This window comes from Hyperoodon ampullatus (assembly GCF_949752795.1).
Source record: "Hyperoodon ampullatus genome assembly, chromosome: 15".
NCBI lineage: Eukaryota > Metazoa > Chordata > Mammalia > Artiodactyla > Ziphiidae > Hyperoodon > Hyperoodon ampullatus.
In genome coordinates this window covers 20,227,604-20,299,692 of record NC_136928.1, presented here as the reverse complement: position 1 = coordinate 20,299,692, position 72,089 = coordinate 20,227,604, and the positions used below count along the sequence as shown (strand labels likewise).

Below are 72,089 nucleotides of genomic sequence, written 5' to 3'. Positions count from 1 at the left end.
AAGGCTAATATTCCATTGTGTATATGTGCCACATCTTCTTTATCCATTCATTGGATGACGGACACTTAGCATGTTTCCATCTCCGGGCTATTGTAAATAGAGCTGCAATGAGCATTTTGGTACATAACACTTTTTCAATTATTGTTTTCTCAAAGTTGATGCCCAGTAGTGGGATTGATGGGTCATATGGTACTTCTATTTGTAGTGTTTTAAGGAAGCTCCATTCTGTTCTTCATAGTGGCTATACCAACTCACATTCCCACCAGCAGTGCAAGAGTGTTCCCTATTCTCCAAACCCTCTCCATCATTTATTGTTTTAGATTTCTTGATGATAGCCATTCTGACTGTTGTGAGATGATATCTCATTGTAGTTTTGATTTTTCATTTCTCTAATGATTAATGATGTTGAGCATTCTTTCATGTGTTGGTTGGCAGTATGTATATCTTCTTTGGAGAAATGTCTATTTAGGTCTTCTGCCCATTTTTGGATTGGGTTGTTTGTTTTCTTGCTATTGAGCTGCATGGGCTGCTTATAAATTTTAGTGATTAATCCTTTGTCAGTTACTTCATTTACAAATATTTTCTCCCATTGTGACGGTTTTCTTTTGGTCTTATTTATGTTTCCCGTTGCTGTGCAAAAGCTTTGAAGTTTCTTTAGGACCCATTTGTTTATTTTTGTTTTTATTTCCATTTCTCTAGGAGGTGGATCAAAAAGCGTCTTGCTGTGATTTATGTCATAGAGTGTTCTGCCTATGTTTTCCTCTAAGAATTTGATAGTTTCTGGCCTTACGTTTAGGTCTTTAATCCATTTTGAGGTTATTTTTGTGTATGGTGTTAGGGAGTGATCTAATCTCATACTTTTACATGTACCTGTCCAGTTTTCCCAGCACCACTTATTGAAGACGCTGTCCTTTCTCCACTGTACATTCCTGCCTCCTTTATCAAAGATAAGGTGACCATATGTGCGTGAGTTTATCTCTGGGCTTTCTATCCTGTTCCATTGATCTATCTTTCTGTTTTTGTGCCAGTACCATACTGTCTTGACTACTGTAGCTTTGTAGTATAGTCCGCAGTCAGGGAGCCTGATTCCTCCAGCTCCGTTTTTTGTTCTCAAGATTGGTTAGGCTATTCGGGGTCTTTTGTGTTTCCATACAAATTGTGAAATTTTTTGTTCTAGTTCTGTGAAAAATGCCAGTGGTAGTTTGATAGGGATTGCATTGAATCTGTAGATTGCTTTGGGTAGTAGAGTCATTTTCACAATTTTGATTCTTCCAATCCAGGAACATGGTATATCTCTCCATCTATTTGTATCATCTTTAATTTCTTTCACCAGTGTCTTATAATTTTCTGCATACAGGTCTTTTGTCTCCTTAGGTAGGTTTATTCCTAGATATTTTATTCTTTTTGTTGCAGTGGTAAATGGGATTGTTTTCTTGATTTCACTTTCAGATTTTTCATCATTAGTGTACAGGAATGCCAGAGATTTCTGTGCAATAATTTTCTGCCCTGCGACTTTACCAAATTCATTGATTAGCACTAGTAGTTTTTTGGTAGCATCTTTAGGATTCTCTATGTATAGTATCATGTCATCTGCAAACAGTGACAGCTTTGCTTCTTCTTTTCCGATTTGGATTCCTTTTGCTTCCTTTCCTTCTCTGATGGCTGTGGCTAAAACTTCCAAAACTATGTTGAATAAGAGTGGTGCGAGTGGGCAACCTTGTCTTGTTCCTGATCTTAGTGGAAGTGCTTTCAGTTTTTCACCATTGAGGACGATGTTGGCTGTGGTTTTGTCATATATGCCCTTTATTATGTTGAGGAAAGTTCCCTCTATGCCTACTCTGCAGGTTTTTATCATAAATAGGTGTTGAATTTTGTCAAAAGCTTTCTCTGCATCTATTGAGATGATTATATGGTTTATCTCCTTCAATAAGTTACTATGGTATATCGTGTTGATTTATTTGCATATATTGAAGAATCCTTGCATTCCTGGAATAAAACCCATTTGATCATGGTGTGTGAGCCTTTTAATGTACTGTTGCATTCTGTTTGCTAGTATTTTGTTGAGGAATTTTGCATGTATGTTCATCAGTGATATTAGCCTATAGTTTTCTTTCTTTGTGACATGCTTGTATGCTTTTGGTATCGGGGTGATGGTGGCCTCATAGAATGAGTTTGGGAGTGTTCCTCCCTCTGCTATATTTTGGAAGAGTTTGAGAAGGATAGGTGTTAGCTCTTCTCTAAATGTTTTTTTTTTTTTTTTTACAAATTTATTGGAGTATAATTGCTTCACAATGGTGTATTCGTTTCTGCTTTATAACAAAGTGAATCACTTGTACATATACATCTGTTCCCGTATCCCTTCCTTCTTGCGTCTCCGTCCCTCCCACCCTCCCTATCGCACCCCTCCAGTCGGTCACAAAGCACCGAGGTTATCTCCTTTTTCTTTGAGGCTCCTTCCCACTAGCTATCTACCTTACGTTTGGTAGTTTATATATGTCCATGCCTCTCTCTCGCTTTGTCACAGCTTACCCTTCCCCCTCCCCATATCCTCATGTCCATTCTCAAGTATATCTGTGTCTTTATTCCTGTTTTACCCCTAGGTTGTTCGTAACATTTTTTTCTTGAATTTCATATATATATGTGTTAGCATACGGTATTTGTCTTTCTCTTTCTGACTTATTGCACTCTGTATGACAGACTCTAGGTCTATCCACCTCATTACAAATAGCTCAATTTCATTTCCTTTTATTGCTGAGTCATATTTCATTGTATATATGTGCCACATTTTCTGTATCCATTCACTGGATGATGGAAACTTAGGTTTTTTCCAACTCTGGGCTATTGTAAATAGAGCTGCAATGCACATTTTGGTACTTGACTCTTTTTGAGTTATGGTTTTCACAGGGTATATGCCCAGTAGTGGGGTTGCTGGATCATATGGTAATTCTATTTGTAGTGTTTTAGGAAACCTCCATACTGCTCTTCATAGTGGGTGTACCAATTCACATTCCCACCAGCAGTGCAAGAGTGTTCCCTTTTCTCCACACCCTCTCCAGCATTTATAGTTTCTAGATGTTTTGATGATGGCCATTCTGACTGCTGTGAGATGCTATCTCATTGTAATTTTGATTTTCATTTCTCTAATTAATGATGTTGAGCATTCTTTCATGTGTTGGTTGGCAGTGTGTATATCTTCTTTGGAGAAATGTCTATTTATGTCTTCTTCCCATGTTTGGATTGGGTTGTTTGTTTTCTTGCTATTGAGCTGCATGAGCTGCTTATAAATTTTGAAGATTAATCCTTTGTCAGTTGCTTCATTTGCAAATATTTTCTCCCATTCTGAGGGTTTTCTTTTGGTCTTATGTATGGTTTCCTTTGCTGTGCAAAAGCTTTGAAGTTTCATTAGGTCCCATTTGTTTATTTTTGTTTTTATTTCCATTTCTCTAGGAAGTGGGTCAAAAAGCGTCTTGCTGTGATTTATGTCATAGAGTGTTCTGCCTATGTTTTCCTCTAAGAATTTGATAGTTTCTGGCCTTACGTTTAGGTCTTTAATCCATTTTGAGGTTATTTTTGTGTATGGTGTTAGGGAGTGATCTAATCTCATACTTTTACATGTACCTGTCCAGTTTTCCCAGCACCACTTATTGAAGAGGCTGTCCTTTCTCCACTGTACATTCCTGCCTCCTTTATCAAAGATAAGGTGACCATATGTGCGTTTGTTTATCTCTGGGCTTTCTATCCTGCTCCATTGATCTATCTTTCTGTTTTTGTGCCAGTACCATACTCTCTTGATTACTGTAGCTTTGTAATAGAGTTGGAGGTCAGGGAGCCTGATTCCTCCAGCTCCGTTTTTTGTTCTCAAGATTGCTTTGGCTCTTCAGGTTCTTTTGTGTTTCCATACAAATTGTGAAATTTTTTGTTCTAGTTCTGTGAAAAATGCCAGTGGTAGTTTGATAGGGATTGCATTGAATCTGTAGATTGCTTTGGGTAGTAGAGTCATTTTCACAATGTTGATTCTTCCAATCCAAGAACATGGTACATCTCTCCATCTATTTGTATCATCTTTAATTTCTTTCACCAGTGTCTTATAATTTTCTGCATACAGGTCTTTTGTCTCCTTAGGTAGGTTTATTCCTAGATATTTTATTCTTTTTGTTGCAGTGGTAAATGGGATTGTTTTCTTGATTTCACTTTCAGGTTTTTCATCGTTAGTGTACAGGAATGCCAGAGATTTCTGTGCATTAATTTTGTACCCTGCTACTTTACCAAATTCATTGATTAGCACTAGTAGTTTTCTGGTAGCATCTTTACGATTCTCTATATATAGTATCATGTCATTTGCAAACAGTGACAGCTTTGCTTCTTGTTTTCCGATTTGGATTCCTTTTGTTTCCTTTCCTTCTCTGATTGCTGTGGCTAAAACTTCCAAAACTATGTTGAATAAGAGTGGTGCGAGTGGGCAACCTTGTCTTGTTCCTGATCTTAGTGGAAGTGCTTTCAGTTTTTCACCATTGAGGATGATGGTGGCTGTGGATTTGTCATATATGCCCTTTATTATGTTGTGGAACGTTCCCTCTACGCCTACTCTCTGCATGGTTTTTATCATAAATAGGTGTTGAATTTTATCGAAAGCTTTCTCTGCATCTATTGAGATGATTATATGGTTTTTCTCCTTCAATTTGTTTATATGGTGTATCACGTTGATTGATTTGCGTATATTGAAGAATCCTTGCATTCCTGGAATAAACCCCATTTGATCATGTGGTATGATTCTTTTAATGTACTGTTGGATTCTGTTTGCTAGTATTTTGTTGCGGATTTTTGCATCTATGTTCATCAGTGATATTAGCCTGCAGTTTTCTTTCTTTGTGACATCCTTGTCTGTTTTTGGTAACAGGGTGATGGTGTCCTCATAGAATGAGCTTCGGAGTGTTTCTCCCTTTGCTATATTTTGGAAGAGTTTTAGAAGGTAGGTGTTAGCTATTCTCGAAATGTTTGATAGAATTCTCCTGTGAAGACTTCTGGTCCTGGTCTTTTGTTTGTTGGAAGATTTTTAATCATAGTTTCAATTTCAGTGCTTGTGATTGGTCTGTTCATATTTTCTATTTCTTCCTGATTCAGTCTTGGCAGATTGTGCTCTTCTAAGAATTTGTCCATTTCTTCCAGGTTGTCCATTTTATTGGCATAGAGTTGCTTGTAGTAATCTCTGATGATCTTTTGTATTTCTGCAGTGTCAGTTGTTACTTCTCCTTTTTCATTTCTAATTCTATTGATTTGAGTCTTCTCCCATTTTTTCTTCATGAATCTGGCTAATGGTTTATCAATTTTGTTTATCTTCTCAAAGAACCAGCTTTTAGTTGTATTGATCTTTGCTATCGTTTCCTTCCTTTCTTTTTCATTTATTTCTGATCTGATCTTTATGATTTCTTTCCTTCTGCTAACTTTGGGGTGTTTTTGTTCTTCTTTCTCTAATTGCTTTAGGTGCAAGCTTAGGGTGTTTATTCGAGATATTTCCTGTTTCTTAAGGTAGGATTTTATTGCTATAAACTTCCCTCTTAGAACTGCTTTTGCTGCATCCCATAGATTTTGGGTCGTCGTGTCTCCATTGTCATTTGTTTCTAGGTATTTTTTAATTTCCTCTTTGATTTCTTCAGTGATCACTTCGTTATTAAGTAGTGTATTGTTTAGCCTCCATGTGTTTGTATTTTTTACAGATCTTTTCCTGTAATTGATATCTAGTCTCATAGCATTATGGTCGGAAAAGATACTTGATACAATTTCCATTTTCTTCAATTTACCAAGGCTTGATTTGTGACCCAAGATATGATCTATCCTGGAGAATGTTCCATGAGCACCTGAGAAAAATGTGTATTCTGTTGTTTTTGGATGGAATGTCCTATAAATATCAATTAAGTCCATCTTGTTTAATGTATCATTTAAAGCTTGTGTTTCCTGTTTATTTTCATTTTGGATGACCTGTCCATTGGTGAAAGTGGGGTGTTAAAGTCTCCTACTATTAATGTGTTACTGTCGATTTCCCCTTTTACGGCTGTTAGTATTTGCCTGATGTATTGAGGTGCTCCTATGTTGGGTGCATAAATATTTACAATTGTTATATCTTCTTCTTGGATCGATCCGTTGATCATTATGTAGTGTCCTTCTTTGTCTCTTCTAATATTCTTTATTTTAAAGTCTATTTTTTCTGATATGAGAATTGCTACTCCAGCTTTCTTTTGATTTCCATTTGCATGGAATATCTTTTTTCATCCCCTTACTTTCAATCTGTATGTGTCTCTAGGTCTGAAGTGGGTCTCTTGTAGACAGTATATATATGGATCTTATTTTTGGATCCATTCAGCAAGCCTGTGTCTTTAGGTTGGAGCATTTAATCCATTCACGTTTGTGGTAATTATCGATATGTATGTTCCTATGACCATATTCTTAATTGTTTTGGGTTCGTTATTGTAGGTCTTTTCCTTCTGTTGTGTTTCTTGCCTAGAGAAGTTCCTTTAGCATTTGTTGTAAAGCTGGTTTGGTGGTGCTGAACTCTCTCAGGTTTTGCTTGTCCGTGAAGATTTTAATTTCTCCATCAAATCTGAATGAGATCCTTGCTGGGTAGAGTAATCTTGGTTGTAGGTTTCTCTCCTTCATCACTTTAAATCTGTCCTGCCAGTCCTTTCTGGCTTCCAGACTTTCTGCTGAAAGATTTGCTGTTAACCTTATGGGGATTCCCTTGTGTGTTTTTGTTGTTTTTCCCTTGCTGCTTTTAATATGCTTTCTTTGTATTTAATTTTTCATAGTTTGATTAATGTGTGTCTTGGCGTGTTTCTCCTTGGATTTATCCCGTATGGGACTCTGTGTTTCCTGGACTTGATTAACTATTTCCTTTCCCATATTAGGGAAGTTTTCAACTATAATCTCTTCAAATATTTTCTCAGTCCCTTTCTTTTTCTCTTCTTCTTCTGGAACCCCTATAATTCGAATGTTGGTGCGTTTAATATTGTTCCAGAGGTCTCTGAGACTGTCCTCAGTTCTTTTCAGTCTTTTTTCTTTCTTCTGCTCTGCAGTAGTTATTTCCACTATTTTATCTTCCACGTCACTTATCCGTTCTTCTGCCTCAGTTATTCTGCTATTGATCCCATCTAGAGTATTTTTAATTTCATTTATTGTGTTGTTCATCATTGCTTGTTTCGTCTTTAATTCTTCTAGGTCCTTTTTAAATGTTTCTTGCGTTTTCTCTATTCTATTTCCAAGATTTTGGATCATCTTTACTATCATTATTCTGAATTGTTTTTCAGGTAGACTGCCTATTTCCTCTTCATTTGTTAGGTCTGGTGGGTTTTTTTGTTGCTCCTTCATCTGCTGTGTGTTTTTCTGTCTTCTCATTTTGCTTATCTTACTGTGTTTGGGGTATCCTTTTTGCAGGCTCCAGTTTCGTAGTTCCCATTGTTTTTGGTGTCTGTCCCTAGTGGCTAAGGTTGGTTCAGTGGGTTGTGTAGGTTTCCTGGTGGAGGGGACTGGTGCCTGTGTTCTGGTGGATGAGGCTGGATCTTGTCTTTCTGGTGGGCAGGTCCACGTCTGGTGGTGTGTTTTGGGGTGTCTGTGGCCTTATTATGATTTTAGGCAGCCTCTCTGCTAATGGGTGGTGTTGTGTTCCTGTCTTGCTAGTTGTTTGGCATAGGGTGTCCAGCACTGTAGCTTGCTGGTCATTGAGTGAAGCTGGGTGCTGGTGTTGAGATGGAGATCTCTGGGAGATTTTCGCAGTTTGATATTATGTGGAGCTGGGAGGTCTCTTGTGGTCCAGTGTCCTGAAGTTGGCTCTCCCACCTCAGTGGCACAGCACTGACTCCTGGCTGCAGCACCAAGAGACTTTCATCCACACGGCTCAGAATAAAAGGGAGAAAAATAGAAAAGGAAGAAAGAAAGGAAGAAAAGAAAGGAAGGAAGGAAGAAATGAAAAAAAGAAAGAAAGATGAAAGAGGATAAAATAAAATAACATAAGATAAAATAGAATAAAGTTATTAAAATAAAAAATAATTATTAAGAAAAACATTTTTTTAAAAAGAAAAAAAAAAACGGACGGATAGAACCCTAGGACAAATGGTGACAGTGAAGCTGTACAGACAGAATCTCACATAGAAGCATACACATACACACTCACAAAAAGAGGAAAAGGGGAAAAAATAATAAATCTTGCTCTCAAAATCCACCTCCTCAATTTGGGGTGATTCGTTGTCTATTCATGTATTCCACAGATTCAGGGTACATCAAGTTGATTGTGGAGCTTTAATCCGCTGCTTCTGAGGCTACTGGGAGAGATTTCCCTTTCTCTTCTTTGTTCGCACAGCTCCTGGGTCTCAGCTTTGGATTTGGCCCCGCCTCTGCATGTAGGTCGCTGGAGGGCATCTGTTCTTCGCTCAGACAGGACGGGGTTAAAGGAGCAGCTGCTTCACAGACTCTGGCTCACTCAGGCCGGGGCGGGGAGGGAGGGGTGTGGATGCGGGGCAAGCCTGCAGTGGCAGAGGCCGGCGGGACGTTGCAGCTGCCTGTGGCCCGCCATGCGTTCTCCTGGGGAAGTTGTCCTTGGATCCTGGGACCCTGGCAGTGGCGGGCTGCACAGCCTCCCTGGAACGGGGGTGTGGTTAGTGACCTGTGCTTGCACACAGGCTTCTTGGTGGCAGCAGCAGCAGCCTTAGCGTCTCATGCCCATCTCTGTGGTCCGCACTGTTAGCCATGGCTCGCGCCCGTCTCTGGAGCTCCTTTAATCAGCACTCTTAATCCCCTCTTTTGGGAGGTCTGAGGTCTTCTGCCAGCGTTCAGTAGGTGTTCTGTAGGAGTTGTTCCACACGTAGGTGTATTTCTGGTGTATCCCAATGTAACAAAGCCATGCTAATTTTTGACAACTCATCTTACTTCAGAGAAGTGCACCTGCTAGTGTTGGAGGGTCTCCTGCAGAGGTAGGGGGTGGCTCTGTCTCACTGTGAGGACAAGGACACTGGCAGCAGAAGTTCTCGGAAGTACTCCTTGGCGTGAGCCCTCTCAGAGTCAGCCCTTTTCCCATTTTTGATGAGGTTGTTTGCTTTTTGTTACTGAGTTGTATGAGCTGTTTGTATATTTTGGAGATTAATCCCTTGTCAGTCACATCAACTGCAAATATTTTCTGCCATTCTGTATGTTGTCTTTTCATTTGTTTACAGTTTCCATTGCTGTGTAAAAGCTTTTAAGTTTAATTAGTCCCCATTTCTTTATTTTTGTTTTCTTTCATTACTCTAGGAGAAGGATCCAAGAAGACACTCCAGCAATTTTTGTCAAAGGGTGTTCTGCCTTTGTTTTCCTCTAGGAGTTTTACAGTAACTGATTTTATATTTAGGTCTTTAATCCATTTTGAGTCTTTTTTTTTTTTTTTTTTTTTTTTTGCAGTACACGGGCCTCTCACTGTTGTGGCCTCTCCTGTGTGGAGCACAGGCTCCAGACGTGCAGGCTCAGTGGCCATGGCTCACGGGCCTAGCCGCTCCGCGGCATGTGGGATTTTCCCAGACCGGGGCACGAACCAGTGTCCCCTGCATTGGCAGGCGGCCTCTCAACCACTGCGCCACCAGGGAAGCCCTTGAGTCTATTTTTGTATATGGTGTTAGAGGATGCTCTAATTTCATTCTTGTACATCTAGCAGTTCCATTTTCCCGGTACCACTTATTGAAGAGACTGTCTTTTCTCCATTGTATATGCTTCCCTTTTTTGTTGTATATTAATTGACCATAGGTACATGGGTTTATTTCTGGGCCTTCCTCTTCCATTGATCTATATGTCTGTTTTTGTGCCAGTACCATACTGTTTTGATTACTGTAGCTTTGTAGTATAGTCTGAAATCAGGGAGCCTGATTCTTCCAGCTCGGTTTTTCTTTCTGAAGATTGCTTTGGCTATTTGGAGTCTTTTTTGTCTCCATACAATTTTTTTCTTCTAGTTCTGTGTAAAATGCCATTGGTAGTTTGATAGGGATTGCATTGAATATGTAGATTGCTTTGGGTAGTATAGTCATTTTGATAATATTGATTTCTCCAGTTCAATAGCATGCTATATTTCCATCTGTTTGTGTTGTATTCAGTTTTTTATCAGCATCTTACGGTTTTTGGAGTACAGGTCTTTTGCCTCCTTAGGTGTGATTATTCCTAGGTATTTTATTGGTTTTGATGCGATGGTAAATGGGATCATTTCCTTAATTTCTCTTTCTGATCTTTCATTGTTAGTGTATAGAAATGCAACAGATTTCTGTGTATTAATTTTTCTATCCTGAAACTTTACCAAATTCATTGATGGGCTCTAGTAGTTTTCTGGTAGCATCTTTAGGATTTTCTATGTATAGTATCATATCATCTGCAAGCAGTGACAGTTTTACTTCTTCCTTTCCAATTTGGGTTCCTTTTATTTCTTTTTCTTCTCTGATTGCTGTGGCTAGGACTTGCAAAACTATGTTGAATAAAGGTGGCAACAGCCGGCATCCTTGTTTTGTTTTTGATCTTAGAGGAAATGCTTTCAGCTTTTCACCACTGAGTATGATGTTAGCTGTGGATTTGTCATATATGGCCTTTATTATGTTAAGGTAGCTTCCCTCTATGCCCACTTTCTGGAGAGTTTTTATCATAAATGTGTGTTAAATTTTGTCATAAGCTTTTTCTGCATCTACTGAGATGATTATATGGTTTTTATTATTCAATTTGTTAATGTGGTATATTACACTGATTGATTTGCAGATACTGAAAAATCCTTGCATCACTGGGATAAATCCCTCTCAATCATGGTGTATGATCCTTTTTATGTATTGTTGGATTTGGTTTGCTAGTATTTTTTGAGGATGTTTGCATTTATATTCATTGGGATATTGGCCTGTAGTTTTCTTTTTTTTGTAGTATCTTTGTCCAGTTTTAGTATCAGTGTGATGGTGGCCTCATAGAATGAGTTGGATGAGTTGGAAGTGTTCCTTCCTCTGCAATGCTTTGGAATAGTTTCAGAAGGATAGGCATAACCTTTTCTCTAAATATTTGGTAGAATTTGCCTGTGAAGCCATCTGGTCCTGAACTTTTGTTTGTTGGGAGTTTTAAAATCACAGATTCAATTTCAGTACTTGTAATTGGCCTGTTCATATTATCTATTTCATCCTGTTTCAGTCTTGGGAGACCGTACCTTTCTAAGAATGTGTCCATTTCTTCTAGGTTGTCCATTTTATTGGCATATAGTTAGTTGTTTGTTGTAGTCTCTTATGATCCTTTGTATTTCTATGTTGTCAGTTGTAATTTCTCCTTTTTCATTTCTAATTTTATTCATTTGAATCCTCTCCCTTTTCTTGTTGATGAGTCTGGCTAAAGATTTATCCACTCTGTTTCTCTTTTCAAAGAACCAGCTTTTAGTTTCATTGATTTTTGCTTTTTTCTTTGTTTCTATTTCATTTATTTCTGTTCTGATCTTTATGATTTCCTCCTACTAACTTTGAGTTTTGTTTGTTCTTCTTTGTATAGTCACTTTATATGTAAGGTTAGGTTGTTTGAGACTTTTCTTGTTTCCTGCGGTAAGATTGTATTGCTATAAACTTCCCTCTTAGAACTGCTTTTGCTGCCTCCCAAAGATTTTGGATCAACACGTTTTTGTTTTTATTTGTTTCTAGCTTTTTCTGAATTTTCTCTTTTATTTCTTCACTGGTCCACTGGTTCTTCAGTAGAATATTATTTAGCCTCCACATGTTTGTGTTTTTTCCAGTTTTTTTTCTTGTAGTTGATATCTAACCTCATAGTGTTGTGGTCAGAAATGATGCTTGATATGATTTCAGTTTTCTTAAATTTACCAAGGCTTGCTTTGTGGCCCAACATGTGATCTATCCTGGAGAAGTTCCATGTGCACTTGAAAAGAATGTTTATTCTGCTGCTTTCAGATAGAATGCTCAATAATTATCAGTTAAGTCCATCTGGTCTACTGTGTCATTTAAGGCCTGAGTTTCCTTATTGATATTCAGTCTGGATGTTCCATCCATTGATGTAAGTGGGGTGTTAAAATCCCCCACTATTATTGCCCTACAGTCAATTTCTCCTTTTATGTCTGGTAACATTTGCCTTATACATTAAGGTGCTCCTATGTTGGGTGCATATATATTTACAATTGTTAAATCTTCTTCTTGGATTGATCCCTTGATCATTGTGTAGTGTCCTTCTTTGTCTCTTGTAACAGTTTTTATTATTATTATTATTTTTTTGCGGTACGTGGGCCTCTCACTGTTGTAGCTTCTCCTGTTGCAGAGCACAGGCTCCGGACGTGCAGGCTCAGCGGCCATGGCTCACAGGCCCAGCTGCTCCGTGGCATGTGGGATCTTCCCAGACCGGGGCACGAACCCGCGTCCCCTGCATCGGCAGGCAGACTCTCAACCACTGCGCCACCAGGGAAGCCCAGTCTTTATTTTAAAGTCTATTTTGTCTGATTTAAGTATTGCTACTCCAGCTTTCTTTTGATTCCCATTTGCTTGGAATATCTTTTTCTATCCCCTCACCTTCAGTCTGTATACGTCTCTAGATCTTAAGTGGGTCTCTTGTAGGCAGTATAAATACAGGTCTTGTTTTTGTATCCAGTCAGCCTGTCTGTCTTTTGGTTGGAGCATTTAATCTGTTTACATTTAAGGTCATTATCAATATGTATTTTTTATTGCCATTTTGTTAATTGTTTTGGATTTGTTTTTGTAAGTCTTATTTTTTCTTTCCTCTTTTGTTCTCTTGTGATTTGTTGATAATCTTTAGTGTTGTGTTTGGATTCCTTTTTCTTTTTTGTGTGTATATCTATTATAGATTTGGGGTTTGTGGTTACCATGAGTTTTCGGTATAGCAGTCTCTGTATATACATGATTGTTTTAAGTTGCTCACCTCTTAATTTTAGATGCATTTTATTTTCTTTAATTTTTATTGGAGTATAGTTGATTTACAATGTTGTTAGTTTCTGCTGTACAGTAAAGTGAATCAGTTATACATATACATATATCCACTCTTTTTTAGATTCTTTTCCCATATAGGTCATTACAGAGTACTGAGTAGAATTCCCTGTGCTATACAGTAGGTCCTCATTAGGTATCTATTTTATACATAGTAGTGTGTATCAAATGTATTTTAAATATCCAGCATTTGTACTCTCCTGCTCTCACAATTACTGTTTTTCATATCATATTTGTGTGTGGATGATTCCCTACCTTTACTGTATGTTTGCCTTTACCAGGCAACTTTCCCATTTTGTTAATTGTCTTGTTTCTAGTTGTGGCCTTTTCTGCTTACAAAAGTTCCTTTAGCATTTTGTTGTACAGCTGCTTTGATGATGCTAAATTCTTTTAGCTTTTGCTTGTTTGTAAATGTTTTGATTTCTCTGTCAAATCTGAATGAGAAACTTGCTGGGTAGAGTATTTTTGTTGTAGGTTTTTCCCTTCCATCTCTTTCAGTATATCATGCTGTTCCTTTCTGGCATAGAATTTCTGCTGAAAAATTAGCTGAAGCCCTATGGGGATTCCTTTATATGTTTGTTGCTTTTTCTTTGTTGCTGTTAATATTTTCCCTTTATCTTCAATTTTTGTTAAATTGATTACTATGTGTCTTGGAGTGTTCCTCCTTTGGTTAATCCTGTATGGGACTCTCTGTGCTTCCTGGGCTTGGGTGACTGTTTCCTTTCCCAGGTTAGGAAGGTTTTTAGCTACTATCTCTTCAAATATTTTCTCAGGCCCTTTCTCTCTCTCCTCTTATGGGACCCCTATAATGCAAATGTTGGTGCATTTGACCTTGTCCCAGAAGTCTCTTAGACTGTCCTGATTTCTTTTCATTCTTTTTTCTGTTCTATGGTAGTGATTTCCACCCCTCTGTCTTCCAGCTCACTTACTGTTTTTCTGCCTCATTTATTCTGCACTAGATTTCTTCTAGTGCATTTTTCATTTCAGTTTTTGTATTATTCAGCTCTGGTTGTCTCTATATATTCTCTTTGTTAAAAACTTCTTGTAGCTTCTCACTCTGTGCATCTGTTCTTTTCCCGTGTTCTTGGATCATCTTTATGATCAGTACTCTGAACTATTTCTTGGGTACATTGCATATCTCCACTTCACTTAGTTGTTCTTCTGGGGTTTTATCTTGTGCCTTCATCTGGAATATATTTCTCTGCCTTCTCATTTCATCTAAATTTGTTTGCATTCTTATATATGTGGAAGGTTAGTTGTTTCTCAAACTTGGAGAAGTGGACCTCTGTAGGGAATGTCCTATGTGTCCCATCAGTACACTCCCTTTCTTCACCCAAGGGCCAGGGGCCAGCTGGTCCCAGGGTAGGTTCTGACCTGTGCTTGGGGACTCATATCCACAGGCTGTAGGACTGTAGTTTTCTTGCATCTGGTGTCTGCCCCCTGGTGGGTGAGGCTTGTCTAGAGGCTTGTTCATGCTTCTGGGTGGGAGGGCCCAGTGTCTGCCCACTGGTGGTCAGAGCTGGGTCTTGGCCTTCTGGTGAAAATGTAAGTCTATACAGTGGTTGCCCTTATCAGTTTTTGGACTGGTAAAGGGTTAATAAGAAGACTCACATTTTAATCCATTTTAGGAGCAAGCAAACAGATGGAGTACAGCTGAGGCTACAAAGGGGAATCAGCCCTCATTGGTTAGCTAATGGTCTCTGACCTCCCCAGGCAGAAGGTGTCCTCACTCTCTATGGGACCTGGGAGTGTGCAGGTAAACTCAGGAGAGGGCCGGCAAAGAAACAGATTTGAAGGAGAATGGTCAATACCAGGTTTTGACAATTTTATTGGAAAATAAGTACAGTCCATTGATCAGTGATATGTGCTGTACATGAATCTGGCATCTTACTATATAAAAATATTTGGTATCTGCTACAGAATTATACAAACAAGTTTTTAAAAAACCCTTCATCATTAACCAGTACAAATATAATTTATCAAAAATATCATTGAAAAAATGGCTCAATACCCTTTCTTTTATTGCAAATAAAATAGAGGCAGAAGGGGGAAAATAAAAATTCTGCTAAGCCAGTTTTAACAACTGGAAATGAAACACTTCATTGCATTTGCAAACTTAAACAGTTAGGCTGACCAGAACAAACAAAAAACTTACCATCAAATAATGCAGTAAAATCTAATTAATGGGGAAGGCCTGAAAGGAAGAGGTTAGAGGAAACCTTAGAAGAGATTTTCAAAAATTAAATAAGATAATCTGCGGACATTTTTAAGCAATAAAGCACTACACAAATCTGTTATATGTGCAAATTACTTCTGAAGGCACCTCTGACAAAGAGACACACCCACACCTCTCCTGCAGAGAGCAGTGCTCCTAGCTGGAGACAGAACAAACTTCCCATAAAGTGACAGCCAACAATAAGTATAATCAGACTGAGAAAAAGAGAGCAAGTGCCTTAGGGCAGTTTCTTGGGGAAATATCTTGGAGGAAGTGACTTGGAGTAAATTTTGAGTTTCAGTAAAATTCTGGTCAGTTGGAGAAAATGTGAGAATTTCCAGTCAGAGGAGACAGGATGGAGAGGCAGAGATGGAGGGGCACTGGGGGCAGGTATGAAGGTGCACAACTTGGGATTCGCAGAGCAGGACCAAGAGGGGTCCAGCTGTGTTGGGGTGGTGAGATGCTAGTGGGAGAACATGGGCTTTAGCTACTGAACCAGGAGGAGCCGGTGGAAGTATTCTAGTAAGGGCAGGATGAGATCAGAGCAGCATTGTGGGAAAGATGGTTCATCTGGGGCCGTGTGTGTATGACAAAGTATAAGGAGGAGGTGACTTGGAAGTTGTCCTTCCAAAGAAGTTACGAGTCAAGTAAAATGCAGAAGAATAAGGTGGAACCGAAAGGTCATTCCAGGGGGAAGGCATTAAGAGGTGGATCAATTCTTTGCAACTCTTGCTCTTGAAACTCTCTCTCTCCTGCAGAAAGCTCAGGTTATTGCAAACCTTTCTAATACTGGAGAAGTCCTTTGTTCATTGAAATGACAGTTTTAAAGGTCTGTGAAGTGAAATTCTATCTTTGGAAAGTGACTGCCAGCTGTCAAGGGGTATGGGAAATGCAAGGCAAATGGAAAGTTCTCCAAGAATGCATCTAATTTCCCTGGGAAGTATGGGTCTCACTGTGCCTGCAGCAATGTCCAAGAGAACCGCTCGAGGACCAGTGACCCTGCTGTCCCCAGACTAGGCCACAGCCCTGCCCTCAGACTGTGGGTGACTTCCTAAAGCTGTCTATAGAAGGTATTTCCTGCATGTTCATTCCTCGTTTGCTGCCTCAGTGCCTTTTCTCAGCAGTTCAAACATTCAGACAGGGCATCTGCTGCCTTGTTAAAGGACTTCCCAAGCCCTCTGCTCTGAGTTGCCCTGGCCACAGGGCAACTGTCACCACATACTGCTCCCTTAACAATCCAATTCTAGGTGACCTCAGGGATAAGGGACTACACAGGTGTGTGGTATGACTGTACAAGTCAGTGAGGCCCAGCCCCGCCTGCAATGCCTGAAGACAGGAATCACCAAGGAACTCTTGACCAAGCTTCTCTGCTACCCGAGGGGCACATGGACCTCCAGTGGCCGTTTCTCCTTAGAGTCCAGCTGAGTGGCTGGCGACAGCAGCTTGTGCTTGGCCGAAGGCGGCTGCCGCTGGACTGGCATGTGGTACCTGACCCTCTTCCAGAACCTCGAGTTCGTAGACTGCGTCCCTTCTCTAATGTCCCCTGACCAGCGTATGGCCCCCTGTTTCTGCTTAATGAATTTAATGGATTCTGGCATTTTCTCATAGTCTGGAATTTTCTCTAGCTCCAGAAGGACAACTTTAATTCCTTCCTGAATGAGAGCGTTGTACATGGCTATCTGCTCTTCAGATGAATTTCCCAGCCAGCAGAATCCTGATATTTCTCGGGCCAAAATGATGATCAGTCTTCTGCTTTTCTTTATGGTTTCATTAGCAACCTCAACGATGCCTGAAAAACACGAAGCACAGCAAGTAAACTTTCAACTTACAATCATTCCCTCCAGAACCAAAACCCCTCAAGGTTCTTCCCACCCATGGCCTATGTCTCCTAATGCTCTTTTTTTCTTGCCTTACCTAAGATTGAAGGAGTTTCTCATTTTACAGAATAGATCAAAAACTGACCCACAAAAGGTAAGCAGGGGTCAGAGTACTTTAAGTAGAAATTTATAAACTTTCTTGTTAAACCACTGGATCTATATCACTCCTATTTTACCATCAGTTGTAAAGTAACTACTGGATCTAACTAGTTACATTTTCCAAAACGAAATAAAACTTAGTTAATTGTTGCCCCAAAAGAATATGAGAAAGGTAAACACTTTGCATTTAATATGACAATCGTCATCATGCACCACTTAAGAGGCTCTTAAAATTGTCAAATATGTACACCCAGGTCACAGTCTTCCAGAAAGAGGGAGCCCAAGTTTAGTAATTAAATTAGTTTTACAAGACTATTACTTTTTCCATCGCATACATACTTTCCCCAACGTAGTCATCTCGGCCACTGATGAACAGCTTATATCCACACTGTTTTTCCAAGACCTCAGGTAAGACTTTAAACACAAAAATATCTGAGTTAGAGGTGGACCCTTCCCCAGGGGTCTTTGGACATAGTATGTATGCATCATACGTCTTTCCATCTGAAGCTAAAGAGAAAATGCAATATATTTAGAACCAAAAGAAAAAAAATGAGACTTGGTAAAGTCAATATCACAAACATGCATTTCATAGTTAATTATTAATTTTGTGTACAATGGTATGAAGCAACAACACCAAAAGTATAATGCCTTTTTAAAGTGTTCATCTCTTTACAAGTTTACATTTATTCTGTTTTACTACAAAGTTCTTCTTATATTATTCGATGGTCCCCTCATATGCAAACATTCTTTACCCCTCAGTATGGAACTACCCTTATCTCACTGTTCTCATCTTCCCCAAATGTCTAAGCCCTGAATTCTATCCATTCTTCCTTTTATATATTAGTGTAGTATTAGTTTTTTTGTGAGGTTTAAACAAAAGAGAGAGTGCTTCCCTGATGCATGAAAATGACATCATTTCTTCCATTTGATGGCAGATCATGGGGTGATCTGTGTTCTACCCAGCACAGAGCAAGTCCTCAATCACAGCTTCTGAATAACTGGATTTATAAGCAGATGCTCTAAATGCCTGTTTATCCCACCATTATGAACACCAGAGCAGTAACTTAGAAAATAATACTATCCAGTCTATTTGGTTAAGAAACTATAATTATACTTAGAAAATAATACTATCCAGTCTATTTGGTTAAGAAACTATAATTATGTATAATTATGTTATTTTGTATATGCCACATTTCATTTTAAAATTTAAATAAAACCCCTCTTAGTTAGCTTTTACATCTCTTAACTATCCCAACAAGAAAATACTGCATAGAATACAAAATTGTACCTTTTTTTGGGAGAAAATCATAGAAAGAATCTCTGTACCAAAGCACAATGTCAACCTTGAAGACTTTATAGATGAAAACAGAGCATGTAATTACCAATGTTAACATGACAAATATACCAATTGTGGGCGTCTGGTAATCAGGGACTACAGCAGAAAAGAGGAGAAAAAATATTAGAACCCAAAGAATTTAAAAATTGAGCATAGCAAATTAAACATCATCCCAGAGAAACCATATTTGGGACTGGCCTGTAATCCCAAATCCCAGACAGTATTAACCCATTCATTATCATCTTTTATTAATGAATACTAATGTACAAAGTCATTGAGAATGGATACTGTATAAAACTAAGGTGCATTATATTAAATTTTCACCTAAGTCGTATGTAATAACATAGAAAAAATACCAAAGACCATAGGATAGAGCATTCCATAGGACTACGAGTGAAGTCAGAGTCACTCAAAAGCCTACAAAAGTTCTACAAAAGTAGAAGAGTCAGGTGGAGAAAGCTGAAGACAGGAGGAAAGGAGAAAAGGGTTTAGGGATGCCAGACAGTGTTTCACACTTCCACATCCTCCCAGCTTCACATGCTAGTTACTCATCTAATGACTGCAGAGGAGTCATGTGGAGAGGTAAGGGGGAGGAGAGCAGAGAAAGAAGGAGCCTTCTAAATGTCAGGGGCCAAGGAGGCATCCAGAAAGCTCTGTTATTTTGCTTTTCCAATTTCAGTCATTGATCCATCTGCAGTTGAACTGGCTATGAAGTGGAACTCAAGATAGATCAATATCCGATTGGCCCAACTGATAGTGCACGTTTACAGTCTTAATTACTGTAGCTTTGTACAAGATCATGATATCTGAAGTGTAAATCTTCGCGATTTGTTGTTTTTATTCAAGACCACCTTGACTAGTCTTGGCCCTTTACATTTCCAATATGACCTTTAGGATAAACGTGCCCACAACAACATGCCCACACAAATGCACACCCACACCTGAACAAATATTGCTGAGATTTTGATTGGCATTGTTTTGAATCTATAGATTAATTTGAAGGGAACTAACATATTTATAATACTAAGTATTTCAGTCTTTCAATCCATGGATATTGTATAGCCCTCCATCTATTAGGTCTTTAATTTATCTCAATAATGTATTTTTAATTTGTATCACAGATTTTGAACAGCTGTTGCTGGATTTATTCCTACATACTGAATATTTGATAGTTTTTGATGCTACTGTAAATGTTATTTTTTAAACTTAATTTCTACTTGTTGGTATTTGCAGAAATACATAGAAATACTATATATAAACATATACACTAGTGATCGTGTTAAATTCATTTAGTATTAATTCTAATAGTTTGTCCATAGATTCTTTTAGATTTTCTTCCATGTACACATTCATAAATACTGTATTTTAATTCAACTACAAATTATCTTAAAATATTTCACAAACACTTTAAGATTTTTTTTATTGGAGTATAGCTGATTTATAATGTCATGTTAGTTTCAGGTATACAGCAAAGTGATTCAGTTATATATACAAATATGTATATAATTCAGTTAGATATGTATATATATTGTATATATATATATATATTCTTTTTCAGATTTTTTCCCCTTATAGGTTATTACAAAATATTGAGTATAGTTCCCTGTGCTATACAGTATGTTCTTGTTGGTTATCTATTTTATATATATTAGTATGTATATGTTAATCCCAAACTCCTAATTTATCCCCCACCCTCCCCTTCCACTTTGGGAACCATAAGTTTGTTTGCTATGTCTGTGAGTCTATTTCTGTTTTGTAAACAAGTTCATTTGTATCTTTTTTTTTTTAGATTCCACATATAAGCGATATCATATATTTGTCTTTCTCTGTTTGGTCTACTTCACTTAGTATGATAATCTCTAGGTCTATCCATGTTGATACAAATGGAATTGTTCTATTTATGGCAGAGTAACATTTTATTGCAAATATATACCACATCTTCTTTATCCATTCATCTGTTGATAGACATTTAGGTTGCTTCCATTGTTAAATAGTGCTGTTAGGAACATTGGGGTGCATGTATCTTTTTGAATTATAGTTTTCTCTGGATATATGCCCAGAAGTGGGATTGCAGGATCATATGGTAACTCTATTTTTAGTTTTCTAAGGAACCACCATACTGTTCTCTGTAGTGGCTGTACCAATTTACATTCTCACCAACAGCATATGAGGGTTCCCTTTTCTCCATTCCCTCTCCAGCATTTATTATTTGTAGATGTTTTGATGATGGCCATTTTGACAAGAATGAGGTGACACCTCATTGTAGTTTTGATTTGCATTTCTCTAATAATTAGTGATGTTGAGCATTTTTTCATGTGCCCGTTGGCTATCTGTATGTCTTCTTTGAAAAAATGTCTATTTAGGTCTTCTGCACATTTTTTTATTGGGTTTTTTTGTTATTATTATTATTGAGTTGTATGACTATTTGTGTATTTTGGAGATTAATCCCTTGTCAGATGCATCATTTGCAAATAATTTCTCCAATTCTATAGGTCGTTTTCTCACTTTGTTTATGGTTTCATTTGCTGTGCAAAAGCTTGTAAAGTTTACTTAGGTCTCATTTGGTTTTGTTTTTATTGGCATTATCTAGAAGATGGATCGGAAAAAATATTGCTGTGATTTATGTCAAAGAATGTTCTGCCTATATTTTCCTCTAGGAGTTTTATAGTATCTGGCCTTACATTTAGGTTTTTAATCCATTTTGAGTTTATTTTTGTATAGGGTGTTAAAAAATGTTCTAATTTCATTCTTTTACATGTAGCTGTCCAGTTTTCCCAGCACCACTTATTGATGAGATTGTCTTTTCTCCACTGTATATTATTGCTTCCTTTGTTTAATTGACCACAGATGTCTGGGTTTATTTCTGGGCTTTCGATCCTGTTCCATTGATCTATATTTCTGTTTTTGTGACAGTACCATACTGTTTTGATGATTGTAGCTTTTCAGTATAGTCTGAAGCCAGAGAGCCTGATTCCTCCAGCTGTTTTTCTTTCTCAAGATTGCTCTGGCTATTCAGGGTCTTTTGTGTTTCCATAGAGATTAAAAAATTTTTTGTTCTAGTTCTGTGAAAAATGCCATTGGTAGTTTGATAGGGATTGCACTGAACCTGTAGATTACCTGGGGTAGTACAGTCAGTTTGAAAATATTGATTCTTCCAATCTAAGAACATGGTATATCTTTCCATCTGTTTGTGTCATTTTCAAATTCTTTCATCAGTGTCTGATAGTTTTCGGGGTACAGGTCTTTTGCCTCCTTAGGTATGTTTATTCCTAGGTATTTTATTCTTTTTGATGTGATGATAAATGGCACTGTTTCCTTAATTTCTGTTTCTGATCTATTGTTAGTGTATAGAAATGCAATAGATTTCTATGTATTAATTTTCTATCCTGCAACTTTACCAAATTCATTGATGAGCTCTAGTAGTTTTCTGGTAGCATCTTTAGCATTTTCTATGTACAGTATCATGCCATCTGCAAACAGTGATGGTTTTACTTCTTTTCCAATTTGGTTTCCTTTTATTTCTTTTTCTTCTCTGATTGTTCTGGCTAGGAATCCTAAAATTAAGTTGAATAAAAGTGGCAAGAGTGGGCATCCTTGTACTGTTCCTGAGGAAATCTTAGAGGAAATGCTTTCAGCTTTTCAGTGTTGATTATAATGTTAGCTGTGGGTTTGTCATATATGACTTTTATTATGTTATGTTCCCTCTATGCCCACTTTCTGGAGAGTTTTTATCATAAATGGGTGTTGAATTTTGTTAAAAGCTTCTTCTGCATCTATTGAGATGATCATATGGTTTTTATTCTTCAATTTGTTAATGTGGTGTATCACACTGATTGATTTGTGGATACTGAAAAAACCCTGCATCCCTGGTATAAATCCCATTTGATCATGGTGTATAATCCTTTTAATGTATTGTTGGATTTGGATTGCTAGTATTTTTTGAGGATGTTTGCATTTATATTCATCACTGATATTGGCCTGTAATTTTCTTTTTTTGTGGCATCTTTGTCTGGTTTTGGTATCGGGGTGATGGGGGCCTCATAGAATGCGTTTGGAAGTGTTCCTTCCTCTGCAATTCTTTGGAAGAGTTTCAGAAGGATAGGCACTAACTCTTCTCTAAACATTTGGTAGAGTTCACCTGTGAAGCCATCTGGTCCTGAACTTTTGTTTGTTGGGAGTTTTAAAATCACAGATTCAATTTCAGCACTTGTAATTGGTCTGTTCATATTTTCTGTTTCATACTGTTTGTCTTGGAAGACTGTACCTTTCTAAGAATTTGTCCATTTCTTTTAGGTTGTCCATTTTATTGGCATATAGCTAGTTGTTGTAGTTTCTTATCCTCTTATGACACTGTATTTCTGCAGTGTCAGTTGTAACTTTTTTGTTTCTAATTTTATTACTTTGGGCCATCTCCCTTTTTTCCTGATGAGTCTGGCTAAAGGTTTATCAATTTTCTTTATTTCTGCTCTGATCTTTATGATTTCTTTCCTTCTACTAACTTTGGGTTTTGTCTGTTCTTCTTCCTCTAGTTACTTTAGGTATTAGATTAGGTTATTTGAGATTTTTCTTGTTTCCTAAGATTGTGTCACTATAAACTTCCCTCTTAGAACTGCCTTTGCTGCATCCCAGAGGTTTTGGATGGACATGTTTTTTTCATTTGTCTCTAGTGTTTTTTTTTCTTATTTCCTCTTTGATTTCTTCAGGTGATCCATTGGTTCTTTAGTAGCATATAATATAGCCTCCACATGTTTGTGTTTTTTGCAGTTTTTTTCTTGTAGTTGATTTCTAATCTCACAGTGTTGTGGTTGGAAATGATGCTTGATATGATTTCCATTTTCTTAAATTTACTAAGGCTTGCTTTGTGGCCCAACATGGGATCTACCCTGGAGAATGTTCCATGTGCACTTGAAAAGAATGTGTATTCCCTGCTTTCAGATGGAATGCTCTTATAATTATCAATTAAGTCCATCTGGTCTACTGTGCCATTTAAGGCCTGAGTTTCCTGATTGATGCTCAGTCTGGATGATCTGTCCATTGATGTACGTGGGGGTGTTAAAGTCCCCCACTATTATTGCCTTACTGTCAATTTCTCCTTTTATATCTGATAACATTCTCCTTATATATTGAGGTGCTCCTTATATGCTAAGTGCATATATATTTACAATTGTTAAATCTTCTTCTTGGATCGATCCCTTGATCATTATGTAGTGTCCTTCTTTGTCTCTTGTAACAGTCTTTATTTTAAAGTCTATTTTCTCTGATATGAGAATTGCTACATCAGCTTTCTTTTGATTTCCATTTGCATGGTATATCTTTTTCCATCCCCTCAGTTTCAGTCTGTATATATCTCTAGATCTGAAGTGGGTCTCTGGTAGATGATATACGTATTTATGGGTCTTGTTTTTGTATCCATTCAGCCAGTCCGTACGTTCTTATTGCCATCTTGTTAATTGTTCTGGATTTGTTTTGGTAGGACTTTTTTTCTTTTCCTCTTTTGTTCTCTTCTCTTGTGATTCGATGACTAACTCTAGTGTTAGTTTCCTTTTTTGTGTGTATATCTATTGTAGATTTTTGGTTTGTGGTTAACATGAGGTCTTGGTATAGCAGGCTATATATATACATTATTGTATTAAGTTGCTGATCTCTTAATTTCAAATGCATTTTAAATATCCTGCATTTGTACTCTCCTGATCACTGGTTTTCATATCTTTGTCTGTCTATGATTTCCTGCCTTTACTGTATGTTTTCCTTTACTGGTGAGCTTTCCTGTTACATAATTTTCTTCTTTCTAGTTGTGGCCTTTCCTTTTCTTCTTAAAGAAGTTCCTTTAGCATGTTTTGTAAAGCTGGCTTGGTGGTACTGAATTCTTTTAGCTTTTACTTATCTGTAAAGCTTTTGATTTCTCCATCAAATCTGAAGAATAAACTTGCTGTGTAGATTATTCTTGGTTGTAGGTTTTTCCATTACATCATTGTAAATATACAGTGCCACTCCCTTCTGGCCTACAGAGTTTCTGCTGAAAAACCAACTGATAAGCTTATGTGGTTTTCCTTGTATGTTATTTTCTGCTTTTCCCTTGTAGCTTTTAATATTTTCTCTTTATCATTAATTTTTGTCAGTTTGATTACTATGTGTCTCGGCATGTTCCTCCTTGGTTTAATCCTGTACGGGACGCTCTGTGCTTCCTGGAATTGGGTGACTGTTTCCTTTCCCATGTTAGGGAAAATTTCAGCTATTATCTCTTCAATTATTTTCTCAGGTCCTTTCTCTCTCTCTTCTCCTTCTGGGACCCCTATAATGCAAATATTGGTGCATTTGACATTGTCCCCAAGGTCTTGTAAACTGTCCTCATATTTTTCATTCTTTTTTCTGTTCTGTAATAGTGGCTTCCACCACTGGGTCTTCCTAATCTAATTTTTCAGCCCCATGGTAGGTTATGAGTCTGAACTTTTAAAAGCAACCTATATGATTCTGAAAATAAGTGGTTTCAAGACCAATTTTACAAACTATTAATGGAGCAAATAAGGAACTCTAATGGTGAAATTTTGAGGAGAATAATTTTAGTGCAATGAAAAAGAAAAGGAGACAGCAAAGGAAATAAGGGTACAATGAAGTAAGAGAAAGTACAAGAAGCAGAGAGTAGAATTTTAAGGAGAGCTGGCAAATGCTGCAGAGTATCAGTGAAATGAGGAGGGAGAGAAAGCTGAATAACACTTGAAAGAGTCTGTAAGAGGCTTGAAATATCCAGTAGGCCATGAGGAATCACTGAAGCCTTTTAAGAATAAGAAACACAAGATGGCAGAGTAGAAGGACCTTGAGTTCTCTCACGAGCACACCAAAATCACAACTGCTGAACCACCATCGACAAAAGAGTGGAACCTACCAAAAATGACATTCTACATCCAAGGAATTAAAGAAGAAATCACGATGAGATGGTATGAGGGGCACACTCGCAGTATAATCAAATCCCATACCACCCGGGTGGGCAACCCACAAACTGGAGAATAATTATATTGCAGAAGTTCTCCCACAGGCATGAGAGCTCTGAGCCCCACATCAGGCTCCCTGACCTAGGAGTCTGGCATCAGGAGGAAGAGCCTCCAGAGCATTTGGCTTTGAAGGCCCATGAGGCTCCACTGCAGGAGCTCCACAGGACTGGGGGAAAGAGATTCCACTCTTGGAGGGCACACAAGGTCTTGTGCACACCAAAACCCAGGGCAAAAGCAGTGACTCCATAGGAGTCATTACCTGCTGGTTTGGAGGGTCTGCTAGGCAGGTGGCAGCTGTGGCTCCCTCTGGGATCATAAAAGCTGGTGGCAGACATATCTGGGAGTGTTCATCTGCGTGAACTCTTGATAGAGGCAGATATCTTGCTTGGGTCTTTGGCACCAAGACCTGGCCTCCTGCAACAGCCTGTAAGCTCCAGTGCTGGGCTGCATCAGGCCAAACGACCACCCAGGGCAGGAACACAGCCCCACCCATCAGCAGACAGCTGCCTAAAGACTTCCTGAGCCCACAGCCAGCTCTAGACGTTCCCCTTGACATGGCCCTGCCCCACAGAGGGCCAAGCCCCAGTGGCACCCACCAGTGGTCAGGCACTGGCCCCTCCTACCAGGAAGCCTTCATGAGCCCCTAAACCAGCCTCACCCACCAGAATCAAGAAAACTATCATCCCACAGCCTGTGGAACTGAGTACACAAACAGGTCAGAAGCTACCCTGGGACCAGCTGGTCCCAGGCCATTGGGTAGCAAGAGGGGAGTGTACTGACACATAGGACATCCCCTACAGAGGGCCACTTCTCCAAGACCAAGAAACATAACTAATCTTCCATATACATAAAAATACAAATAGAAAGTTAACAAAACGAGACAGCAAAGGAATACATTCCAGACGAAGGAACAAGATAAAACCCCAGAAAAACAACTAAATTAAGTGGAGATAGGCAATCTACCCAAGAAAGAGTTCAATATAATGATCATAAAGATGATCCAAGAACTTGGGAAAAGAATGGATGCACAGAGCAAAAAGAAGTTTTTAACACAAAGTTAGAAAATACAGAGGCAACCAGAGTTGAATACCATAACTTAAATGAAAAATACACTAGAAGGGATCAATGGCAGAATAAATGAGGCAGAAAAATGAAATCAGTGAGCAGGAACACAAATACTGCCAATATTGTGTTTGATTACAGAATTCATGAAAACCAGTAACTTCTGACATCCTGTCTGGAAAGTGGATATTTAGGCTTCCCCTGTGCATTCATCATGTAGTTGTTTACCTAAAAATACTCATTTAGGTACCGAGGATGACCAGACTTAAGTTGCTATTAGCTCTGGAAATAGAAATGATTAGTAATTATCTGCAACATCACAGAATTTATATTCAAGTAAAGAAAACTAAGATAGATATGGACATGCATAGCAGAGGCCCTAATACCTCATCTGTTTGGGCAGAGAGACGGGTTAAGAGTAGGCAGCAGGACAGAAAAACTTCCTAGAAGAAGTATAGTTCAGCTGGGAAGTAAAAAAGAAATGGCAGTCCCCAGGTTAAGAGGAATCTAAGAGCATTCTGGGCAGAGGAAATAGCATTGTAAACCTCAAGGTCATGAAATCTTACTACAGGAAAACAAAATTGCATTTCAAATAAACAGCTGTGTTGTTTACCTGGATGTATTAATTGGATATATGCTGTACTCCTTCCTTCTGTATTCTTGGCTAAACAGACAAATGGATGTAGAAAAAATTTACTTTCCACTGCTGTAATATTAAGCCGTGCGATGACTGTACTCCTTCTTTTGTTTAAAGGATTCTGAATGCTGTTCAAAAGAGTAGTAAAATTGTATAAATAGCATCAATTATAGATACGATAAGCATCCCTGGTTTATCATTACAGCAGAAATAATCACCAGCCCTAAGCACAGGTATAAGAATCAGGCTTTTAGCAAGACTGATCTGATATTTCATAGCCCTAAGACCACTGTTAGTAAAAGACTCAGTAGCACAGAGAAATAAAATTAAAATTACCAGGTTCCAGGGAGGAAAATGGGGACATAGGCATTCTGGTCTCCATGGGGCACAAAGAATATATGAAACAAGAGTAGACTGGGACAGATGGGGAAGGGTTTGCAGGTGATGCTAAGAAGTAATAGGGCGCCATCAGAGACCTGAGCAGGGGAGTGCCTGATTCTTGGCCACAAATAATGAGTCTTTTCTAAACTACTTTAAAAATGGAATGACATGAAGGATAATTCAGGACAATTGCTTCATGGGAATGCTGCATTTTTAACTGAATTTACGAGAAGGCCTTCCAAGTGGTCTGGAATTTGTACCATAATGACATGTATTGTCACTTTCATTGGACAAGATCTTATGAATCCTGCTGAGCTTAGCAAAACTCAATATGGGCAGCAAAGGGTTAAGGACCAATCAATGACCAACTTGATCACTGCCACTAGATTCAATCATAATGGTTATATAACGTATGACATGGAATTTAATACCAAAATGTCTCTATGGCATGTCTGGCTCTTAGCATACTTACTGTGTAAACTCTTCCATCATCAGAGGCTCATATTCCTTAATTGCTGACCCATTCCACCTCCAGTAGACAAAGTTACTCAACTGGCCGGTAACATTGCAGATCAGTTGGAGCCAGGATCCTGCAAAGGAATGTATTTTTAATCATAACATTAATGGACTTTTGCCTGATCTATCTAGATTAATAAATGACTGTTGAACAAAAATTTTAAATTATAGGAAAGCAAAAAGAAGAAATTGCCCTTATATCCACCACCGAGAGATAAGCACTATTCCTAACTTTACGTATGTCATTCCTTACCTTTCTGTGTACATATGCAATTTTTAAAATGGGGTGTCAGTGTCTACTATTTGTAATTATTGTACATTGAGAATTTTGGCTCACGTGATTAGCCTTCCAAAATAGGCTATTTCATGGCAGTTTAGTATTCCATCATACAGACATATTATGATGAATTCCTTTCCTATTGCTAAACATAACTTGTTTCTAATTTTCATTATGATTAACATTCCAATGAATGTTCCTGTACATCAACATTGTACATATCCTGAAGTATTACTCTGAATAAAAATCTGGAAGAACTGAGTTAAGAGATACATATTTTTAAAAGCCAAACACCCTGTCCCAAGGGAGACTATATCAGTCTGCACTCTGTCCAGCAGTGTATGCAAGAGTCAGTTATCCCCAAAAGCCCCAGATACCAAGTGTTTTTGGTTAGTCATTGCCAACTGAGAGAAGAAAAAAATTCCATTTAAATTTTCATCTGCATTTCTTGAGCTCATGGGGAATTAACATGTTTTTCATAAGCTTAGTATTCATTTGCCTTTCTTTTAAGAATTGCTTTTTATGGGCTTCCCTGGTGTCGCAGTAGTTAAGAATCCGCCTGACAATGCAGGGGATGTGGGTTCGAACCCTGGTCCGGGAAGATCCCACAGGCCGCGGAGCAACTAAGCCCATGAGCCACAACTACTGAGCCTGCGCCCTAGAGCCCACGAGCCACAACTACTGAAGCCCGTGTGCCTAGAGCCGGTGCTCCACAACAAGAGAAGCCACCGCAGTGAGAAGCCTGTGCACTGCAAGGAAGAGTAGCCCCTGCTCTCTGCAACTAGAGAAAAGCCCATGCGAAGCAACGAAGACCCAACGCAGCCAAAAATAAATAAATAGAACAAATAAATTTTAAAAAAAAGAATTGCTTGTTATTCCTAATGGCCATTACTAAACTGCATTCTCATATTATTAACCATATGATGCATGGAAGCTCTTTATTTATCAAGGATGGTAACTCTTTATCATACATGAAAACTACCACAAATATCTTTCAGAGCTTGTTTTCATTTTGTTATTGTTTATGGAAATTCTTTAGTGTATATATTTTTATTATTTGGCCAAATTTACAATTGTTTTATACTATGTCTTCACTATTTTTTGTTGTTGTTGAAAAGCTCTCTCTACCATCAAATCAGGAAAATATTCCATGTACTTTTTTCTTTCAGGTATGTATGATGTTTGCATTGTTGTATTGTTTTGACTGTTTTAGTTCTTTAATCTGTCTAGAATATAACTTGGGTATGGTATGAGAGAAAGCTTTAACTTAATGTTTTTATCCACATAGTTGACTGATAATTCCAGAATCTCTTATTGAATAATAAATCTCTTCCTCACTAATCTGTTATGTAAGAATTATAAAATAATTATTTATTTGGGACTTTCTAGGTTGATCTGAATGTGTATACTGGCGCCAGGGGTACCACACTCTTAATTATTGCAGTTTTAGGGTAAATATTCATATCATTTAGCTTTTCTTCCCAGTATTATCTTAGTAATCTCAGCATTTTATTCTCCCAGCTGAATTTCAGTATCACTTGCCAATTTTTAAGCCCATTCATATTTTTATTGGAATTCCATTAAATCTGTAACTTACTGTTGAGAGCCCATATCTTTACAAGTTCCAGTTTTTCATATAGGAAAAATACACATCCTTATTACAGTTTTTCTTAAATTTGTGTTTCTCGAGATTGTTTTTATTATTGCTCCCTTTGGAGCTTTTTTGGATTTTTTTATCCCAGTTGCCTAACTCTCCATGAATTTTTAATACCACAGATATACACTATATCTATTGATTTAGATTTTTTCACCTCCTAAGAACCAATTTTCTCCCCACTGCAGACAACATCTCCCCATCCCTTTAAGAATGTATGCTTTAAATCTCCCAGTTTTTTGAGATTTATAGGTTAGAGTTTGTGGAGTTTTTGTTTGGTTGGTTTTTTCTTCCTTATAAATCCAATATAATTTTTAAAGGTTTTGCTAAGCTATCTTATAGACATCTCTATAGCATTTACTGTTGTAAATAGGATCTCTTTTCCCATTGTTTTCTTGGTTTTTGCTAAATAAGTCTAATATTTTAGAATATTAATTTTATATCTGGCCAATACAATAATATTTGTAGGTACATAATTATATGATCTGAAAATAATACAGTTCTTTTCTCCCCTACAGTCAGCATGCCTTGGTTCTTTTATCTTTGTATTAGTGGGCACTTCTGGAACATGTTAGGTAAACTGGTTATATGGGCATCTTTGTCTTGCTCTCGACTTCAATGAGAAGGCCTAGACCTGTAGAAGGTTTAACACTATATAGTGTTTCACCATTAAAAATGTTGGTGACGATTGGTTTGAACTGATGTTATTAAGTGCAGAAAGTATCCCTCAATTCCTATTTTTCTAAGTCATTTTATTGGTAATTAATATGAAATCTTATCAAATAAATGCCTGATTATAGGATAATCATATGCCGCGGTGATCAGGCCTCTGATCAATGTTGTATATTAAAATTATTATTTCCTAATGTAAACTTATTTTTAGATTGTAGATCAAATCTAGGCTTTAGAGCTCTGAAGTATACATTCCTCAAGCATGCTTTCTCAACAGGGCAAAATGTGTTTCTTAGCAAGGAGAGCAAGAAAAGCTTAGCTATTGCGATGGTTTGTGGCCTTTCAAAGTGCCATAGTGCATATCTGGGTATTAAATATCTGAGAAAGTAAAGAGGATTAGGGAAAAAATGGCTTCTTAGGCGCTACAGGGGAGCAATAATGGGGAAAAAAGGGTTGAAACCCTGCTCTGGATTCTACAGGACAATATTTAAAATTTTCACATCTTTGTTTACATCTATGAATGTCTTTATATTACTTTCCACCATGAGGAACAACTTGGCCAAGTACAGAGGTCACACATTTTACCTTCTAATCTCTGTACAACTGCTCTTTGTCTTCACGCAGTTACTATTACAGAGTTCTATATGCCAGCCTGATTTTTGATCCTCTGATACAAAAATCTGTGTTTATGTTTGGACCAATGGTTTCCAACAGAACTTTCAGCATTGGCAAAAATGTTCTATAGTTGTGCTGTCTCATACGTAGTCACTAATCACATGTCGCTCTTCAGCCCTTGACTGAGGGACTACTTTTTAATTAAACTAAATAAATTTACTTAATTTAAATTTACATGTATGTAGCCACACATGCCTAGTGGCTACTGTATTGCATAGCTTAGATCTGACTGCTTATCGTGTTACATCTTTATTCTTGAAATTAACATTATCACTAACTTGGAAAAATAATTTTCTAGAATAACTGTCTTTTTGGCCTGTAGTCCTACTCTTCTACCTAAAAGCTTAACTCTGATCATAAGAAATCCATCCTGCACCAAATAAATTACATTTCTTATTCCTAGGCCTGTTGAACTTGGTCTTTGTTCTTCTTTTTTTTTTTAAGATTTTTTTGATGTGGACCGCTTTTAAAGTCTTTATTTGAAGTTGCTTCTGTTTTATGTTTTGGTTTTCTGGCTGCGAGGCATGTAGGATCTTAGTTCCCCAACCCGGGATCGAACCCACACCCCCTGCATTAGAAGGTGAAGTCTTAACCACTGGATTGCCAGGGAAGTCCCTGAACTTGGTCTTTGGCTGATGTCTTCACGAGTAATAAGTGTCCATAGGAAAGTAAGGGTGGGCCAATCAGACATGGCTAGATGTTTGCCATAAGAGGCAAGAAATCCAAAGAAACATTTAAGACATAATCTGTGCCACTTTCCCTCTAACTTTAGATATATCCACTAAACAGCTTAGGTTGTGTGCAATAAAGGTACAGTTTATCTTAATCTCGAGTTCAAAAAATACTGATTTCAGCATATCCTGATCGTAGCCCACTTACCCAAGACCACTTCTATCGTCTCATTAGCTGGACTCACAATCTCAGGTCTCTTGTTCCTGGATTTCACTGAAAGAAAAACATCCATAAGGTCTCTTATAGACCAGAATCTCAAGTGATGACCACACTTGGCAAAATATACCAAAAATATACTACAAGGCATCTGCCCGATATTCCCTCTACTGGCCAAAGCATATATAGCAGGAGACAGAAGGCCAGAGGTGAAGGTAGGAGGCTGACACAGAGACCACAGCAAAACCCCCAGAGTTGGCCCTTCTGAACCCAGAGTTTGGTGCTGCAAAAAAAAACACACATCACCAGGCCCTGGGTCTCCAGACAAGTGTCCCTCTTCATGCAAATCAGGAAAACCGAGTCGTTGTGGAAAGGGACTTCCCTGGATGGAGCATTATTAACCAGAAGGCCATCTATTGCTAGACGTGCTTGTACTTAGTAATTTTCACAATGACCCAAGAGTGAAAGCCACAGTTACTGAAGAATGCCAAACATTTTGGCATAATTTATTAAAATAAGCATAAAAATACTAAGGAGCTCCAGAAATTAATCTGACCTTTATTTACAGGAAGATTGGCTTCAAGAGTTGATCTGGGGCCAAGCCTGAGAAACTATGAATTTGAATGCCCAGTATTCATTCCGCCACAGTCAAAAAAAAAATGTTAGCTCCGTCAGGGCAGGATACTGTCTCCTTTGCTCCCTAATGTATACCTAGAACAGTGCCTGAAACATAGTAGATGCCCAATAAATATTTATAAATCCACCTTTAGAAGAAAACAAAATACAACCTCACATCTGATTAAGTATATTATTTCTACGTAAGGGATCAGAAAGGATGGCAGAAAGTATTTAAAACCCATTTGACCTATTTTTAAAATTCTGTAGTGCCCTGTTTTCCCTAAAATTTGGTCTGCTGGTCTGGTTGCAGTATTCCAAGAAAAACAAATCGGAGCTATACAATGACCAGAGAGGGGCTGCTCAGGAACTCAGGATGGTTGTGATTCAAGGACTCCTGAAATTTATGAGTCACTGATGCTTGTAGGATGTAGGGAAGGAATTGATTCTGAGACAATAAACTTAACCTTTGACAAAAAAAATGAATTATTGTAGAAATGAGAAAACGTATCTCTCTGAAAAGTGGTCATAATCTGGGTTTACCCAGATTAAACAGATAAACAGGTTTACCCAGATAAACAGGGATAGTCCCTGTTTATGCCTGTTGTCCCAGAGTAATTACTGATAGAGACTGCTTTGACTTTCAAAGTCCTGGTTAAACTAACTCTATTCTTATCTTCCTGAAAGCTTAGGAAACCCTGGTATTTACAGAAAGGTTGAGCATTCTGCCCATCCCCAGGTAACCTGTAGGAGTGCCTTGGTTTTATTTTGTTGTAGTTTTTAATATGAAATGTGGTTAATAGAAGCCTCAGGAAAACTAACAAGAATAATCACCATGCACCTACTCATTTCTCATCTGTTTGGCCCCAGGCACAGGACCACAAGCTGAGCACACTTGATCTCTCACTTTTGCAAAAAGCTTGGAAGCTTGAATTTTCTTAGAGGAGGAAACAGCCTTAGAGAAGTTAAGTGACTGGACTAACAGAGATCTAGCAAGAGTGTAACTTGTTACAAAGTTCATTAGCATCCATCCATTATGCCCATGACGGCTAGACACTCAAGACTGCCCAAGTGAGGGATCTCAGAACTGTCGTTCCTCCAGTGCTTCTCCAGAGAACCCTCTGGAGAAGCAGCTCTAGCCAGGCCAAAGAACATGCCTCCTAGTTCAGCTGGAACACATAGCTCATCCTTGTCTGTTTGATCAGCACTGCCTCTGAAGTAGGAATGAGAAACACATACGTAGCACGTAACAACAAAAACTAAACTAAAGCCAGGTGACCTCTGGCAAGTCATCAAGCTTCTCTTGGATTTTGTCCCTCCATAGACAGTGAAGGTGATATTAGAGTTATGGTCTCTGGGCCTTCCTGGATTTAAAATCCTAGGACTGGAGCTCTGACTCACCTAGAGTAATGAGTTCTATAGCCCGGGTGACATGATACTGCTTTCCCAAGTGTGTGTAGGATGCATGACACGTATAGTGCCCATTATGCGCCGTAGTCACATTCGTGATGATGAGTTTGTTTGTTATTCCAACAAAGTTTATATTGTCAAGAAGTAGAGGTTTGCAATCCTAGACAGAGGGAGAGGAAGGAAGTATTGAAAACCAATTATTCATATTTATATTCGTACATATATGAATAGAAAGGTTCCTTGCATACAAGTTTTAATATTGCATTTTTTTGCAAAGTCATAATTACATTCCCAGGATTTACATTTTTATGCCTATGAGGCTTGCACTTTGAAGACAAGTGAAGACAAACTTACTTTGCAAGAGAAAAACATTTGAGGAAAGAATGCTAACACTATAGATGCTTAGTAATGCTATACTTCCATTCTTCACTGATATTATTTATTTTGTATTTTTTAACCTCTACAAGATGATTCTCCATGTAAGCTCCAACAAGCCGGGTAGATCAAAGATACCAGAATATGATGTATTCCATGGAGTGCTGGCCAATCGCCTTTCAGACAGTTAGAGAAACCACTAGGCTATCCAAGGACCACTTAATGTTTGTAATAAAACACAAAATAGCATATTTTGTAACAAATAGTTATTTCTTAAAAACCCTAAATTTATAATCATCCTTATCTTTAAACATCTTTTATGCCTACTATACTTTTCTCAACTCTACCTTATTAAACAAAAATGACAGTTTTAGTTAAGCTGCAAATTAAATGTGTACAGTCTTAAAACCTTTTAAAAACATCCTATTAAATTTCACCACTCAAAGGCAAAATAATATGCCAAAGGAAAAAGTGCTTTGCAGATTCATCCTATTGTCTGTGATAGAAAACTATTTTATTTGCTAGATGAGTAGAATGCCATATGTAATATAAAATTACCTTATACCACTGTATTTGGGGTAACACATTGTTTTCATCTTTGAAAAAATCCAAATAAGGACATACAAGTTGTCCATCTCCTGGAATCAGCAGTCTCTGTGTAAATACGGCTTGTGAATTGTAACACAAGTTAGGCTCATGCTGTACAAACTCTGCAGCTATTTTAGTTTTGAGGCAGTAAGTTGAATTGCTAAAATAAATCAGAATAGGTTTATTAAAAGATTGTTCTGTCCTTAACTATTGCAGGTAATACAACACGTGTTTGTAACATATTAATTCCTTTCTTACCTCACTGCACAGTAGTAATATCCTGAATCCTCCACTTCAGCAGGAACAAACCAAAGTTTATCTTTGTGCTGATGAATCCTGGAATCTCTTTTTGTAGATACAGGTGTCTTGCCATCATTTTTATACCAAATTATAGGGGCTTTGTGTTCACTTAGGATAAGAGGACATGAACGAGCATCAATTTCATGTGCAGACGAAACTAAAATAACCGCCTCTTCACGTTCCTCACATTTATCTTTAGAAGGGAGAAAGGGAAAGTCATTTCAATAAGAAATTTCAGTGTTTCTTAATGTAATATCTAAATATAAACACACCAACTATTAAATACATTAATTTGTGTTATACGTGAGAGTTAGTAGCCTTATGATAAAGAGAATCATCTTGGAAGTCTAAAAGATTTCTAGTCAAATCCAGGATGTCACTTACTACTAGTGTCCTTGAGCAAGTTATTTAACCTCTCTGCTCCCCTCTTTACTCAGCTAAAAATTGGGGATAAGGTAGCAGGAAAAGATGGCTGCTTCAGTAAAAAGATGGAATAACTGTCATTTACCCTCCCACCTGAACAACTAAAAAATGCACAAAGTATATGAAATAACAATGTTCAAGACATCGAACATCAGGGAATGAGGGACACAAAGGAGGCGAGCCCTAGGGTTTTCCCAAATTACTGTGTAGAGAGCAATTCTAGGCCATGACGTTGCTGGGAGGAAATGCAGGCAAAACCCAGTGTTCTCTCTTGAGTTGAGGAGATGGAGCAGGGAATCCAGGTAAACCAAGAGAGTGGAGGGCAGAGTACCAAAGAGATTACAGCTGTACACAGAGAGTAAGCAAGCTTTGGAGGTCTACAGAATCTCCCTCAAGTTTTTAGCTGAGTATCAATTAGCAGAAGCATGAAAGAAAGCTACCCAAGGCCAGAGTGAAAATTGCCAAAAGAATTAGAGTGGGTAATACCCGGAGCACACACATGCTGGGAATAGTGGCTGTTCTCAACAGCCAGAATGGACAATCCTATCAGTCATGGGGCATCAGGTAGAGAACCCAGAAGGGTTTTGTCTCAGTAGATGGAGCAAGTTAGGCCTAGAATAAATCTTGTTCTGCTCCTGACTTACAAAGCTTAAAAGCAAGACCTAAAAGGATCAACTATTTCCAAGTAACAACCTTGTAAAAGAAAAAAGCTCAAGAACATTTTTAGTAATAAAAAAATATCCAATGCCCAACATGGTAAAATCTACAATATCTAGCATCCAATCAAAGATTACTAGGCATGCAAAGAGGCAGCATAATAAAACCAATAATAAAGAGAAAAAAATCAGTCATATCAAAACTGACCCATAAATGACACAGATAATAGAATAGATGGAAAAAATTAAAATAGTTATTATCACTGTGTTCCACTTGTTCAAGGGGCCAGATCAAGCATGTTGAGTAGAGAAATGAAAGAGATTATTTTAAAAAACCTAAATCAAACCCCTAGAGATGAAAACTACAATGCTGACTTTAAAAAAAAAATGGATGTGATTAATGGCAGATTTGACACTGCAAGAAGAAAAGCTTAGTGAACTACAAGATACAGCATTAGAAACTCTTCAAAACTAAACACAGAGAGAAAAATAACAAAATGAAATAAACAGGATTCTAGTTAGCTGCAGGACAACTTCAATACATGTAATAAGAATCCCTGAAGAACAGGAGAGGTGGGTTGAACAGGAAAAATATTTGAAGAAATACAAGTTGAAATTTTTCACGATCTTATGAAAATGATGTAGCCACAGACCCCAAAATCACAATAAAACCCAAGCATAAGAAGCATGAAGAAAAGCACACCAAACAAAGACCAAAATGATGCAGCCTTCTTGCCAGAAACAATACAAGCCAGAAGAGGGCAGAATAAAGATAGGTACTAAAAGAAAAAACATCATCTACCTAGAATTCTATATCCAGGGAAAGTACCTTTCAGAAATAGAGGCAAAATAAAGACTTTTTTCATATTTATAAAAAGCTATAAAAATTATCACCAATACACCTGTACTGCCAAAACATGTAAGGAAGTCCTATAGAAAGAAAGAAAATAGTGTCAGATGAAAAATGAATCTACATAAACGAATAAATAGCACCAGAAATGTTTACTACATGGGTGATCATAAAATAATTTTTCTTATTATTTAAATCTCTTTAAAAACAACAGAATATTTAAAGCAAAAATAATGTATTTTGAGATTTATAACATATAAAGAAGTAAATGTATGGAAACAATAAGGCAAAGTTCAGGAAGGGAGAAGCAGATATATACTGTTTTAAGTTTTTTATACTATTTGTGAATTGGTATAGTATCACCTGAAGGTAAACACTGGTAAGTCATAGATGGATACCATAAGCACTAGAGTAGTTATTTTTTAAGTTATTAATATAAGCCAACCCTGAAGACAAAATAAATCATGAAAATTCTCAATTAATCCAAAAGGCAGCAAAAAAGAGAAAACACATGGAATTAATGGTACAAGGTGAAAATAAAACAAGATCCTAAAATAAAACCCAAACACATTAACAATCGTATTATATTGTTTTCATGGTCTAAACAACCCAGTTGAAAGGCAGAGATAGTCAGACTGGATAAAGAAAGAAGGATCCAACTATATGCTAACATACACATGAACTCACACATAAACACACTTTAAGTGTAAAGACACAAATATGTTAAAAGTAAAAACGGGGAGGGGAGAGAAATATCATGTTAACACTACTCAAAAGAAAGTTTGAATGTTTATTATTATCAGTCAAAGTAGATTTTACAGTGAAAAATATTAACAGGGATTAAAAAGAGTCATGTAATTATGATAAAGGAGTAATTTGTCAAGAGGTACATAGTAATCCTAGACATTTACTCACCTACTGACAGTGCTTCAAAATACATGAAGCAAAAACTGATAGAATTGCAAAAAGAAATAGAGAAACCCACAATTATAGTCTGAGATTTCAACAGTCTCCTCATAATAATTGGTAGAACAAGTACAACAATTAGACAGAAAATCAGTAATGATATAGAAGATTTGAACAGCACTATCAACCAATTTGGCATAATCAGTATTTACACAAAATCCTACCCAACAACAGCAGAATACACATTCTTTTTAACTGCACACAAAAGAACTTACCAAGATATACCATATTCTTGCTCATAACCCAATAGTCAACAAATTTAAAAGAATTCAAAGTATGTTCTCTGGTGACAATGAAATTAAATTAGAAATCAGTAACAGAAAAATACCTAGTAATTCACCCATGTATTTAAAAGCTGAAAAAAACAACAACAAACAAACAAACAAAATCACCCATGCATCAAAGAAGAAATAAAGGGGACTTCCCTGGTAGCACAGCAGTTAATCTGCCTGCCAATGCAGGGGACACGGGTTCGAGCCCTGGTCCGGGAAGATACCACATGCCTCGGGACAGCTAAGCCCATGCACCACAACTACTGAACCTGTGCTCTAGAGCCTGTGAGCCACAACTACTGAGCCCACATGCCACAAGTACTGAAGCCCGCATGCCTAAATCCTGTGCTCCGCAACAAGAGAAGCCGCTGCAATGAGAAGCCCGTGCACCACAGTGAAGAGCAGTCCCTGCTCGCCACAACTAGAGAAAGCCCAAGCACAGCAACAAAGACCCAACGCAGCCAAAAATAAATAAATTAATCAATTTTTTTTAAAAAAAGAAATAAAGGAGGAGATTAGGAGATAAGTCTTTGGACCTGAATGATAAAGAAAACACAACATAACAAAATGTATGGCATGAACAGGAAACAATACTTAGAGGAAAGTTGATAGCACTAAATGTCTGTATAAGAAAAAAGATCTCAAATTATGACTTCGGATTCCATTTAAGAAATTAGAAAATAAATTACACCCTAAGTAAGCAGAGGATAGTAATAGATCTAGGAGAAAAATCAATGAAATGGAAAACAAAAACAATAGAGACAAAAATCAAAGATACCAAAAGATAGTTCTTTCAGAAAAATCAATAAAATGGATAAATCTCCTGCCATACTGATCAGGAAAAAAAGAGAGGTGACATCTCTCATTAAAAGGATTTTAAAAGAGTAATGAGGAAATATTATGAACAGCCTAATGCCAATAAATTCAACAACTTAAATGAAATGGGCAAATTCCTTGAAAGTACAGACTATAAAATCTGCCTGAAGAAGAAACAGATAACCTGAATAGCCCTACAGGTATTAAAGAAACGGAAAGTGTAGTTAAAAACCTCCAAACAACAAAAAAAATTTCAGGCCTAGATGGCTTCACTGGTATATTCATAGAAGGACCAACACCAGTTTTACACACACTCTTCCAGAAAATTGAAGAGTCAGTAACACTTCCCAATTCACTCTATGAGGTCAGTATTATTCTAATTCCAAAACCAAACAAAGACATTCCAAGAAAAGAAAACCACAAAACAGTCTTCATCATGAACATAGATGCAAAATTTCTTTAAAATATCTTAGCAAATTGAATGCTACCATATATCAAATAAGGACAGTGCATTATGATGTACACAACATCCAAAAAAAAAAACACACACAACAAAACAAAACTAGGAATAGAAGGGAACTTCCTAAAGCTAATAAAGGACAGCTATAAAAACCTTACAGCTATCATATACAAGATTAGAAACAAGGTAAGAATGTCCACTCTAACCACTTCTATTCAACATTGTATTGGAAGATCTAATTAGTGCATTAGGCAAGAAAAAGAAATGGCATACGGATTGAAGAGAAAAGTAAAATGTCTTTATTTGCAGACAACATGATTATCTATACAGAATATGCTATGAAATCTCCTGAAGACCTAGAGGGTTTGTAAGCTGTAGGATACAATATGAATATGCAAATTTGAATGTGTGTGTATATTACCTAAGAACAATTAGAAACTGGATTTTTTAAATGCCTTTTACAATAGCATCAAGATATGAATAATTTAGGATAAATGTGACAAAAGCATCAGACTGATACAATGAAAATTACAAAATAAATTTATTTAAATCAATTTTAAGAGATCTAAAAAAATGAAGACGTCTATACTTTGTTCATTGATCAGAAGACTTGATATTGTGGAGCTGCCCAGTTCTCTCCAAACCAATTAATACTCAATTCAATATTATCTTGATTGTGATGATGGTTTCAGGGGTGGATATGTATGTCAACACATCAAATTGTATACCTTAAACATGTGTGGTTTATTGTATGTCTATTATAACCTCAATAAAGCTATTTAAAAACAGAATGGAAATAAAAGTGGCTAGGCACTCAGCAAGGTACCTGCACTGATGGAGAACTGGTAAGTATTTAGCTCCTAGGAGTAACAGCAGCAACAATAACAGTGATAAAAGAGTAAACCTTAAGGTCTCAGCTCAACACACTCTCCTATTTATCAGGGGTTTGCTCCACCACTCCATCAAAACTGTTCTGATCAAAGTCACCTACGACTTTTAAGTTGCTAAATCAAATCGACAACTCTCGGATGTCATCTTACTTAGCACATCTGCATTGGACACGTGTTATTCTCATCCTTGAAACACGTTCTTCACTCGGCTTTCAGGACATTTGTCTGGGTCTCCTCCTACATTTCAGGCCAGTCTTTCACTGGTTCTTGGATGAATGGAAGCCTGACCACCCATCCCTGGAGGGCTGCAGGGTTCACTCCTTGAAGTTCTGTTCTTTTCTAACCACACTCGCTCCCCAGGTAGACTCATCTAGTCTCGGGGTTCTAATAGCAGCTGCTTGCCAAGGTCTCCAATTTTATACTTCCAACCCCTGGCTCCAGACATCTCTATTTAGACATCTAACTTTAACATGTTCAGTCTGAACACGTGACCTTCCCCCCTCCCGTCAACGGCAACTCCACTTTGCATGTGCTTGGGCTGAAACCCTTAGTCATCCTTGATTCTTCTCTGTTTCTCACACTCACATCCAATCTGTCTGCAAATCCTGCTGGCTCAGTCCTCAAAGTATATCCAAACTCTGACAACTCACTTCTCCTTGTCACCCTTGAATAAGTTACCATCATAGCTTGCCTGGATTGCCGTAATGGCCTCCTAACTGGCCTCTCTGTTTCTCCCTTTGCCTCCCTAGGATCTGTTCACAATATAAGAACCAGAATGAGCCTTTAAAATATGGAAATTCCCTGGCGGTCCAGTGGTTAGGACTGCACACTTTCACTGCTGAGGGCCCAGGTTCGATCCCTGGTCAGGGAACTAAGATCCCACAAGCCGCACGGTGTGGCCAAAAAAAAAAAAGAAAGGAAAGTTAGATCACCTCTCTGGTTTTAAACAGGGAACCTACACAGTCTTCCCACCTCAGAGTACAAGCCAAGATCCTTAGAAAGGTCTACAAGGCTCTCTACACAGTCAAACCTCCACCGCCCCCCATTACCTGAATGACCTCACCCTGTACCACATCCCTCACCATTCCCTCTGCTCCAGCCACAGCAGATTTCAGCCCCTGGAACACGCCAGTACTCCTGGCTTCAGGGCCTTGGCACATGCTGCCTAGAATATTTCCCCACCCCCAACCTGATCTCTATATAGCTCCCTCCTCCCGCTCCTTCAGGTTCAACTCAAAAGTCAACTTCTCAGTGAGGCCTTTTCTGGCCACACTATCAAAAAATTTAACCTTCTGACCACCCCAATCCCCAAAGTGTATACTTTACTTTTCTGCTTCTTTACCTCTCCACACTTATCGCCACATGACATAATATATATTTACTTATGTAATGTATTGTTTCTCTCCCCTACTGGAATGTAAACCCAGGCAGATATTTCTGTCTGGATTATTCACCACTGTAGCCCCAGCAGCTAGTGCCTGGCGCACGGCAGGAGCTAAACGCATTTGCAGCAAGAGAGGGAGAGGGAAAGAGAAAGAATGAATAAATGGAGAAAACAAAGCACTGCCGGCCATGGTTCATAAAGACTGCATTTAACACCTCTTCTGAATGAAAGCCAGGATTCCCCATATTACACTCTTCAAGCAGCAACAAAGTGGGAAGAGGCCTGGACTAGACACTGGTGACGTGGATTATAGCTTTTGCTCTGAAACTAGCTGCATGACCTGGGGCTCTTAACCTCAGTGGGCTTCAGTTTCCCAATGTATAAATGAGAGAATGAAAAGTAAAGACCTTGAAAGGACATCCAGCAATACGGTTCTGTGACTTGGGCATCCACAGACACACGTAAGAAAAATGACTCTGTTAACCAAGGTACTTCATGTATTCTAAATCACAGATTTTCTTAGCAGACAGGAACACAAGGAAATGCTTAACTCACCAGCCTCCAGAGAAGAAGTCAGTAGAGCTATGAAACAAACAAGCCTGAATAATACTTTCATATTCTCCTGGAGAAACAGAGGAATGAAAGAAAAATTTTAAATGTTACTATTCCCAAAAACATCTCTAAAACTACATACACAGACTCCCCACCCCGGTCCCACCCTTACCCGCAAGTCACACTGATGGGTTAGTCTTCCTACATCATTTATGTGATCATGCTTCTGGATGCAAACTGGGGAAAAGGGGAATGAAGATTTTTAACAGAACTGGGGACAAACTCACACAACTTAAGATTAACAAAACTTCCATCAACTGTTCCAACGTTCATTTCCATTTAAATTTCCCCCAAATCTAATCTATGCTACACCCAAAATAGACTACCCACTAGACCCTAAACCATCGTGCCTCTACTTACATGGATGTGTTCCCCACCTGGAATGTACCCACTGCCAGGACCCACTTGCAAAGTCTCCCCATACTTCCAGATCCTGCTAAAGCTCACACCTTCACTTTATAAGGTAAGACACTAAACCACTTGTACGAAATGGTATAGCTGCATAGAAATGCACCAGAAAGGCTAAAAGAAATAATAACAGTATATCAAAATTGGGTTGCTTCTTGTAGTTGGTTGGTTTGGCCCTTCTCTGGGGCTTGCTGGGGCTTTTTATCTAAAATTTCTATAATAAGCATGTATTAATCTTATCACAAAGAAAAACAAAAATATAGACAAAACCTCCACAGCTCCTCTGAGTGGTTTAGAAGCCACACTAACATAGCAGCAGCTACAACAGGTATTTTTTTTTTTTATTAGTTTCTGCTTTATAACAAAGTGAATCAGTCATACATATACATCTGTTTCCACCTCCCCTCCCTCATGCATCTCCCTCCCTCCCACCCTCCCCATCCCACCCCTCCAGGCAGTCACAAAGCACCAAGCTGATCTCCCTGTGCTCTGCGGCTGCTTCGCACTATCTATCTACCTTACGTTTGGTAGTGTATATATGTCCATGCCTCTCTTTCCCTTTGTCACAGCTTCCCCTTCCCCTTCCCCATATCCTCAAGTCCATTCTCAAGTAGGTCTGTGTCTTTATTCCCGTTTTACCCCTAGGTTCTTCATGACATTTTTTTTTTTTAATTCCATATATATGTGTTAGCATACGGTATTTGTCTTTCTCTTTCTGACTTACTTCACTCTGTATGACAGACTCTAGGTCTATCCACCTCATTACAAATAGCTCAGTTTCGTTTCTTTTTATGGCTGAGTAATATTCCATTGTATATATGTGCCACATCTTCTTTATCCATTCATCTGATGATGGACACTTAGGTTGTTTCCAGCTCCGGGCTATTGTGAATAGAGCTGCAATGAACATTTTGGTACATGTCTCTTTTTGAATTATGGTTTTCTCAGGGTATATGCCTAGTAGTGGGATTGCTGGGTCATATGGTAGTTCTATTTGTAGTTTTTTAAGGAACCTCCATACTGTTCTCCATAGTGGCTGTACCAATTCACATTCCCACCAGCAGTGCAAGAGTGTTCCCTTTTCTCCACACCCTCTCCAGCATTTATTGTTTCTAGATTTCTTGATGATGGCCATTCTGACTGGTGTGAGATGATATCTCATTGTAGTTTTGATTTGCATTTCTCTAATGATTAATGATGTTGAGCATTCTTTCATGTGTTTGTTGGCAGTCTGTATATCTTCTTTGGAGAAATGCCTATTTAAGTCTTCTGCCCATTTTTGGATTGGGTTGTTTGTTTTTTTGCTATTGAGCTGCATGAGCTGTTTATAAATTTTGGAGATTAATCCTTTGTCAGTTGCTTCATTTGCAAATATTTTCTCCCATTCTGTGGGTTGTCTTTTGGTCTTGTTTATGGTTTCCTTTGCTGTGCAAAAGCTTTGAAGTTTCATTAGGTCCCATTTGTTTATCTTTGTTTTTAGTTCCATTTCTCTAGGAGGTGGGTCCAAAAGGATCTTGCTGTGATTTATGTCATAGAGTGTTCTACCTATGTTTTCCTCTAAGAGTTTGATAGTTTCTGGCCTTACATTTAGGTCTTTAATCCATTTTGAGCTTATTTTTGTGTATGGTGTTAGGGAATGATCTAATCTCATACTTTTACATGTCCCTGTCCAGTTTTCCCAGCACCACTTATTGAAGAGGCTGTCCTTTCTCCACTGTACATTCCTGCCTCCTTTATCAAAGATAAGTTGGCCATATGTGCGTGGGTTTATCTGTGGGCTTTCTATCCTGATCCACTGATCTATCTTTCTGCTTTTATGCCAGTACCACACTGTCTTAATTACTGTAGCTTTGTAGTATAGTCTGAAGTCAGGCAGCCTGATTCCTCCAGCTCCGTTTTTCGTTCTCAAGATTGCTTTGGCTATTCGGGGTCTTTTGTTTTTCCAAACAAATTGTGAAATTTTTTGTTCTACTTCTGTGAAAAATGCCAGTGGTAGTTTGATAGGGATTGCATTGAATCTGTAGATTGCTTTGGGTAGTAGAGTCATTTTCACAATATTGATTCTTCCAATCCAGGAGCATGGTATATCTCTCCATCTATTTATATCATCTTTAATTTCTTTCATCAGTGTCTTATAATTTTCTGCATACAGGTCTTTTGTCTCCTTAGGTAGGTTTATTCCTAGATATTTTATTCTTTTTGTTGCAATGGTAAATGGGAGTGTTTTCTTGATTTCATTTTCAGATTTTTCATCATTAGTGTACAGGAATGCCAGAGATTTCTGTGCATTAATTTTGTATCCTGCTACTTTACCAAATTCATTGATTAGCTCTAGTAGTTTTTCGGTAGCATCTTTTTTTTTTTTTTTTTTTTTTTTTTTTTTTTTTTTTTTTTTTTATTTATTTATTTTTTTTTTTATTTTTATTTTTTGCTTTATCACAAATTTAATCAGTTATATGTATACATATGTTCCCATATCCCCTCCCTTTTGCGTCTCCCTCCCACCCTCCCTATCCCACCCCTCCAGGCGGTCACAAAGCACCGAGCTGATCTCCCTGTGCTATGCGGCTGCTTCCCACTAGCTATCTACCTTACGTTTGGTAGTGTATATATGTCCATGCCGCTCTTTCACTTTGTCACAGCTTACCCTTCCCCCTCCCCATATCCTCAAGTCCATTCTCTAGTAGGTCTGTGTCTTTATTCCTGTCTTACCCCTATGTTCTTCATGACCTTTTTTTTTCTTAAATTCCATATATATGTGTCAGCATACAGTATTTGTCTTTCTCTTTCTGACTTACTTCACTCTGTATGACAGACTCTAGGTCCATCCACCTCATTACAAATAGTTCAATTTCATTTCTTTTTATGGCTGAGTAATATTCCATTGTATGTATGTGCCACATCTTCTTTACCCATTCATCCAATGATGGACACTTAGGTTGTTTCCATCTCCGGGCTATTGTAAATAGGGCTGCTATGAACATTTTGGTACATGTCTCTTTTTGAATTATGGTTTTCTCAGGGTATATGCCCAGTAGTGGGATTGCAGGGTCATATGGTAGTTCTATTTGTAGTTTTTTAAGGAACCTCCATACCGTTCTCCATAGTGGCTGTACCAATTCACATTCCCACCAGCAGTGCAAGAGTGTTCCCTTTTTTCCACACCCTCTCCAGCATTTATTGTTTCTAGATTTTTTGATGATGGCCATTCTGACTGGTGTGAGATGATATCTCATTGTAGTTTTGATTTGCATTTCTCTAATTAGTAAAGATGTTGAGCATCCTTTCATGTGTTTGTTGGCAGTCTGTATATCTTCTGTGGAGAAATGTCTATTTAGGTCTTCTGCCCATTTTTGGATTGGGTTGTTTGTTTTTTTGTTATTGAGCTGCATGAGCTGCTTATAAATTTTGGAGATTAATCCTTTGTCAGTTGCTTCATTTGCAAATATTTTCTCCCATTCTGAGGGTTGTCTTTTGGTCTTGTTTATGGTTTCCTTTGCTGTGCAAAAGCTTTTAAGTTTCATTAGGTCCCATGTGTTTATTTTTGTCTTTATTTCCATTTCTCTAGGAGGTGGGTCAAAAAGGATCTTGCTGTGATTTATGTCATAGAGTGTTCTGCCTATGTTGTCCTCTAAGAGTTTGATAGTGTCTGGCCTTACATTTAGGTCTTTAATCCATTTTGAGCTTATTTTTGTGTATGGTGTTAGGGAGTGATCGAATCTCATACTTTTACATGTCCCTGTCCAGTTTTCCCAGCACCACTTATTGAAGAGACTGTCCTTTCTCCACTGTACATTCCTGCCTCCTTTATCAAAGATAAGGTGACCATATGTCCGTGGGTTTATCTCTGGGCTTTCTATCCTGTTCCATTGATCTATCTTTCTGTTTCTGTGCCAGTACCATACTGTCTTGATTACTGCAGCTTTGTAGTATAGTCTGAAGTCAGGGAGCCTGATTCCTCCAGCTCCATTTTTCGTTCTCAAGATTGCTTTGGCTATTCGGGGTCTTTTGTGTTTCCATACAAATTGTGAAATTTTTTGTTCTAGTTCTGTGAAAAATGCCAGTGGTATTTTGATAGGGATTGCATTGAATCTGTAGATTGCTTTGGGTAGTAGAGTCATTTTCACAATGTTGATTCTACCAATCCAAGAACATGGTACATCTCTCCATCTATTTGTATCATCTTTAATTTCTTTCATCAGTGTCTTATAATTTTCTGCATACAGGTCTTTTGTCTCCTTAGGTAGGTTTATTCCTAGATATTTTATTCTTTTTGTTGCAATGGTAAATGGGAGTGTTTCCTTGATTTCACTTTCAGATTTTTCATCGTTAGTATATAGGAATGCCAGAGATTTCTGTGCATTAATTTTGTATCCTGCAACTTTACCAAATTCATTGATTAGCTCTAGTAGTTTTCTGGTAGCATCTTTAGGATTCTCTATGTATAGTATCATGTCATCTGCAAACAGTGACAGCTTTACTTCTTCTTTTCCAATTTGGATTCCTTTTATTTGCTTTTCTTCTCTGATTGCTGTGGCTAAAACTTCCAAAACTATGTTGAATAAGAGTGGTGAGAGTGGGCAACCTTGTCTTGTTCCTGATCTTAGTGGAAATGGTTTCAGTTTTTCACCATTGAGGACGATGCTGGCTGTGGGTTTGTCATATATGGCCTTTATTATGTTGAGGAAAGTTCCCTCTATGCCTACTTTCTGCAGGGTTTTTATCATGAATGGGTGTTGAATTTTGTCGAAAGCTTTCTCTGCATCTATTGAGATGATCATATGGTTTTTCTCCTTCAATTTGTTAATATGGTGTATCACGTTGATTGATTTGCGTATATTGAAGAATCCTTGCATTCCTGGGATAAACCCCACTTGATCATGGTGTATGATCCTTTTAATGTGCTGTTGGATTCTGTTTGCTAGTATTTTGTTGAGGATTTTTGCATCTATGTTCATCAGTGATATTGGCCTGTAGTTTTCTTTCTTTGTGACATCCTTGTCTGGTTTTGGTATCAAGGTGATGGTGGCCTCGTAGAATGAGTTTGGGAGTGTTCCTCCCTCTGCTATATTTTGGAAGAGTTTGAGAAGGATAGGCGTTAGCTCTTCTCTAAATGCTTGATAGAATTCGCCTGTGAAGCCATCTGGTCCTGGGCTTTTGTTTGTTGGAAGATTTTTTATCACAGTTTCAATTTCAGTGCTTGTGATTGGTCTGTTCATATGTTCTATTTCTTCCTGATTCAGTCTTGGCAGGTTGTGCATTTCTAAGAATTTGTCCATTTCTTCCAGGTTGTCCATTTTATTGGCATAGAGTTGCTTATAGTAATCTCTCACGATCTTTTGTATTTCTGCAGTGTCAGTTGTTACTTCTCCTTTTTCATTTCTAATTCTATTGATTTGAGTCTTCTCCCTTTTTTTCTTGATGAGTCTGGCTAATGGTTTATCAATTTTGTTTATCTTCTCAAAGAACCAGCTTTTAGTTTTATTGATCTTTGCTATTGTTTCCTTCATTTCTTTTTCATTTATTTCTGATCTGATTTTTATGATTTCTTTCCTTCTGCTAACTTTGGGATGTTTTTGTTCTTCTTTCTCTAATTGCTTTAGGTGCAAGGTTAGGTTGTTTAGTCGAGATATTTCCTGTTTCTTAAGGTGGGATTGTATTGCTATAAACTTCCCTCTTAGAACTGCTTTTGCTGCATCCCATAGGTTTTGGGTCGTCGTGTCTCCATTGTCATTTGTTTCTAGGTATTTTTTAATTTCCTCTTTGATTTCTTCAGTGATCACTTCGTTATTAAGTAATGTATTGTTTAGCCTCCATGTGTTTGTATTTTTTATAGCTCTTTTCCTGTAATTGATATCTAGTCTCATAGCATTGTGGTCGGAAAAGATACTTGATACAATTTCAATTTTCTTAAATTTACCAAGGCTTGATTTGTGACCCAAGATATGATCTATCCTGGAGAATGTTCCATGAGCACTTGAGAAAAATGTGTATTCTGTTGTTTTTGGATGGAATGTCCTATAAATATCAATTAAGTCCATCTTGTTTAATGTATCATTTAAAGCTTGTGTTTCCTTATTTATTTTCATTTTGGATGATCTGTCCATTGGTGAAAGTGGGGTGTTAAAGTCCCCTACTATGATTGTGTTACTGTCGATTTCTCCTTTTATGGCTGTTAGTGTTTGCCTTATGTATTGAGGTGCTCCTATGTTGGGTGCATAAATATTTACAATTGTTATATCTTCTTCTTGGATCGATCCCTTGATCATTATGTAGTGTCCTTCTTTGTCTCTTCTAGTAGTCTTTATTTTAAAGTCTATTTTGTCTGATATGAGAATTGCTACTCCAGCTTTCTTTTGGTTTCCATTTGCATGGAATATCTTTTTCCATCCCCTTACTTTCAGTCTGTATGTGTCTCTAGGTCTGAAGTGGGTCTCTTGTAGACAGCATATATATGGGTCTTGTTTTTGTATCCATTCAGCCAATCTGTGTCTTTTGGTGGGAGCGTTTAGTCCATTTACATTTAAGGTAATTATCGATATGTATGTTCCTATTCCCATTTTCTTAATTGTTTTGGGTTCGTTATTGTAGGTCTTTTCCTTCTGTTGTGTTTCTTGCCTAGAGAAGTTCCTTTAGCATTTGTTGTAAAGCTGGTTTGGTGGTGCTGAACTCTCTCAGCTTTTGCTTGTCTGTAAACGTTTTAATTTCTCCATCAAATCTGAATGAGATCCTTGCTGGGTAGAGTAATCTTGGTTGCAGGTTTCTCTCCTTCATCACTTTAATTATGTCCTGCCACTCCCTTCTGGCTTGTAGAGTTTCTGCTGAGAGATCAGCTGTTATCCTGATGGGGATTCCCTTGTGTGTTATTTGTTGTTTTTGCCTTGCTGCTTTTAATATGATTTCTTTGTGTTTAATTTTTGACAGTTTGATTAATATGTGTCTTGGCGTATTTCTTCTTGGATTTATTCTGTATGGGACTCTCTGTGCCTCCTGGACTTGATTAACTATTTCCTTTCCCATATTAGGGAAGTTTTCAACTATAATCTCTTCAAATATTTTCTCAGTCCCTTTCTTTTTCTCTTCTTCTTCTGGAACCCCTATAATTCGAATGTTGGTGCGTTTAATGTTGTCCCAGAGGTCTCTGATATTGTCCTCTGTTCTTTTCATTCTTTTCTCTTTATTTTGCTCTGCATTAGTTATTTCCACTATTTTATCTTCCACCTCACTTATCCGTTCTTCTGCCTCAGTTATTCTGCTATTGATCCCATCTAGAGTATTTTTCATTTCATTTATTGTGTTTTTAATCGATGCTTGATTCATCTTTAGTTCTACTAGGTCCTTGTTAACTGTTTCTTGCATTTTGTCTATTCTATTTCCAAGATTTTGGATCATCTTTACTATCATTATTCTGAATTCTTTTTCAGATAGACTGCCTATTACCTCTTCATTTGTTAGGTCTGGTGGGTTTTTATCTTGCTCCTTCTCCTGCTGTGTGTTTTTCTGTCTTCTCATTTTGCTTATGTTACTGTGTTTGGGGTCTCCTTTTTGCCGGCTGCAGGTTCGTAGTTCCTGTTGTTTTTGGTGTCTGTCCCCAGTGGCTAAGGTTGGTTTAGTGGGTTGTGTAGGTTTCCTGGTCGAGGGGACTAGTGCCTGTGTTCTGGTGGATGAGGCTGGATCTTGTTTTTCTGGTGGGCAGGTCCACGTCTGGTGGTGTGTTTTGGGGTGTCTGCAGACTTTTTATGATTTTAGGCCACCTCTCTGCTAATGGGTGGCGTTGTGTTCCTGTCTTGCTAGTTGTTTGGCATAGGGTGTCCAGCACTGTAGCTTGCTGGTCGTTGAGTGAAGCTGGGTGCTGGTGTTGAGATGGAGATCTCTGGAAGATTTTCGCCGTTTGATATTATGTGGAGCTGGGAGGTCTCTTGTGGACCAGTGTCCTGAAGTTGGCTCTCCCACCTCAGAGGCACAGTACTGACTCCTGGCTCCTCAATTTGGGATGATTTGTTGTCTATTCATGTATTCCACAGATGCAGGGTACATCAAGTTGATTGTGGAGCTTTAATCCGCTGCTTCTGAGGCTGCTGGGAGAGGTTTCCCTTTCTCTTCTTTGTTCTCACAGCTCCCGGGTCTCAGCTTTGGATTTGGCCCCGCCTCTGCGTGTAGGTCGCCGGAGGGCGTCTGTTCTTCGCTCAGACAGGAAAGGGTTAAAGGAGCAGCCTCTTCGGGAACTCTGGCTCACTCAGGCCGGGCGGGAGGGAGGGGCATGGAGTGCGGGGCGAGCCTGCAGCGGCAGAGGTCGGCGTGACGTTGCACCAGCCCGAGGCGCGCCGTGCGTTCTCCCAGGGAAGCCGCCCCTGGATCCCGGGGCCCCGGCAGTGGCGGGCTGCACAGGCTCCCGGAAGGGCGGTGTGGACAGTGACCTGCGCTCGCACACCGGCTTCTTGGCGGCGGCAGCAGCAGCCCCAGCGTCCCACGCCCGTCACTGGGCTCCGCGCTTTCAGTCGCGACTCGCGCCCGTCTGTGGAGCCCCCTTTAAGCAGCGCTCTTAATCCCCGCTCCTCGCGCACCAGGAAACCAAGAGGGGAGAAAAAGTCTCTTGCCTCTTCGGCAGCTCCAGAGTTTTCCCGGACTCCCTCCCGGCTAGCTGTGGCACATTAGCCCCCTTCAGGCTGAGTTCTCGCCGCCAGCCCCAGTCCTCTCCCTGCGCTCTGACCGAAGCCCGAGCCTCAGCTTCCAGCGCCGCCCGCCCCGGCGGGCGAGCAGACAAGCCTCTCGGGCTGGTGAGTGCCGCTCGGCACCGATCCTCTGTGCGGGAATCTCTCCGCTTTGCCCTACCCAGGTATGTGGGGAGTTTCTTGCCTTTTGGGAGGTCTGGGGTCTTCTGCCAGCGTTCAGTAGGTGTTCTGTAGGAGTTGTTCCACGTGTAGCTGTATTTCTGGTGTATCCGTGAGGAGGAAGGTGATCTCCGCGTCTTACTCTTCCGCCATCTTACCCGGAAGTCTCGGTAGCATCTTTAGGATTCTCTATGTATAGTATCATGTCATCTGCAAACAGTGACAGCTTTACTTCTTCTTTTCCAATTTGGATTCCTTTTATTTCCTTTTCTTCTCTGATTGCTGTGGCTAAAACTTCCAAAACTATGTTGAATAAGAGTGGTGAGAGTGGGCAGCCTTGTCTTGTTCCTGATCTTAGTGGAAATGGTTTCAGTTTTTCACCATTGAGGACAATGTTGGCTGTGGGTTTGTCATATATGGCCTTTATTATGTTGAGGAAAGTTCCCTCTATGCCTACTTTCTGCAGGGTTTTTATCATAAATGGGTGTTGAATTTTGTCGAAAGCTTTCTCTGCATCTATTGAGATGATCATATGGTTTTTCTCCTTCAACTTGTTAATATGGTGTATCACATTGATTGATTTGCGTATATTGAAGAATCCTTGCATTCCTGGAATAAACCCCACTTGATCATGGTGTATGATCCTTTTAATGTGCTGTTGGATTCTGTTTGCTAGTATTTTGTTGAGGATTTTTGCATCTATGTTCATCAGTGATATTGGCCTGTAGTTTTCTTTCTTTGTGACATCCTTGCCTGGTTTTGGTATCAAGGTGATGGTGGCCTCGTAGAATGAGTTTGGGAGTGTTCCTTCCTCTGATATTGTTTGGAAGAGTTTGAGAAGGATCGGTGTTAGCTCTTCTCTAAATGTTTGATAGAATTCGCCTGTGAAGCCATCTGGTCCTGGGCTTTTGTTTGATGGAAGATTTTTAATCACAGTTTCAATTTCAGTGCTTGTGATTGGTCTATTCATATTTTCTATTTCTTCCTGAGTCAGTCTTGGTAGGTTGTGCATTTCTAAGAATTTGTCCATTTCTTCCAGGTTGTCCATTTTATTGGCATAGAGTTGCTTATAGTAATCTCTCATGATCTTTTGTATTTCTGCAGTGTCAGTTGTTACTTCTCCTTTTTCATTTCTAATTCTACTGATTTGAGTCTTCTCCCTTCTTTTCTTGATGAGTCTGGCTAATGGTTTGTCAATTTTGTTTATCTTCTCAAAGAACCAGCTTTTAGTTTGGTTGATCTTTGCTATCGTTTCCTTCATTTCTTTTTCATTTATTTCTGATCTGATCTTTATGATTTCTTTCCTTCTGCTAACTTTGGGGGTTTTTTGTTCTTCTTTCTCTAATTGCTTTAGGTGCAGGGTCAGGTTGTTTACTCGAAATGTTTCCTGTTTCTTAAGGTGGGATTGTATTGCTATAAACTTCCCCCTTAGAACTGCTTTTGCTGCGTCCCATAGGTTTTGGGTCGTCGTGTCTCCATTGTCATTTGTTTCTAAGTATTTCTTAATTTCCTCTTTGATTTCTTCAGTGATCACTTCATTATTGAGTAGTGTATTGTTTAGCCTCCATGTGTTTGTATTTTTTACAGATCTTTTCCTGTAATTGATGTCTAGTCTCATAGCATTGTGGTCGGAAAAGATACTTGATACAATTTCAATTTTCTTAAATTTACCAAGGCTTGATTTGTGACCCAAGATATGATCTATCCTGGAGAATGTTCCATGAGCATTTGAGAAAAATGTGTATTCTGTTGTTTTTGGGTGGAATGTCCTATAAATATCAATTAAGTCCATCTTATTTAATGTATCATTTAAAGCTTGTGTTTCCTTATTTATTTTCATTTTGGATGATCTGTCCATTGGTGAAAGTGGGGTGTTAAAGTCCCCTACTATGATTGTGTTACTGTCGATTTCCCCTTTTATGGCTGTTAGTATTTGCCTTATGTATTGAGGTGCTCCTATGTTGGGTGCATAAATATTTACAATTGTTATATCTTCTTCTTGGATCGATCCCTTTATCGTTATGTAGTGTCCTTCTTTGTCTCTTCTAATAGTCTTTATTTTAAAGTCTATTTTGTCTGATATAAGAATTGCTACTCCAGCTTTCTTTTGATTTCCATTTGCATGGAATATCTTTTTCCATCCCCTTACTTTCAATCTGTATGTGTCTCTAGGTCTGAAGTGGGTCTCTTGTAGACAGCATATATATGGGTCTTGTTTTTGTATCCATTCAGCCACTCTGTGTCTTTTGGTGGGAGCATTTAGTCCATTTACATTTAAGGTAATTATTGATATGTATGTTCCTATTCCCATTTCCTTAATGGCTTTGGGTTCGTTATTGTAGGTATAGTCCTTCTGTTGTGTTTCTTGCCTAGAGAAGTTCCTTTAGCATTTGTTGTAAAGCTGGTTTGGTGGTGCTGAACTCTCTCAGCTTTTGCTTGTCTGTAAAGGTTTTAATTTCTCCATCAAATCTGAATGAGATCCTTGCTGGGTAGAGTAATCTTGGTTGCAGGTTTCTCTCCTTCATCACTTTAATTATGTCCTGCCACTCCCCTCTGGCTTGTAGAGTTTCTGCTGAGAGATCAGCTGTTAACCTGATGGGGATTCCCTTGTGTGTTATTTGTTGTTTTTCCCTTGCTGCTTTTAATATGATTTCTTTGTGTTTAATTTTTGACAGTTTGATTAATATGTGTCTTGGCGTATTTCTTCTTGGATTTATTCTGTATGGGACTCTCTGTGCCTCCTGGACTTGATTAACTATTTCCTTTCCCATATTAGGGAAGTTTTCAACTATAATCTCTTCAAATATTTTCTCAGTCCCTTTCTTTTTCTCTTCTTCTTCTGGAACCCCTATAATTCGAATGTTGGTGCGTTTAATGTTGTCCCAGAGGTCTCTGAGACTGTCCTCTGTTCTTTTCATTCTTTTTTCTTTATTTTTCTCTGCATCAGTTATTTCCACTATTTTATCTTCCACCTCACTTATCCGTTCTTCTGCCTCAGTTATTCTGCTATTGATCCCATCTAGAGTATTTTTCATTTCATTTATTGTGTTTTTAATCGATGCTTGATTCATCTTTAGTTCTTCTAGGTCCTTGTTAACTGTTTCTTGCATATTGTCTATTCTATTTCCAAGATTTTGGATCTGGGAAATAGAATCTTGGATCAGCTTTACTATCATTATTCTGAATTCTTTTTCAGGTAGACTGCCTATTACCTCTTCATTTGTTAGGTCTGGTAGGTTTTTATCTTGCTCCTTCACCTGCTGTGTGTTTTTCTGCTTTCTCATTTTGCTTATGTTACTGTGTTTGGGGTCTCCTTTTTGCAGGCTGCAGATTCGTAGTTCCCGTTGTTTTTGGTGTCTGTCCCCCGTGGCTAAGGTTGTTTCAGTAGGTTGTGTAGGCTTCCTGGTGGGGGGGACTAATGCCTGTGTTCTGGTGGTTGAAGCTCGATCTTATCTTTCTGGTGGACAGGTCCACGTATGGTGGTGTGTTTTGGGGTGCCTGTGGCCTTATTATGTTTTTAGGTATCCTCTCTGCTAATGGGTGGGGTTGTGTTCCTGCCTTGCTAGTTGCTTGGCATAGGGTGACCAGCACTGTAGCTTGCTGGTCGTTGGCTGAAGCTGGGTGCTGGTGTTGAGATGGAGATCCCTGGGAGATTTTCGCTGCTTGATATTATGTGGAGCTGGGAAGTCTCTTGTGGACCCGTGTCCTGAAGTTGGCTCTCCCACTTCAGAGGCACAGCACTGACTCCTGGCTGCAGCACCAAGAGCCTTTCATCCACCCGGCTCAGAATAACAGTGAGAAAAAGTAGAAAGAAATAATTAGTAGAAGAAAGAAAGAGAGATTGATAGAAAGGAAGAAGGGAAGTAAGGAAGGAAGGAAGGAAGAAAGAAAGAAAGGAGGGAGGGAGGAAGGATGGAAAGAAAGGAAAGAAAGGAGGGAGGGAGGGAGGAATGAAAGCAAAAGGAAGAGTGAATGGAAGAAGAGAGGGAGGGAGGGAGGAAGGAAAGAAAAAGAAAGTGGCAAGAAGAAGGGTGGGAGGGAGGGAGGGATGGAGGAAAGAAAAAGAAAGAAGGAAAGGAGGAGCGGAGGGAGGGAGGGAGGAAGGGAAGGGAGGAAAAAAAGAAAGAGCAGGTAAAATAAAATAGAATAAAGTATGAAATATAGTAGCGTTATTAAAATTAAAAAGTAATTATTGAAAAAAAACACGGACCGAAAGAACCCTGGGACATATGGTGGAAGCAAAGCTATACAGAGAGAATCTTACACAGAAGATTACACATACATACAACAGGTATTGATCAGCCATAGGGCTACATATTAAACTGAGGTCCTGGTAACCTAGCATTTCAATTTCCTAACACTCTATCCATATACTTGGCAGGGGGCGTAATCAGATCAGGCATTTGACTGATGCTGGAAGGAAAGCACACCCATGGCTTTATCCATAAAACATCCCTAAAATAATATCAATTGAAAAAGGAAAAAATCACTCCATTTTGCCTACCTTTCTAAACTTCTCAAGCCCAAATTAAGTTAATGTTCAGTACGGCCCCCTTTACCGATTTGAACGTTCCTGTTCCGTGCTCCTGAAGGGGGACCTTACAACTACATGCAATAAATTCCCATCTCGTGCTTCCAGTGAACTTATGCACAAGTCTATTCAATAACCTATGAGTTCCTAATATTCCATAGGCCTCAAACCAAATTCATTCTCCCCACCAGCCATGCTCCCCACCTTAGTGACAGGGGCAGCATTGCCACACTCCCACCCACCCAACGAGAGACCCGGGCTCAGTGACCTGCCATCCCCAGAGCTGTTCTCACCAGCCCTAAACAGTCCGGCTCCGGAGATCACCACACCAGCCCGGTTCACTCCTACGCACTGCTGATGCCTCTTGAGCTCAACAGTCACCGGCTCCTTCCTGGATTAATTATGCCAACTAGCTCCTTATCAGTCTCTCTGCCTATGGACTTACGGCTTCTATTCAATCCAGGGATCTTACAAACTCATAGTTACCAAGTGATCGGTTCAAAGCGCCTTCACTGGCTCCCCAGTGCACCCCGAACAGTCCACACCCCTCAGCAAAGCACACAGGTCCTCTGTGTTGAGGCTCTGACTGCTTCCTCCAGACTCAACCCTCCGCCTTCCTCTCCCCCTGCCCAGTCCATACGTCAGCCTTCACCTTGCCCAGTTCTCCAACCTCAGGGCCCTTGCCTTTGCTATTCCCTCCACCCTTAACCTGGTGGTGAAGGTACCTCCCCACCCATCAGGTCTCAGCTGGGGTCACCCCCCTCCCACCAGCTCCAGGGAGCCCCCAGAACCTTTGCCTGGCCAGACTGTCTTTCTCTGGGCCCCTGCAGCAACCTGTGTTAATGCCTTCACACTTTTCACTGCAGTTACCCCAGGAGAGGGAGCCTCATGGGGGCAGGAACCATGACCCGCCTATCACTGCACCCACAGCTTCCAGCACTGTGCTGGGAACTCAGAAGCCCTTGATAAGTGCTCATAGAATGAGTGAAAAAATGAACTAAAGAAATAGCTATCCCCTTGACCCAACCTCAGGGGCAATGTCCAGGGCAGACCGCATAATTTCATGCTTCAAAAAAAAAGCTGTCCTTTTCATTTTACAGAAGATGAAATTTGCCTGTATTCTTTTCTGTAGCCGTAAGTTAATTGCAAACACAAAATATTTTAACTAAGACATCACAAACCCAGATTCTAATAACATGCAATCATTTGAATATTAGCTGGAAAATGTTCTACTTAAGAAGTGGTATTAAAAGGTATAAAAAAAAGTGACAATGTGCTTTTTAAATACAGGCATACCTCGTTTTATCGCGCTTCGCTTTACTGTGCTTTGCAAATACTGTGTTTTTTAACAAATGGAAGACTTGTGGCACCCCTGCATTGAGCAGGTCTATCGGCACCATTTTTCCAACAGCGCCCATCGCTTCATGTCTCTGTGTCACATTTTGGTAATTCTCAAAATATTTCAAACTTTTTTGTTACTATTATGTTTACGTTCATCTGTGATGAGGGATCTTTGATGTTACGGCTGTAATTTGTTTTGGGGGCACCACGAACCACATCCATATGACACAGCAAACTTAATTGATAAATATTGTGTGTGTGCTGACTGCTCCACCATCTGGCTGTTCCCCCAACTCTCTCCTTGGGCCTCCCTAGTCCCTGAGACACAACAATATTGAAATCAGGCCAACTAATAACCCTACAATGGCCTCTAAGTGTCCAAGCAAAAGGAAGAGTCAATCAATGTGGCAAATTTCAGTGTTGTCTTATTTTGAGATTGCCGTGGCCACCTCAGCCTTCAACAACCACCACCCTGATTGTCAGTAGCCACCAACAACCAGGCCAGACCCTCCACCAGCACAAAGATGGAGACTCGCTGAAGGCTCAAATGACCGTGAGCATTTTTTAGCAATAAAGTATGTTTTAGTGAAGGTATGTACATTGCTTTCTTGGACATAATGTTATTGCTCATTTAATACACTGCAGTATAGTGTAAACATAACTTTTATATGCACTGGGAAACTAGAATTTCGTGTGACTCACTTTATTGCAATTTAAGCTTTATTGTGGTGATCTGGAACCAAACCCACAATATCTCCAAGGTGTGCCTGCAAATGCAGGGAAAAAGAAGACAACCTAAGCATGAGAGACACCCCCATTCACATTCTCCTCAGTTTCCCCCCGGCATGAGGACAGTGATCCCTATACCTGATTCAAGCCTTGAAACCTACCTCAGAGCCATGAGACCACATTCCTTAAGTATCCTGTAATTCTGACATTTTACTCACATAAATTAGCCTTCTCCCAAATTAGTCTAGATTATGAATATTATCATATTTACCTTGAACCTATATTCAGATTATTAAATAAGATAGGAGGCTTTGACGTCTTGCAGTCTGGCTTATTAACTATTTCTGTAACCCTGAGGAAGTGTGTTTTAAATTTCTATGATAGAAGAAAGTAAATAAAGGGTTAAAACATTTCCCAATTACCTGTTCCAGGCCAATCCATTACTCACATTAGTCTATTAAAGACACCACAAAATCAACTGAATTCTGCCAGGTGTTAGTTCATTTAGTCACAAGCTCTGGCTTGTTCGATGAGTGGGCAGGGGAGAAGACAAGGAAGGTGCCAGGCTAAATTCATACAGAGTGTGTCTGGAGATATAATTCCAAATTAATTGTGGGAAAACAACGTTTAATAATTGCAAGTCCAAGGACAGTGCGATCTTGGACACAACTCCTCCTGAGCCTCAGTTTCCTCGTCTGCACAGTTGGCAATGAGCTGGATGACTTCAGACCCCTTCCTATCTAATAGTCCATAAAATGCAGGAGCCTGGCCCCAGGGGTCCAGGTTTTACTTCGCCTGCCCTGGAACTGCTCTGGGAAAAAGCAGGGGGGTGAGAGAAGCCCCTTCCCCTCAGCAGGGGACCTTCTGAATCCCTGTCAGTCTCCAGGATCCTAGGGCAAGGGGGCTGGCTCCAGGCCATGGGATGGGGGTTAAGAGTCCCATGACTGCGGACAGTGTAGAGGAAGCAGGTAAAGACGTACCATCCAAGGCCAAACTAAACAAAAAAATGAACAAAAACCCCCGTATGTCCCAAAACAATACAAAATTCCAAGGGTGAAGCCAAACCTGACTAGCCTTCACCCTGCTAGTCCTTGAAAAGCTGGCCAAATCAGAAAATCCCTCAACAACATTTGTGTTCTGCTGTATACCAGCATATACAGCCTGTATACCAGGCTGCATATGCTAGTGCCAGGGACAAAAATAATTTTTAAAATTCAAAATAAATAAAGTGAAATATAAAACAAGAACCTGCTCTTCAAGATGGTCACAATTTAGCCATCAGCCACATGTGATCACACAATACATCCCACATACCCATCAATGGCACACTGGATAAAAGTTCAGCCTGTGTTGCAGTTCCCCCTTTGGACAAAATGGGGATGATGATAACAGTATTTGTCCTTGAAGGCTGTGATTAAGTGAGCTGTCACACATGAAGGGTTTAGAACATTGTCTGGCAAACGGTCACACTCTGAATTAGTTATCATAAGTCACCCCATGCTCTGATGACAGATGTAAGTTTTGGTAAAATGTTCTCAGATATCCATTCATTTCTTTATTCATTTGCTGCCAAATCAACAACTGTATATTGAAGATCTACTACATGCCTGTGTATACACTTGGTCCTGGGAACAAAACTAGGAATAATGACCGAGGGACTCGAGGAGCTCACCAGCCAGCAGGGAGAGTGGACATGTCTGCAGAGTTACACCACAATGCGGGACTGACTGTCCATGGGGAGAGAGGTGCCCCAGGTAGGGGTGAAGACAGGGCCTAACGTGCCCTGCAGGAGGGCTTCTGGACCAGGTGAGCCTGACGGTGGGGAGAGCATGGGGGAGATTCATCATGTTCCTGAGGATAAGTCAAAGGTGAGGCGTTGGGACTTCCCTGGCAGTCCAGTGGTTGAGACTCCACGCTTCCACTGCAGGGAACGCAGGTTCAATCCCTGGTCAGGGAACCAAGATCCCATGTGCCATGCTGGGTGCGGCCAAAAAAAAAAAAAAAAAAATGGTGAGGTGCCAAGAGGCAAAGCTGGAGAGATGGAAAGTGCCCAGGACATGAAGAGCCTTGCTGAGCAGTTGGGACTGCCATTTGTAGGTGGAAAAACAATCACTTAATGGTTTTAAGCCACAGAGTGGTATACGATCAGATTTTCATTTTGTAAGGAAATTTTGGCACCCATGTGGAATATAAACGGGAGAGGTGTCTGGGGAAGGGCTGTAGATGAGCAGGGATGCAGGCATGAGCGGCCAGCAGTGACAAACAGACGGAAGGGGGCATATCTGAGTCCCACTCAGAGGCAAGCCAGAGAAGGGGTCTGGGACCCACCGGCCCTGATTCCCTCAGGTGGGACCAGCAAGGGCAGGGCAGGTGAGGAGGGCAGGTTCCGGCACCCACACAGCCGAGGAGATGCCTGGGGGTGTCACTCACTGCACCACCGGCCTGGGTCTCCTGAGACCATGTAACAGAAATCAAGAATTCGATTGTGAGGTGGAAATTCAGTGACATGGACGTGGAACCCGGGATGATCTGGAATTGAGGCAGCTCAGCCCTGCACTGGGAGCCACTGTCACATGGTCACAGCTGAAGCTGAAGGGGAGGTGACCCTGAGAAAGCGAGTGAGCAGTGCTTCTTAATGGGTTCACAGACCCCTTCAGAAATCAGATAAAACCACGGAGATGTCCCAAAGAAAAATGTACCGCCAAAACCAAAATATTTTGTATACAATGGGAAATAGTCCAGAACTACCTGAAACAGGGTGGAGGATTTCAGCTGTTGACGAGAAAAGGCCGGCAGTCCCCTGGGGTGAATCAGCCCAGTAACTGTGCAGAAGGCCTTGTCTCGTAGGAAGTGACCTGCTCCTCAGGAAAGAGTCACCATCTTCAGGGGGCGCATCTACCTGGGGAAGGAAATACACACACAAGCGTGAGCTGAAACAAAGAACGTCAAGTCCCCGACCACCACACAGATCTCAAGGGGTCCAAAAACACAAAACAAGCTTACGAAGATGAGTCACCTGTTTAAAGAGCACGTGTTCCACAGTCCTTGGAGAAAGCAGTTTCAGAAAATCAAGTCAAGGGTGAAGAATACAGAGGCTGACAACCCCTAGTTTCTGGGTTTTTTTTAATTTTTATTGGTGTAAAGTTGCTTTACAATGTTGTGTTAGTTTCTGCTGTACAGCAAAGTGAATCAGCTCTACGTAAACATATATCCCCTCTTTTGGATTTCCTTTCCATGTATGTCACTGTAGAGCGCTGAGTAGAGTTCCCTGTGCTATCCAGTAGGTTCTCATTAGTTATCTATTTTATACATAGTATCTGTAGTGTATATATGACAACCTCTAGTTTGTTTTGATTAAACGCACACACCTGGCACTTTGCTGTACACAGGGATGAGTCGGACCACCTTGGGGAGCCCACCACTTAACGCACCTGGAGAATAATGCTCAGGGAAACACACCAGATGCCAGGAAAACCTTCCAGGCCCCGGTTAATAACAGTCATCCCCTCAGAATCTTCACTCTTCCTTTGCACCAAGCATATTAACACACTGGCATTCCAAATTACATAACTTAAGATAACTTCTAAAAAGCTGAGCTGGGAATGCCCTACTGTGACGTCCTCTAGACGTTTCACCATTCATTCCCTGGTTTTGCAGTTTCCTTTTAGTGTTTTGGAGTGCAATATTTCTTTCTCAGGTCTGAATCATTTCCTTGGGCCTCTGAGAAGCTTGTAAGGCCTCAGCGTAAGGCCTTTTAATGCCCAGTGGATAAAACAGCCTCATTCAACGCCAAACATTCTGCTTAGACTAAATGTGCTAAATGCCACCCTTGGTATTCCCTTTGGACTTAAGAGAAAGTTCAGGGCATCCCATCGAGGTGTCAGAGCTCGTCATCATGAATCAAAACAGGACACGAGATCAAAGACAAGCCTCCCAGATATTCCCATGTGCAGGCCCAGCAAAGGGCACTCCCCACCTCCAGTCGTGTGGCCCGGAATGACCGCAGCTGATGGCAGTCCCGTGGACGACGTCTGGGAGAAATTAACAGACTGGGGGAGGGGTGGACGGGCAAGCGGACCCGATTTGTTTGGAAGGTCCAGGAAACCTTCTGCAGAGGAGGACACCCCACAGCCCTCTAACCACTTCGCTTTCCCTCTTCCTCTTTGCTCCAGAAACTTCTTAAAAGGATTTTCACATCCACTGCAGAATGGCCTGCCCTCTGCCCCCCAAGTCTCACGGCCCCTGTGAAATGCACAGCCCAGGCCACCACACGCTCCTGGTTGCTCCACGCAAAGGACCCCCCCCCCATCTTACTGGAAGGCACTGCAGCACGTGGCCGCACCCACCGCCCCTCCCTCCAGACTCCCAGGGATGGGGGTCCACCCTCTCCTCCATCACCTTCCTGGCAGGCTCCCCTCTTGCATCTGTAAGGCCTGTGCCCTTGTGTGCCCTCAGCGCCTGCACAATGCCTCCCGGGCCTGCCATTCGACGTGACCCTCCCTAGTTGGCCGGCTTCTCCTGTGACTTCTGACCAGCTCTGAGCGGATTCTGATCAAGAGCCTCTCCCAGGGGCCCCTGCACACCCCCCTTCCTCCACAGCCAAGAGCACCAAGTCACACAGGTTCTCCCTGGCACTCTGCACCGGGTGCCTCAGATGTGGGCACGGGGACACAGGGCTCTGGGCGCGCCGGACGGCTCCCCTGGTCACTGGACTATCCTACCTGGCCAGGAGAGGAAGGTAGAGGGCACACCCACTCCTCTCCCGAACTCCTGGGAGGAGGGCCCACTCCTACACATCCTGCACAAGGGAAGAGCTCAAGAAATACTTGTGGGAGAAAGGACGGAAGGAAAGAGAAAGGGAGGGAGCGGAGGAAGGAACCCACCCACCATCTCTGCACTAGACCAAAAAGAGACCAAAACACGCCTGGAATCGAGGGCGGGGTGGATGCGATACGGGTGCACGTGTGAGTCAGAGAAGAGAAATTCGAGGGGAACCATCCCTGGGGGCTGGAGCCGGCTGAGACTCATCCTGGAGAAGGTGGACCACTTCTTAAGGCGGGGGACAAAGGCTCGCAGCTGGAAGGCAGGGCGGCTCTGAGGGAAAGGGCAGCAGAAGCAGGACTGGAGGAGGAGCACTTTAATGCCAGAAGGGATGCTGGGTAAACATCACCCCCAACCCGTGTCCAGAGGCAACTCAGCAACATCCATGGTGAGTTTTGAAATCAATTTGTAATAAAATTCAAATTATCCTTTTAGAAAATATCGACAACAAAGAGTCACCGAATTATTCCACTATGTTATTTTTCAGGTGAACTGTCCACGTAAAATGATTAATTCCCCCAATCAACGAACAAGCCCTGAGACACGGCCCGGTCTCCTTTCCTGCCTCGATGCAGTGATGCCTGTGCTACATGTGAAGTTCCCCAGACTTGCTAACATCCTCTCCATAGCAGCTTCCAGCTGATGTGCTGGGGTGCAGCAGTACACTGAGGTACCCCACTGCCCGACCCAGGGCCATCGTGGGGGGCCTGGGTCAACAGGCCTCGGCCACTCGCCCCACCTCCAGCAGCCTGGCCTGCTCACGGCAGTGCACCGTGGAGTGAAAACACAAGGCGCGACTTTCTACGACACTCGCTGCAAGAGCGAGCCCTTGTGAGCTCCCCAAGCACAGCTCCCATTGCTTTTTGGTGATACCGTTTGGAAACTAGTACATCACAGCATGCCTATGTGGTACACGGAACATACATAGAAAGCTAGTGGCTTATTAAAGACAAAGTGAAAGTACAAATGTGAGGCACAGAGCAATTTCCTCCTAGACCCAGAATGAGAAACTTCAACGTGAGCTAATTTATAAGAACAGAGATTAAGCATCAGAATGTACGGTGAGCGTACTGGCCCCAACCAAAGCCCCCCTTCTGGGAAGGACTGACTTTATCCATAGTGCCTTCCTGTCACTGCAAGAAGTTCCACACCCAGTGCAGACAAAGGAAAAGAGACATGGGGGTGGGGTGCTGTCATGAGAACCCAAGGGATTTCCACAAGTCCCAGAGCCCCAGTGAAGGGCGGGGCAGGGCATTTGCTCCTACTTTGTGGCCACAGAGCATCTGTTAAGGCCTTCTTATCCTTGAGGAATTTCCTTCTTGTTTCTAAGGAATTTCCTTCGTGTTTCTGAGGAATTCCCCCTCTCAGTGACTCTTGCCCTCCAGGACAGAAGCCAGGCAGAGGACTGAGGTGGCGCACAGCAGATGCACCCCAGATGCATGAAGACACACTGTTGCGTGGGCCCAGGGTCCGGGTGTTGAGTGCACCATCCCACACAGGGTCTACAGGGGGCAGTGCCCAGTGGGGCTTGAGCAGTTTCTATCTACAGTAACCTCCAAGCCTGACTCTCCGGCCTGCCCCCAGTTCCATCCCATATTGTGAGGGCCCTGAGTGTGCATACAGGCAGACATCCTCCCGTCTGGCCCTGGCCACTCTGCAGACCAGGGAGGCCCTCAGGCAGTGGAGTCCCCAGTGGACAACCCAGGAAAGAGGGTTGCACACGCCCTGGAATCCAAGTTCAGGTTATCTGGGCAGGGAATTCCAGGGCTCTTGGGCCCCTGGACCATCCTCTTGGCCCTACAGACTCCTAGCCATGCCGAGGCTAGCAGCCGGCTCTGAGAAACAGAACAGAACCCTCCAAAGTACAGGGCCTGGGTGGGATCTCTCCTGCCAGGTCTAAGGGAAGTTTCTGGAGAAACCCAAGGAGAGACATGACAACACTAGGGGGCCCCATCCTCTTCCAGGGACCTTAAGTAGCACAGCCCTGCCTCCTAAATATAAAAGGAAATCCTAACGGTACTTTCCACATTTCCACCTCATGCCTACTCATTCTCCACACTGAGCGCCGCGTAAAGACACGGATGGCATTATTTACTACAACTTCTCATCCCAAACATTAATCAATGTGGCCTCCATGTATATCGGACATCATGGGAAAATATTCAGAGAATGACGCTCCAACTAATTCACCTATAACTAAGAAGGTACAGTGGATGAGCCTCTGGGGAAAGCGAGGACTGTAAGGCAGGTTCTTCAGCTCATGAAATGTCACCACGCACATGTTCTACTGAAAATCAGTGGGGCTTCCCTGGTGGCGCAGTGGTTGAGAGTCTGCCTGCCGATGCAGGGGACACGGGTTCGTGCCCCGGTCCGGGAGGATCCCACATGCCGCGGAGCGGCTGGGCCCGTGAGCCATGGCCGCTGAGCCTGCGCGTCCGGAGCCTGTGCTCCACAACGGGAGAGGCCACAACAGTGAGAGGCCCGCGTACCGCAAAAAAAAGAAAGAAAGAAAGAAAATCAGTGGAAACATGCACGGGGAATGGATGACGGTATTAAAATGAAGCTCATAATTATGATGTTCACCTGTTACAAGCATTCAACCAGCTATAAAACAGTCGATATTATTCAGACCAAAAATGTCAGTTTTCGGAACTTATAAAGCCAGGGAACTACACGATGGTGGGAAATACTTTAGAATTCTGTGTTTACACAAGTCCTTGTTTTTTTAAACTAGAGCCACAAATCCCCCCCCAGAGAAGCTGCAGACGGCCAGGGAACTCAGAACCCATCTTCCAGGGGTAAGGATCCTTCCTGAAGCTTTTCTAGGGGGAGTTATCATTTTTATATTAGAGGATACAGGGCTATGTCATGCAGAGGAAAGTGAAGTCTCCAAGAGATAAAACATGAGGCAAAGAACTATCCCTTAAGGTGATACTGTGCAGTGCTGGGTTGAGCATCTACTCTTCACTTCCCAAGAGGAGCATTTTGGAGGTAAACTCGGAGACGCGCTATCCTACGTAAGTACCGCGGTCATCTCTATTCCGTCCCAACCATGAGAAACAGAAGCACTGGGGTCCCACAGACTCACACCCACCAGGCCAGACACACAGAGCAGCCCAGCCCCAAGGATGGAGGGGGCCCCAGGACGGCTCCATACGGGGAAGGAGAACATGAGTGTGACCACCTGGGGGTCACCACGGTGTGCCCCCGACGTGACACGATGACTGTTCCCATTCTGCAGAGATGAACAACACACAGACATCCTAAACCCTGACTATGTGGTCGGCATGTCTGTCATGGATCTTCCCCCGAGAAAAAGCTTTCCACAACTCTGAGCATACAAAACCACTCCCACCACAGAGGTAAAAGGAACACTTATCCTCTCAGAAAATCCAAAAAACCCTGAAATGTTGGTGATCTTCCTCTCAGGGGACAGGTCCAAAAGCCTAGCTCACAGAACTATTTGACTTATTTACCCAAACGGGGCAAGGAAAGTTGCTTTTTTTTTTTTTTTTATCATAAGGGTATCATGTACAGGACATGAAGATAAAGTAAAAATAGCCACAGAGGTTTCCAGTGTTACTAGGAAATCTAAGTTATTCAGCTCTTACACTGCTCAAAGCCACCAGATTGGTGGTGTCATGTGGGTTTTAAGGGCAAAGGGGAAAATAAGGCACAGGGCTACAGACAGGAGTGGGCTTGACCGCTAGGCTGGAGTTTGGCAAGGTCTCCACTTTGCCTTCCTTGGGCTCCTGGACAAGAGAAACCAGACCCGGTGATGGGAGTGACTCTGGTCTCCATCCCTGGTAACCTTTTAAGCACACTGCCTTGTCCCTTCCAGAATCTCATCCTGAAGCATAGCCCCAACCCAGACACTTGCCAAAGGCTCTGAACTGAGTCCGGCCACACAGGACTTACAAAAAGTCAACTGTGAGAGACAGAATGGCCCGAGCACTGCCTTCTGGTCAGCTGAGAACAGTCCCGCTTCTCAGAGTGGCGACTACAGGTGAGTCTCAGAGGACCAGACAGTCTCTACAAGAATCTTCCTGTCTTTTCACTCCTGTGGGTTTTTTTAATTGAAGTAAAACATGCATATGATGAAACACACAACAAATCTTAAGTGTACAGTTCCATAAACGGTGCCAACTGTATATACAAGGAGCACCTCCACTGGGATATAGACTGTTTCCATCCCCCCTAAAGTTCTGGGGTACCTCTGAGCACTCACCCCCCCACCCCACCCCCCGCTGCATGCAGCCCTCATCGGTCTGATTTCTGTCACCTCCTCTGCGACCCTCTGACAGTTTACGCGCATGCCCCCGCCGGCCAGCTCACACCTGCTACTATGAGTGCCCTGCTATTTCAGGGTGCACACCTGCGTTGGCGCTTTCATCGCTTACCACCTAGTGATGCAGTGAAAGCAGTGGTTCTCCATGGGGCCAGCATTTCCCCTGAGGGAGTTTTGGAAACTGTGGGGAAGGGGACCCTTTGGGTAGCCATTTAGTGGCAGAGACAATGGATGCTACACATCAGGAACGGCCCTACCCAGCAAAGACCTGTCCCTCATCCTCCTTGACTTCCAGGGTCCTGCAGACATTCATGGCGACAGAAGCATCGTTTACCACTTTGGGAGCCTAGCACCCCACTCCATGCTCTACTTAGGTAAAATATATTTTCTTGGCACAGTTTCATCCCCCTGAATTTTCTGGGGGATGCAACCACTGTGATAACAGAGGGAGGACTGGCCTTTGACCGCCACTTAGACCTTGATGAGGAGTCAGTCCTCATCACGGGCAGCGCCTCATGTCCTCACACTCGGTCTGCATAAAGCACCGCTGACCTCACAAGTCCTGGTGTGGCTCTGCCCAAGCATTCACACACCAGAATATACCATTTTAACCCAAATTACTTATTCTTTACATCTACTATTATATTGATTATTTGGAAATTATGTTGTAGGTAAGTTTTATTATATCATTTTGGAATTGTAAAAGGGTGTTTACCATATTCGCATTCAAAGGGGGTATTGGGTTTCGAATGAGGTGAGAAGCACTGGTCTAAAGTGACAGCATATGGTATTTGTTTTTCTCCTTCTGACTTACTTCACTCTGTATGACAGACTCCAGGTCCATCCACCTCACTACAAATAACTCAATTTCGTTTCTTTTTATGGCTGAGTAATATTCCATTGTATATATGTGCCACATCTTCTTTATCCATCTGATGATGGACACTTAGGTATGCTAACACATATGTATGGAATCTAAGGGGGAAAAAAAGGTCATGAAGAACCTAGGGGTAAGACGGGAATAAAGACACAGACCTACTAGAGAATGGACTTGAGGATATGGGGAGGGGGAAGGGTAAGCTGGGACAAAGTGAGAGAGTAGCATGGACATATATACACTACCAAACGTAAGGTAGATAGCTAGTGGGAAGCAGCCACATAGCACAGGGAGATCAGCTCGGTGCTTTGCGTCCACCTAGAGGGGTGGGATAGGGAGGGTGGGAGGGAGACGCAAGAGGGAGGAAATATGGGGATATACGTATGCCTATAGCCGATTCACTTTGTTATACAGCAGAAACTAACCAATATTGTAAAGCAATTATACTCCAATAAAGATGTTAAAAAATATATATAAAAAAATAGGGGGAGCCGGAGGAAGATGGCGGAAGAGTAAGACGCGGAGATCACCTTCCTCCCCACAGATACATCAGAAATTCATCTACACGTGGAACAACTCCAACAGAACACCTACTGAACGCTGACAGAAGACCTCAGACCCCCCAAAAGGCAAGAAACTCCCCACATACCTGGGTAGGTCAAAAGAAAAAAAGAATAAACAGAGACAATAGGATATGGACGGGACCTGCACCAGTGGGAGGGAGCCGTGAAGGAGGGACGGTTTCTACACACTACAAGCCCCTTCGAGGGCGGAGACTGCAGGTGGCGGAGGGGGAAAGCTTCGGAGTAGCGGAGGAGAGCACAGCAACAGGGGTGTGGAGGGCAAAGCAGAGAGATTTTGGCACAGAGGATCGGTGCCCTCAGGCACACACCAGCCCGAGAGACTTGTCTGCTCGGCCGCCAGGGCGGGCGGGGCTGGGAGCTGAGGCTCGGGTATCGGCTTTCAGTCGGAGCGCAGGGAGAGGACTGGGGCTGGCGGCAGGAAGAGAGCCTGAAGGGGTTAGTGCTAGCCCGGAGGGAGTCCGGGGAAAGGGTCTGGAGCTGCCGGAGAGGCAAGAGACTTTTTTCCCTTTTGTTGCCTGGTGCGCGAGGAGAGGGCATTCCCCTCCCTCCCCTCTGCCTGAGTGAGCCAGAGCCCCCGAATCAGCGGCTCCTTTAAAACCGTCCTGTCTGAGCGAAGAACGGACGCCCTCCGGCGACCTACGCGCAGAGGCGGGGCCAGGTCCAAGGCTGAGACCCGGGAGCTGTGAGAGCAGAGACAGGGAAATCTCTCTGTGCAGCCTCCGAGGCAGCGGATTAAAGCTCCACGGTCCATTTGATGTGCCCTGCGTCTGTGGAGTGCATGAATGGACAGCGAATCATCCCAAATTGAGGAAGTGGACCTTGAGGACAAGATTTAAGACTTTCCCCCCTTTTTTTTTCCTCTTTTTACAACGAATTATCTCAAATTAAGGAGGTGGACTTAGCAAGATTTCAGACTTTTCGCCCTTTTCCTCTTTTTACAACGAATTATCCAAAATCGAGGAGGTGGACTTGGAGAGCAAGATTTTTGATTTTTCCCCCTGCTCTCTTTTTGTGAATGTGTATGTGTAATCTTCTGTGTAAGATTCTCTCTGTATAGCTTTGCTTCCACCATATGTCCCAGGGTTCTTTCGGTCCGTGTTTTTTTTCAATAATTACTTTTTAATTTTAATAACGCTACTATATTCCATACTTTATTCTATTTTACTTTACCTGCTCTTTCTTTTTTTCCTCCCTTCCCTTCCTCCCTCCCTACCTCCGCTCCTCCTTTCCTTCTTTCTTTTTCTTTCCTCCATCCCTCCCTCCCTCCCACCCTTCCTCTTTCCACTTTCTTTTTCTTTCCTTCCTTCCTCCCTCCCTCCCTCCTGTCTTTCTCTTTCTTTCCTTCCTCCCTCCCTCCCTCTCTTCTTCCATTCACTCTTCCTTTTGCTTTCATTCCTCCCTCCCTCCCTCCTTTCTTTCCTTTCTTTCCATCCTTCCTCCCTCCCTCCTTTCTTTCTTTCTTCCTTCCTTCCTTCCTTACTTCCCTTCTTCCTTTCTTTCAATCTCTCTTTCTTTCTTCTACTAATTATTTCTTTCTACTTTTTCTCACTGTTATTCTGAGCCGGGTGGATGAAAGGCTCTTGGTGCTGCAGCCAGGAGTCAGTGCTGTGCCTCTGAAGTGGGAGAGCCAACTTCAGGACACGGGTCCACAAGAGACCTCCCAGCTCCACATAATATCAAGCAGCGAAAATCTCCCAAGGATCTCCATCTCAACACCAGCACCCAGCTTCAGTCAACGACCAGCAAGCTACAGTGCTGGTCACCCTATGCCAAGCAACTAGCAAGGCAGGAACACAACCCCACCCATTAGCAGAGAGGATACCTAAAAACATAATAAGGCCAAGGCACCCCAAAACACACCACCAGACGTGGACCTGTCCACCAGAAAGATAAGATCGAGCTTCAACCACCAGAACACAGGCATTAGTCCCCCCCACCAGGAAGCCTACACAACCTACTGAAACAACCTTAGCCACGGGGGACAGACACCAAAAACAACGGGAACTACGAATCTGCAGCCTGCAAAAAGGAGACCCCAAACACAGTAACATAAGCAAAATGAGAAAGCAGAAAAACACACAGCAGGTGAAGGAGCAAGATAAAAACCTACCAGACCTAACAAATGAAGAGGTAATAGGCAGTCTACCTGAAAAAGAATTCAGAATAATGATAGTAAAGCTGATCCAAGATTCTATTTCCCAGATCCAAAATCTTGGAAATAGAATAGACAATATGCAAGAAACAGTTAACAAGGACCTAGAAGAACTAAAGATGAATCAAGCATCGATTAAAAACACAATAAATGAAATGAAAAATACTCTAGATGGGATCAATAGCAGAATAACTGAGGCAGAAGAACGGATAAGCGAGGTGGAAGATAAAATAGTGGAAATAACTGATGCAGAGAAAAATAAAGAAAAAAGAATGAAAAGAACAGAGGACAGTCTCAGAGACCTCTGGGACAACATTAAACGCACCAACATTCGAATTATAGGGGTTCCAGAAGAAGAAGAGAAAAAGAAAGGGACTGAGAAAATATTTGAAGAGATTATAGTTGAAAACTTCCCTAATATGGGAAAGGAAATAGTTAATCAAGTCCAGGAGGCACAGAGAGTCCCATACCGAAAAAATCCAAGAAGAAATACGCCAAGACACATATTAATCAAACTGTCAAAAATTAAACACAAAGAAATCATATTAAAAGCAGCAAGGGAAAAACAACAAATAACACACAAGGGAATCCCCATCAGGTTAACAGCTGATCTCTCAGCAGAAACTCTACAAGCCAGAAGGGAGTGGCAGGACATAATTAAAGTGATGAA

The 72,089-nt window shown here is 40.6% G+C and overlaps 1 protein-coding gene across 1 annotated transcript; it reads right to left on the bottom strand.

The window, feature by feature from the left end:
• Positions 1-16,547: 16,547 nt before the first annotated feature.
• On the bottom strand, positions 16,548-42,864 carry IL1R1 (interleukin 1 receptor type 1; the record flags this gene model as incomplete). Its single annotated transcript, XM_079721266.1, has 10 exons — positions 42,801-42,864; positions 35,487-35,721; positions 35,199-35,388; positions 34,257-34,425; positions 32,232-32,297; positions 28,031-28,148; positions 27,154-27,305; positions 18,442-18,585; positions 17,493-17,660; positions 16,548-16,966 (listed from the first exon to the last, which is right to left on the bottom strand). The coding sequence occupies exons 1-10, from the start codon at positions 42,859-42,861 to the stop codon at positions 16,548-16,550; spliced, it is 1,722 nt and encodes a 573-aa protein (XP_079577392.1). The 5' UTR covers positions 42,862-42,864.
• Between the last annotated feature and the right edge of the window lie 29,225 nt (positions 42,865-72,089).